Source organism: Phoenix dactylifera, chromosome 3 (genome assembly GCF_009389715.1).
Source record: "Phoenix dactylifera cultivar Barhee BC4 chromosome 3, palm_55x_up_171113_PBpolish2nd_filt_p, whole genome shotgun sequence".
NCBI lineage: Eukaryota > Viridiplantae > Streptophyta > Magnoliopsida > Arecales > Arecaceae > Phoenix > Phoenix dactylifera.
The window spans coordinates 18,990,340-19,051,287 of NC_052394.1; the positions used below are offsets into that span (position 1 = coordinate 18,990,340).

At 38.4% G+C, this 60,948-nt stretch overlaps 4 protein-coding genes and 1 long non-coding RNA gene across 11 annotated transcripts; 4 read left to right on the top strand and 1 right to left on the bottom strand.

Annotated features, from left to right (window-relative positions):
* The first annotated feature begins 6,640 nt into the window (after positions 1-6,640).
* On the top strand, positions 6,641-13,589 carry LOC103716681 (probable inactive receptor kinase At5g58300). Of its 7 annotated transcripts, XM_026808298.2 has the most exons (7): positions 6,641-6,922; positions 7,021-7,230; positions 7,300-7,418; positions 7,995-8,170; positions 8,323-8,349; positions 8,556-9,897; positions 12,738-13,589. In XM_026808298.2, exons 6-7 carry the CDS (start codon positions 8,616-8,618, stop codon positions 13,361-13,363), a joined length of 1,908 nt encoding a protein of 635 aa, XP_026664099.2. In that variant the 5' UTR covers positions 6,641-6,922; positions 7,021-7,230; positions 7,300-7,418; positions 7,995-8,170; positions 8,323-8,349; positions 8,556-8,615; the 3' UTR covers positions 13,364-13,589. The 7 variants fall into 7 exon arrangements, with proteins under 7 accessions (XP_026664099.2, XP_008803002.2, XP_017700581.2 ...); XM_008804780.4 differs by lacking the exon at positions 7,995-8,170; XM_017845092.3 differs by lacking the exon at positions 7,995-8,170 and having other exon boundaries at positions 7,305-7,418.
* A 3,906-nt stretch (positions 13,590-17,495) lies between these two features.
* On the top strand, positions 17,496-31,112 carry LOC103716680 (ubiquitin-conjugating enzyme E2-17 kDa-like). The gene is made up of 5 exons (XM_008804778.4): positions 17,496-17,682; positions 23,556-23,634; positions 25,498-25,625; positions 29,642-29,746; positions 30,747-31,112. Exons 2-5 carry the CDS (start codon positions 23,565-23,567, stop codon positions 30,888-30,890), a joined length of 447 nt encoding a protein of 148 aa, XP_008803000.1. The 5' UTR covers positions 17,496-17,682; positions 23,556-23,564; the 3' UTR covers positions 30,891-31,112.
* LOC120110295 lies at positions 25,632-28,670 on the top strand. Its single transcript, XR_005511176.1, has 2 exons — positions 25,632-26,396; positions 26,486-28,670. It is a non-coding gene; the product is annotated as an uncharacterized LOC120110295 (long non-coding RNA).
* Positions 31,113-39,159: 8,047 nt separating the features above from the next.
* LOC103716679 (pathogenesis-related genes transcriptional activator PTI6-like) lies at positions 39,160-39,984 on the top strand. Its single transcript, XM_008804777.4, has one exon. It carries the CDS (start codon positions 39,160-39,162, stop codon positions 39,982-39,984), a length of 825 nt encoding a protein of 274 aa, XP_008802999.1.
* A 6,434-nt stretch (positions 39,985-46,418) lies between these two features.
* Positions 46,419-57,678, bottom strand: LOC103716678 (cysteine desulfurase 1, chloroplastic). The gene is made up of 10 exons (XM_008804776.3): positions 57,313-57,678; positions 56,877-57,010; positions 56,326-56,485; positions 55,730-55,916; positions 54,274-54,419; positions 54,088-54,160; positions 53,941-54,004; positions 53,079-53,178; positions 50,719-50,877; positions 46,419-46,726 (listed from the first exon to the last, which is right to left on the bottom strand). The coding sequence occupies exons 1-10, from the start codon at positions 57,574-57,576 to the stop codon at positions 46,556-46,558; spliced, it is 1,458 nt and encodes a 485-aa protein (XP_008802998.2). The 5' UTR covers positions 57,577-57,678; the 3' UTR covers positions 46,419-46,555.
* Between the last annotated feature and the right edge of the window lie 3,270 nt (positions 57,679-60,948).

Consider the following 60,948-nt stretch of genomic DNA (forward strand, 5'->3'; position numbering starts at 1 on the left):
ATTTTCTCCAAAGTGTATGTGAAGGTAGGAAGCAAAATTGGGCGGTTATTTTGGAAGAAATTGTTTTATAAACTGGTTAAGGAATCCAACTTGTTTGATACCATGCATAAGTCCAGCAGCGGCCAAAGAGAAAGAGTCCAACTGTGAGGCCCAATAGTCCTACATCGAAAAGGCTCGTTCCAGAGCCTGGGCATATGAGGCGGGTGTCTCCAAATCCTGCAGACACGTTTTGGGAGGAAAACAAAATTGGGAAGGGGTGAAGGATACTTGCGTGAAGCTCCGAAACCGGACAATATCTGATAGGGGAGCTCCGTATTTTTCCCCTAATGTGGCCCCCACGTGGGCATTAGGTGCTTCATGTGCTCCATGGAGGCGGGGGTGTGACATTTGGTATCAGAGCCAAGGACGACTCTTGTCCGATGGTGGGAAGGGTGTGAGGCCTAATAGTTTCACATCGGAAAGACTTGTTCCAAAGCCTGGGCATATAAGGCGGGTGTCTCCAAATCCTGCAGACGCGTTTTGGGAGAAAAACAAAATCGGAAAGGGATGAAGGATGCTTGCGTGAAGCTCCGGAACCGGACAATATCTGGCAGGGGAGCTCCGTGTTTTCCTCCTCATGTGGCCCCCACGTGGGCACTTGGTGCCTTACGTGCCCCGCGGAGGCGGAGACGTGACATTTGGTATCAGAGTCGAAAACGGCTCTTGTCCGATGGTGGGAAGGATGTGAGGCCCAATAGTCCCACCTCAGAAAGACTTGTTCCAGAACCCGGGCATATGAGGCGGGTGTTTCTAAATTCTGCAGACGCGTTTTGGAAGGAAAACAAAACCGGGGAAGGATGAAGGACATTTGTGTGTAAGGCTGCAAATGGGTCCGACCCGAGGCCCGACCCGCATAGACCAACCCGATCCGAATTTTAGGACCCGTGAGTCCGGGTTGGATCCTAAAATTGGACCCGAATCATTTTCTGGATCGAGTTTGGGTTTACTGTATGGACCCGACCCAACTCGAATGGACTGAGAGAGGGGGGGGGGGGGGAAGCAAAAGAGAGATTTTTTTTTTTTTTTTTGGTATGTGGGTCATGGCACTATTGGTCCGTCAGGATTCTCTCTCGATCTATTACACTGTTGATACCTCTGGTGTCTCGGTGGCTGGCTTTTTTTTTTTTTTTCTACTGTTTTTTGGTTTTTGTTTTTTTTAACTTTTGCAGGGAGGAAGTGGGGGAACAGAACTGAATATGGGTCATGTGCCAGTTTTCTGCAATGGAATCGGATTTTGGAAGAAGGTCTGGGATTTTTTTTGTCCTCGCGAGAGGGGAGCTGGGAGACACCAAGTTCCGTCCAATCAGCCATATAGACAAAAAAATAGTGTGATATGAAATTTGGCTCGTAGACCGACTTAGTTTGTAAGTCATGGGTCATCTGTTCTGACTGGAGGTCAATTGAGTCTTTCAAGTCCTGGGTCACCCAGCACCTCATAATTATGATGTGACCAAATTAGATTTGCCCAAATTCTTTTCAAAAGCACGGAGAAATAGATCTAATTCGGATTCGAATCCGACCCGATTTAGATCTGGGTCCGACTCGGATCCGACCCGATCCATTCTTCAATCGGATTGAATCTGAGTCCAAAATTAGAATTCGAACAAAAAAGAAGATCGAATCGGAGTCACTCAGAACCTGATCCCACTCGACTCATTTGCACTCCTACTTGCATGAAACTCTGAAACCGAACAATATCTAGCAGAGAAGCTCCATATTTTTCCCCTCATGTGGCTCCCACGTGGGCATTAGGTACCTCACATGCTCCACGGAAGCGGTGGCATGACACCAACAACCGTTGACAAATACCAAGAGCATGAAAATTGGATATACACATCATAACTTATGTCTCGTTTAAATTGTACGCCCATGGTTCCATGATTAGTTTTATTTAGTAGTTGGTCATATATAACCTTGCGACTGCCTCAGTTTCATGCCTTCTGCTCCACTAATAAATGTAATCTTCTTCTTTTCGAGGCATTCTCTACATCATTATGCCTATAATTTTGAGCTCAAAAGCTTGTCCAGGTGGATGATACCCACCACTGGGCCAAACTAAGTAGGTGAGGAGAAGACATTGACCTCACTTATCTATTTTTCTAATAGATAACTAGAGCATATAAGGCAGATAATCTTATAATACAGAAAGTAAATTTTTTTAAAAAAACTCTGCCACTGGAGAACATAGTTACACTCCGAAACTCCTTCAATACCAGTTGAGATCAGTAGATTCAAAAGAAAGGAGTTAAGGCTGTGCCTGTGAATCCTTGCAACTCATGAATTTATATATATATATATATATATATTACTAAAATTTATTTGACCATCACTTAGACTAAACGAAAAAGAAAAATAAAATATTTGACATTTAGAACAAGAAATAAGAATCCAAATCTTGATAACTATCATAAGAGGTAGATTTAGCCCAAATTAAATAAGAAAACTCAAACTTGATAGCACAGCTAGCCAACATATGGGCCCCCTAGTTCGCGGTCCTCAAAGGTTCTTTCTTCTGCAAAGCGCTGACCAAGCGACCTACCAAATAAGTTTTCTATTTTGCTCCCTAATCTTGGAAAACGTACATAAGCTTTGATCCGACGAACCTCAAAGTAATAATCACTTTTAAAATCATAAGGTGAGCTGTTTCTTGAAATCACTAGCAAAAAGCCGGCTTTTGTGCCCCTCGAAAAAAGCTTCCCTGCTCTAATCATCTCCTCGCAGTGCTTTTGATCAGGTCAAAATTATTATCTATTGTCATCAATCCTAAAGAAGAGCCGGGCCGTGTAAGCACTTCACCCTCCAAAGTCCCAAACCATAAATTCGAATTTCAAAGACCATTGGAGCATGTGCCGTGATGCACCACTGCAACATCTCAAGTGATTTTAAATTGTTTTCTGACTCAGTACCCAGCAACTCAACTCTACCGCAAGGAATGCAGCGCAACATGGCTAGCCGGATGGTATTTTTTAAGTTTCTTAGTTCTGTATAAGTATCTAAAAATTTTTTGGCGGATAACCAATGTGAGACTAAATACATGCCCGCATGGGTTCTCACATACTCCATCCATTCAAGCCCTGACGTCTGTGTCACGCTAAAGGTTCAAATCTATTCAAATCTAATCACAAGTACCCCGATTGGCCCGTGGTCAGCCTTCATGAACTCGTGCTACAGTGACTCCTAGTCCACATAGGCAATGGACCGAGTTCGCTATGATATCATTTGTAACAATTCAAGATCTTATCCAAAATAGCTAGCCGGAAGGTATTTTTTTTAGTTTCTTAGTTAAATTTTTTTGGCAAATAATCAATATGAGACTAAACATATGTCCGTACAGTCCTTACACAGTTAGTATAATAAAACTTGTAGTTAGTGATGTGCATGGCACTGTTTTACAGTAAGCTAATGGCATGATGCTAACACTGCAGTTATTCGTTGCTTGCTCTCCCTGAAAATGGGAAACGAGATGGGGTTTTCTGCAACTGATGATGAGCTACGTAACAATGAAGATTAAGTTTGATTGGACTTCAACTAAGATTCTAATCACGGTGTAATTGCTATTGGAAGGTAAGGCGTGGAACCACAAACTGACGTGAAGGCTATAAGTATTAAAGGTGACAGCTCTTGCATGTAAGCTACTTCACTGGCACTAGCCTGTACTGTATATGCCGTGGTCCAATAGTGAATTTTGCTGCTTATTGCTCTTTTAAGGTGCAAATTCTTGCGGTTGGAATTGGGGAAAACGATCAGAAAAAAAAAGGAGCAACCAAGTTAGAAGCTTCATTGCTTCAATTCAAACGTAAAGTTTTTCCTATGGAGCGGATGGAAGAATGATATAAAGGCATTAATAATTTAACGTAATATGTGCTGATTTAAAATTCATTGGATGATGAACATATGTAGTAAAAGCCAAGTTCACCAGGATCAAGCCTTTGACAAAGAGATCTAAGAATCAACATGAATAATTTAATGCAAGTATACCTACTGGAGCTAATATAGCGTCCATCTATTCATTAAATATCTTCTTTGGCTCCCTGCATAGAGAAAGAATGCCCAAAGAACCATGATTAATTAATTGGAGACTCTCAAATGGTTGAGTAGTTAGAAAAAAAAGAAGGCAACCACATGATATAACTTGCTTAGGATAGCATCCATTTGATTGAAAAATTAGTAATAGCTTCTTGTTGTTTGGTAGTCTGAGTTGCTTCGATGCAAAGTAAGCAGAAACAGAGTCTACCCCACTTAGTTAACGTGCAACTAGGCTATTATGAGTGTATCTTCTACATATATAACATATGCGGTTCATTTCGGAAATAAATGCTGTCGCTAGGACTGCAAACTGAGTAAATTGAAGCAGGTAGATGCTCTCATTTTGTTTGACGAAAAGATGCTCTAACTTTGAAAATTAAGTAGATTCTATCTACCAGAAAAGGAAGACTGGGTAATTGTACTGTGTGGGCTTTTCTTTGATTCAGTGAACAGAAGAAATTAAAGGGGTTGAAGACTTGATGATGCTCTCATGGCGGGCTCTTTCCTTGCCATTTCCCAAACTCTGAGGCAGATGCACCATAGGATACCAGCATTTGTTGAGGGAACCACCCACCACCTTCAATAGCACAGTCTGAGCTGCTGGGGGGTCATTTTTGGGGTCAAAGGACCATTTTGTACTAGCATCTACTCTACTGTAGAATGTGAAATTTTTTTTTAACAGAGCCTCTATCCTTCAAAAAGAGGAGAGAATTACATGGTATCTAAGTTATTTAATCGCACTGCATATTGTATAATGTGTTTATTGCCTGACAAGAGTTGGATGGTTGTTTGGTTCAACTGCAATTGCATATTTGATGGCTATCTATAGATTGTATATGAGTATGCGAGTAGGATTACAATAACTTAATATCTGAGTAAGTAAACAATCGTGAGTCCTAAGTGGCATGATGATTAATGCATTCCGAGGGCTTCGCAGATGAGCTGCTGGCTTTCAAGCAACTTGCTTAGAGTCAAATGTAGAGCAAGTGCCTCAAAATGGCCCAACTTCCAACTTCATGTGCATGTAACTTGTTTGGAAGCTAAGTTTCTTAATTCCAGGAGTTATTATTAACTAGTTTCCATGCCTTTCGTGCAATAATTCACATCTAAACATCCCTTTCCAATTATGAAGCATGCCTATAATCTCTGAAGTATGATCTCTTACATTAAGCCATCAATCATCAGCATGACCATGGAACGACTAATTCTTTAACCTTCTGATTCCTTCCTAATAAAAAAATTTCTCATCCTCTCATTCATGTCTTTATGCGGGGACTCAGATATTCCTTATTATGATATTCCTTTCTTCCACCACTTGACTTTGCTCTCTCTTTTTTTTCGTCCTTCCACTATTTTATCTCTCAATTACAACCTCATTGCCAAAGTCCATCCCCCTTTCTTTTTTTGCTTCATCATGCTGTTATGAATCAGGACCTTCAGATGCCAACAGTGCATCCCTTGTCATCTTTGTTAATAAGATTCTCCTCCAAAGTCTCCAAGGCCTCCTTCGTTTGTTTTAAGATTTAATCTTTATTAAACTAGGTTGGTTGGGGACAGTGAAAGATATCAGCTTGCTAATTCCGATAAAAAAAATTTTAGAATCATCTGCCTCCAAACAAATATGTCCAAGTAGGAGACGTCAGCATCTGAATTTAGCTTGCCATTCCTTTTTATTTTTTGCTGCTGTATGTTGTCAATCCCATGTTACCATGTCAGTACATGAGGCCGTATGCATTGGCATGGCTTTTTCACAATCAAGCTGCATGGATGTCTGCAGAGGACTCAACCAATTCCCTGCTACCATCTGAATAAGAAAAGGTGGGATAAAATATAGTTACTCTTCTCTGTTTTGTGGATTTTTTTTTTTTTTTTCAAAATTCTTGCTGGAATAAATCTAAGACCGAGGATAGAAATAAACAGGTTCCCCATCGTAGGAACAAAGTTTGATTCAATTCCCTTTGGCCTCCTCTTTCTTTTTAAGGGGAATAAAACTTATTCCAGAGCTCATTCCTGTTTCACTCCAAGAAAGAATTCAGAAGGCAAAATGTAAACAAATCCTCGACCCTAACGCAAGGTGGGGCCCAGTGCTGGGAGTGGGTGTACAAATGGGACCCAGTAACGTGGAAAATGCTCTGGTATATTACCAACTACGTAACTACGTTAGGCGAGCTCTTTTCGCAGCCACGTGTAACTGGAGATCGCGAATAGCATCGCTCCCCTCCCGCCACATGGCGACATTTGGGAGTGTAGTGGGGCCTTTTTAGCATTAGAATGGTCAATGCTCCAGGAACGCTACCTTCGGCGGCGGTGTTCCCAAGACCAGGTCTAGGGCCAGTGGGGCCCGCTATATTATAGGGGACAGACCAATCCGACGGCTCTAATTTCACTGGGAGAACACCCAGGCCTTCGGCCCTCCTCCATCACGCGTGATGCGCGTGACCCCACAGAGACTTTACGCTTGCACCTGCCCGAGGCTAGACTCGTAAATTTACATTTGGCAAGGGCGTTTCCATAACCAATTCCTTCAATACGCTTCACTTCTCTCACTCTTTCGCTCTCTTACTTTAATGGCAGACACGGTGGCTTAAAGAATCGATATTGGGAGCTGGGGGCGGGGGCGGGGGCGGGGGCGCGGGCGCGGGCGAGAGCTTTGGAGGTTGCTCCTTGGAGGGAATGGGATACTTCGAGTTCCTTGGAGAAATCTCATCCTGTTCCGCCTAATTTCGTTGATTCCGGGAAAACCAGAAAGATCGGTTTCTTAGAATAATTCCGCGAGTTTTACACGGGTTTCCTTTGTTTCGGGACATGGAGCTCTGGTTTCCGGCTGTAACGGAGGATTTGGAGCTTTTGAGGCCAGGTTCGTGGAGCAATGTTGTCAAATTGCCCTCCTGTTCGGTGCTTCTTTCTGATTCTTTTGAGACCTGCTTTTTTCTTATTTTTTTTTTCTGGTGAAAGGTCGCATTTTTAAGCGCCGGGAGCCATAAACCGCTTCCAGTTGGAGAATTAGTTCACGGGTTCTGGATAATCTCGATTGTTTGTTAAGCTCCTCTAAGCTAAGGCTTATAACGGTGGCTTCCAGGGTTCCGGTCTTGAACTGTTTGGTCGCATTCCAGTTTCGAGTTGTTTCTGAGAGTTATTTCAATTGGATGCTGTGGATAGTCCCAGGTATGATTCAATTTAGTGTTTAGTAGCCTTGAATGCCTTCTTTCTGATTCTTCCTTGGTTTTTATGTAGAAAAGTGAGAATCCTTTTTCAAATTTTTGAAGATTGCCATGCCACTGCTCGACTGATGAAGCCTTGAAAAATTGGTGGAGGGAGGAGCTGATGGAATCGGCTTCTGCTCTTTGAATTAGGTGAGATTAAGATTTAGGACATTGGATTTTTGAATTTTTTTAAGATTTAAATAGTTTATCTCTGTGTGCTTGTAGTAGTTTTATGTGTCGTTGTCTTTAAATTGGGGGAGTCTAACATACGCCGGGTTGGCCCATGTTACCTATCCATTTTTTTACCGAAGTCCTTCCCCTGCTCCAAAGCTCCAAGCTTTGGTCCTTTTTTCTGAAAAGAAAGTTGACACTGCCTCTGCTTTTGCTTTGGGATGACCTTTCGGGGCATTGATTGTTTTTAGGTAAGCAATGCATTATTTGCTGCTCCATTTCAGTATGGCAGTAGATGGGTTGAGGTATTGTGGGCAGAATTTTTTAATCCATTCTTTGTGCAAATTATTTTTGGAGTTTTGCATTTGGGCTTTGCTTTTCTTCCATTTGGATGCTGATGAATTTCTCTGAAACCATTGTCTCGAGCACTCTGACTTTATTTGTAAAAATAAATGGGTTTGCTTTTCTCTTCACTCTTTGAGAAAGATCAGAGTTTTCCTTATGAGAGGCTCCTGTTATTTTGCTCTGATAATGACCCCACTGCCCTTTTGTTAGGGTAACAAGAATTCTGAAGCTTAGATGTGAAAAGAAACAGACAAGAAGAACCTCCTTGTTCACTTCAATGAGAGAGAGATTAGCTAACCGGTAGTTAAGATGGTCCCCTACGTGGCAATTATCACAGTGCTTGATCTTTTTTTGATATTCTCGCCTAGCAATTGGATCATTTCCAGGTCTTAATGAATCACATTTGTTTTTTTAGGCATCTAAAGTTTTGAGAAGACTACATTCTTCTTCTTCTTCTTCTTCTTCTTTTATTTCTTTTTTGAAAAATGAAAGATGATTGCTACTCTAGACATTGATTTGTTCTTTTTTCTAATGCCAGGTTTCCTTTTAATAGGATAACATTTAGGTAAGGCATCCTTCCTTTTTTTTTTGCTTTGATATATTTTATCTCATTCTTTACTTCCCACGCTTCTTTCTTTTGTGACTATCGATGGAGAAATCCATGAATGTTGCTGAGAAGCACGATATGCAGTTGTTTTTCTATGATTCTAATGTCCATATTATCTGCATAGTCTTTTATAATCTTTTTCCTTTTTTTTTTGACTGCTACAGGATTGGAAGAACCAGTGACTTAAATAATTGAATTCCTTGTACTCTTCTAGAAATTTAGTCATGGATCACCTCTTTGTCTTTGCATCAATTCCCTTTCTTTGTCTCCTTCTATGCCTTCCCTCTCTGACCAGTGCTGACTTGAATTCTGATAAGGAAGCCCTTCTTGCCTTTGCGGCTGCAATCCCTCATGGACACAAATTAAATTGGAGTTCTAAGATCCCAATCTGCTCTTCTTGGGTTGGGGTGACATGTACACCAAATCACTCCCGTGTACTTACCCTTCGTCTACCAGCGGTTGGGCTCATAGGCCCAATTCCTGCTAACACGCTTGGACAGCTTGATGCCCTTAAAGTTTTGAGCCTCCGATCCAACCGCCTTACTGTACATCTTCCTCCAGATGTTGCATCACTTCCTTCGCTGCACTCTCTTTTCCTTCAGCACAACAATTTATCTGGAATTATACCTACTGCACTGTCTTCCAACCTCACCTTCCTTGACCTCTCCTATAATTCTTTCATGGGGGAAATTCCACTGACGATTCAAAATCTTACTCAACTTACTGCATTGTATGTTGAGAATAACTCTCTTTCTGGACCCATCCCTGACCTTCAACTTCCCAAGCTAAGGCATTTGAATCTGAGCTACAATAATCTCAGTGGTGAGATACCGATTTCTCTCCACAGATTCCCAGTTGAGTCATTTCTAGGAAATCCTTTGCTATGTGGTTCCCCTCTACCACAATGCCCAGGAGTTGCTCCTTCACCATCACCAATGTCACCACCACCAGCATTCCCCTCGAAGCCCAGAAAAAGCTTTTGGAAAAAATTAGGTACAGGAGTCATAATTGCAATTGCTGCTGGTGGAGGAACCCTGCTGTTTGTATTGGCTATTGTACTTCTGGTATGCTTTTTGAAGAGGAGAGATAAGGAGGGCAGCATAGTGTCAAAGGGAAAGGGTCCTGCTGGTGGAAGGAGTGAAAAACCCAAAGAGGAGTACAGCAGTGGGGTTCAAGAAGCTGAGAAAAACAAGTTGGTTTTCTTTGAGGGCTGTTCATATAATTTTGACCTCGAAGATCTACTAAGAGCTTCTGCTGAAGTTCTTGGGAAGGGAAGTTATGGGACTACATATAAAGCTGTTCTTGAAGATGGTACGACGGTAGTGGTGAAAAGGTTGAAAGAGGTGGTTGTTGGGAAGAGAGATTTTGAGCAGCAGATGGAAATAATAGGAAGAGTCGGGCAGCACCCAAATGTTGTGCCGCTTCGTGCTTATTACTATTCCAAGGATGAGAAGCTTCTTGTTTATGACTATGTTCCCTCTGGCAGCTTCTCCACCCTCTTGCATGGTATGCCTATTTAAACTCCCATCTCTTTAGTCGTTTATATTTTTGTCTAGTAATAGTGAACTGCTTTACTAAGGAAAATGAAATCATATTGTGGCCTATTGGTTAATATGTGTAATACAGAAAGTCTGATTGCTTGTTGCACAAACATCAGACAAACCAAGTTGGTGAATATAGAAGGCCAAACTATATAAAATCTTTAGAGATCAGATATGTTTAAGAATCTATTTAACATTATTGTCGATGCTAATGTTCTTATAATGCCAAATATGAGCATCATAATACAATTTGTTTTTTCAGACTGAACAGCCATCTGCAAATGATTAGTAATATGATTCAATATGCTACGTTGGTTCTCTAATATTGCCAAATGAAGCAATTTATTTTTGCCAGAGTCCCACAAATGACTGATTGGTCTATCTAATTTTGCCAAAATATGATTTGCTGACAACTGATGTAGATTGCCTAGTGCTGTAAAAACCAATTAGTCCTGGTGACATTGAGTTATTCATATGATAAGCTCTATCTTCATGGATACATTTAAAAAGCTCGGTTTCTAGAAGTCCAGCCCATGAGAAATCGGAATTTATATTATTGTGGCTTGCTGTGTAACCAGCTAAAAACTTCATTTATTTATAAAACCCTACTTTTTTCCATATATGTGAGAGAACTTGAGGACTAGAGAACTTTGGTAGGTACAAGTGTGCATTGTGCAATGCCGGAAAAGAAAAAAGCCATCAAGACCAAATTACATATTGCAAACACATTGGATGGCTTTGATGGCCTTAACAGGTTGATGAATATCACTGATGTTACATTGGAGGGCCTTGGTTTGAGTCATGTACCTCAGTGCACCTAACTAGGCTATTATTGTGCTCATACCAACCTTGGTGATTGCATCCCTTGATAGTATTTCTGTTTTGAGCCATGGTTGGACTTGTGCACTTTCTAACTCCTTTTCTAGTATAGCACCATTTTTTTCCCATAGTTTTTGTGTGATGAAATTTCTTTGTAGGAAAAGCAGAGAAAGTCTAGTGCTAGATAAAGACATTGAAGCAGTCACTTAAAGGTAGTAAAATGATGCATGCTAGGACACTGTATCGGTTCTTATGGACAAAATTAGAGCAAACACTTTTTTAGGTTAAGAGTGAAGGTACATTGGACTTGCCCATTGGAGTGCTTATAAACACTTATGAAACCTCTCCTCTCTCGTGTTCTACAACTTCCTATGTCGACTCCTTATTATTCATCTCTCCAACAATTTGTGATTTTCAGTTTTAAAGGGTCCTCCTATGAAGTCTGTTTGGCATAATTTGTGAAAGACAGATCCTTGGCCAAACTTTCTTAGAGAGAGCTATTTAAGCCTTTTTGTGGTAGCCCTGGTACTAGCAGACATACTTGCTGCAAAGCCATGGCTCGTTTGTGTTGCTTGAGGTCATGTCTAACTCTTGTTCATCAGGCTTTGCACACTCTTAGTAAGATGAATGAGAACTGGCTGGTTTATCCCTCTGATGGGTGTTGCATATGTGTACTCTTGTGGCTTGGAGATAAGCTTGCTGTATTCATGCACTTTGACAACATTTTATGCAGTAAACCATGGACACTCCTTCTAAAGGAATTGACCAGGCTCAATATATTCTGAGTCCCAGATTAAGATTGGAATTTTATTTTACAGTTTTTGACAATGATGTTATAGTTTTGTTTTGCATTTGACATATATTTTGAGAATAATATCGTCCCATAACATTTTTTCAAATTATACTTAAAAGAACCATAAAATGGTTGAATAGCTTGGCATATCTCCATGGAATCCTTATTTTGCAGTTTAGGATAATTTGTCTGATGTAATCAACACTTAACGTAGCTAACATCATGAAGGCCCTAAATTTGCAATTTGGAACTGCTCATGCTTCAGCTTCCTACTTAGAAGAGCAGAAATAGACAATTTTCATTACAGTTGTTCTGGCTCCTTTGTTCAGTTCTGTCTAAGAACTATGTCTTATCTGGTTCGATCATTTGTGCTTCATGAGGAGACAGTAATGTATGCAAAAATTACAAGTAGGTGTCCCATAGGTATATTGGTCTACGGTGCAATTTTAATCATGTCCCTATGGATCCAAAACATCATTTTATACTAGGCTAGCCATAGATGATTCAATAGGAACTAAGATTGTTTCATTATTACTTTAACATTAGTTTCACTGAATTACGACTGTGTGATCCTTAAAGATGATTAACAAGCGGTGAGGAACCAATCCTTATAAGTACAAATGAGTTGATAGTTATGCTAGCTATGTCAGTTGGGTGTATTTTGTCCCAGATCGATCGACAGCTAATTCTATTTTGCAACTGAAAAAACTTCCATGTACTTGATCTGAAAGAGTCAAACTTTGTGCATAAAATGTAAGCTAGATTTTAGAAATATATTTAGCCATTTCCCTTCACATACCTATAATATCATTCATGATCAAATAAATGGGACTTGTTGCTATCTTAATGATGAATGTAATAGAAATTTAATGCCATTTCTGAGAGTCAGAAACCTTGCATTATGAGAAATTAATATCGCATGCTTTTCTCTATCAAATAGACCATATTTGTCCTGAAATTACTTCAACGTATACAGTTAAAAATTGTTTTGAGTAATCTGGCATGTTGTTCTTGAGTACTCAATTTCATAGTTGATCCATATTATAATAAGTTGACCATAAATAAGATATGTGCTAACCTCCTTGTTTGCAATGAAAGTTGAAGATTAAAGTTAAGTTTTATAGCTTTACTGTGATAAAAATTTTATGATCCAATTTGCCTTATTGTCATCTCCCTTCAAACATAAATTATAGGAAACAAGGGTGCTGGAAGAACTCCATTGGACTGGGACTCCCGGGTAAAGATCTCAGTAGGAGCTGCACGTGGCATAGCACATATACACACTGAAGGAGGTGGAAAGTTCACCCATGGCAATATCAAAGCTTCTAATGTCCTCCTCACCCAGGACCGTGAAGCTTGCGTATCTGACTTTGGCCTTGCTCCCCTTATGAACATCCATGCAACTCCCTCCCGAATTGTGGTGGGCTACCGTGCACCCGAAGTCATCGAGACTCGAAAATCCACTCAGAAATCTGATGTCTACAGCTTTGGCGTCCTACTCCTTGAGATGCTCACCGGAAAAGCTCCGCTTCAATCTCCAGGACGTGATGATGTTGTGGATCTACCAAGATGGGTGCAGTCTGTTGTCCGGGAAGAGTGGACTGCAGAAGTTTTTGATGTGGAGCTGATGAGGTATCAGAACATCGAGGAAGAGATGGTTCAGATGCTTCAGATTGCAATGGCATGTGTTGCAAGGGCTCCAGATCAACGTCCCAGAATGGAGGAAGTGATTAGAATGATCGAGGAGGTCCGGCACTCTGACTCGGGGAACCGGCCATCATCAGAGAAGTCCAAGGACTCAAATGCTCAAACACCATGAGGGGGCCTGAAAAAAAAAAAAAAACAGGCTTAGCTGTTCAGAAATTAGTTTCTGGAAGGAATCTGACTCAGTGAGTTCTATTTGTTGTGCAGCATGGTAGCATGGGGAAGCCTGCGTCAAAGGGCATTCAGATCCTTGCATGTATTCTATGTGTCAAATTTGATGATTGTTGTAGTGACTGGCATTCATTTTTCCACAATTTGATTGGTGATTTTTCTTTATTCTATTTTATCCCTTCGTGTTGAAAGTTAACTTGGTTTCATTATACTTCAAATATTTGGAGTCTGTTTACCGAAGATGACATTGCTTTCTCAGAAGTAAACCGTATGCATATGATTACTGTTAAAAAATGCCAGCAACTCAAATATTTGCATGCCTGATCTTTTGAAAAAAAGCTTCTCCAAAGTTTTCATGTGACTGAGATAGCATCCATTTTAGAAGTTTAACTAATATTTGCTTTGGACATCTATCAGCATGTTTTTTCTTGAATGTATTAGCTTTTATGTGCAATCAGATTTATCACTAGTTACAAAACGTTATCTTTCAGTACTCTTATCATCAGGCAAGAAATCCTGGTAATATGCAGCACATAGTTTACTGCAGAGACTTGGGGGTTAGAAGCCAAAAGGCCTATCTTCCATTGTACCCATCGTCACACAGGAGATAAAAGTTAAAATGTTCCATCATGTATGAATCATCCAAATTAACAGCATCATGCATGTCTGCAGAGGTCCTAGAGGCCACGAAAAAAGAACAACTTTTTTTTCAGCTGAGTAATATCCTGCATGTCAAAGTTCTAGTGTGATCAGAAATAAAGACAAGAGTGCCTTCTAATCATGTGCTTATCGTAGTAATTTAGATATCAACTTGCCCAAGATGTCTCCAACTAAACTAGGCTCGCCACAAAATATAAATTGGTCAGATGTATTTGTTTGCCGAATTAAAACAATTTGGTGCTCTTTAAGTCTTAATATAGTGCCGATCGGAGTTGTCAGGCATTGCGGCATTGTCTTTCTTTGATATCCCAAAAGCATTGAAATTTTTATGGGGTCGATGCGTCACATTCTTCTGATTTCTTGTCACAATTTCCTCACCAATTCATCCTCTCTAGGCATTGTGGCATGCATCTAAAAGGCCCTTACGCAGATGCTTATTTGATCTATAGAGAAGTAACTAAACTGAAAATTTATCAATGGTAATGCACACGTCTAATCCATTTAAACAGATAGAACTTGTGCATTTGATTTGTCGTTAAATCCCCTTCCGTAGTAATGCTTGTCCAATGAAAAAGAAAGAAAGAGGAGGAAGAAGAAAAAAAAATTTATTGGCCGCCGTATTTTAGTGCTCCACCAATTATCACAATCATCGGAGTTGCTCCACAAGCATACAAGACATCTCATTATGATAGCATAATCAGACAGCAACAAAAATAATTTAAATAATAACGTTCAAATTTTAATTAAATAGCAAAATAAAAAGTTCTACAAAACTAATAATATTCCAAAATCTTGCCTTGAAATAAAATATTGTCTCTAATTGCTCTCTCAAGATAAATCCTTAAGTCAGTTAGTTTTTCGGATCTGCAAAATAATAAAAAATTATATAATGAGCTAGACAGTCTAACAAGTAATGAACACTTTAATTAGATAAATCAAGCAATAAAATAATAATAATATACTAAAATTAAGAATGCAAAAATATATCAATTCAAAACCAAATCGATATGCTATCCAGTCATTTCAAATTTCAAATCTTTTTCATAAATCAATTTCTTTCAAATCATCAAGTTCATCTCGATAATCCTGAACTACAACTATATTTATACCCTATGGTTGGGTCAGAATGTGAGCTCATCAAAGTGCCTACATTGGCAGGTTGTCTATATGCCAATGTATAACCCCCCACTAGTAGGGCGTTAATATGCCAACGTATAAGCCCCACTAGTAGGATGTCAATATACTAGTGAATAACCTCCATTTGTAGGGTGTCGATATACCAGCAAGTAACCCTTACTGGCAGGGCATCGATACATAGTCTAGTTGCGAGTCCAAATCCGTTTTGAAGCAAAACTTGCTTTCTCAAAGCATATTAAGTGTTCCAAATAATAAATTATACGACATCAAGATCAATCGAACATAATCCATATCGAAATCAATACATTCAATCAAAAATCACACAGGAAAGAGGCATATATAATAATAAAACATTAAGAATCAAGTTCATAAATCGAGAATAATTTGATTCAAAAAATATTCATAAATTTGCCAATAAATTTTAAAAAAAGAGTACAAAGTTATATTACCTACTTCGTGAAAGCAATCAAATTTTAGGTCCAATAAATTTTGAAAGTTACCCTCTGAGCCTTTTATTTAAAAATTATATTTTTTATTAAAGTTTTAGCATAATTATTAAAAAAAATGAAAACTCTAAATTTCAATACTCTCATAGAACTGACCAAGCGGAAATGTCTGACATCTCGGTCGGTCTAATTAAGGTGACTTCATCGAATCATACTCGAACTAGGGCATATATAGTTCAACAGAGATCGGGGATGATTAAATTAATAGTATTTTGCAAGGGCTAAGGTGGGGGTTGGCATGCTGCCTGATGACTCTAGATTAGAATCCTTCATCAGGCTTGATCCAAAATCACTAAGAGAAGTATTTTACTTGATCTATCATCTCTAGAGAAAGTAGAGAGAGAAAATTCAGTAGAGACAAACAAGACAGAAAGGATGGAAAGAGAGAGAAAGAAGAGAGGAAGAGAGAACAAAGTCTCTCTCTAGCTAAGGAAGAATAAAGGAGAGGGAAAGGGTGGTGGTGGTTACGCCAAGGGTTAGCGGACCCACGGCAGGCCAACAGGCGGCTGTGGTGACTGGCGGCGAGCAGCACCAAAATGGATCAAAATAGGGGTTCCAACCTCTTAAATCATGAAACAGGACAAATTCGGCAATCAAAACTCCAACCAAGGTGATAAACTATTGTGGAGAAATAGAAGGAGGCCTCGGCGACAAGCATAGGCGGCAAAAAGCACCATAAATAAGAAGAAACATAGTTTGTTTTCAAAAATAGAGAAAAATAGGGTATTGCCTTTCTTGGCCAAATTTCAACGATCATTAACCAAAATATAGGTTTCAAAAGGTTTGGAAGGGAGAGAAAAGCAGTAGCTTGATAGTGGCTCTTCCAATAGCAATTGGCTATTGCAATGGTGCGAAAGTGATCGGTGCTCAAAAAGAAAAATCGTCGGAAGACACCGACGGTGAACTCCGATCGAGGCCGGTTCTTTGATGAGGATGAGAGAGGACTCAAGGGAGGGCCTCTCAATAGGCCTAAGGGCAACAGGAATCTGACCAAGAGTTGGATTCCATCCGACGAGATCGGTAGGAAGAAGACTTCTATCGGAAGTCCTCTTTTCTTCAGGCATGTGCACGGCATATGTCAGTTTTTTTTTTCCTTTGTTGGGCCAAACTGACTGGGCCGATCAAGTGGACCGGCCCAGTCAGTTTCTCACCACATAATTCACCAACCAAGTGTTTTTTTTATAAAAAAACTGCTATCGTTTCTTCTTTGCACAAAAAAATCTAGATATTTTCCAAATATGTCCTCTTAATTCTACAAATAATCTAGGCAAGTTAAAAACTTGGCTGAAGTAAGTTCATAAATTAATCAGGATTGTCAAAATAATCCAAGTAGCCTGAACTTGGTTCTATGCGGACTTGAATCAAGCTTAATTTAAATATAATTGACCTAAGCTCGAGCACCGTTCGCATGCTCGAAAATTAATCTCAAGTCTTCCTCAAGTAACACGAACTGTAATAATTAAATATAATCCAACGGTCAATCTTAAATTTGGTCTTGGCTGGTCTCTACCAAGTCCTAATCCCTCCCTTCTCCCGTTGTCCAAGATCGAACAAAGGTTGATTCAAGTTGGCTGAAATTATCAAGTTGATTAAAAAAACACGTGTATTCTATGGAACAAGGCGAGGGGCCATTAAACCGATGGCCGGCCTTCCCGAACGTTTCCATCTCTACCCACCCCAAAACAACACAGCAACTCACCGATCACTTGCCATTCGCCTAAAGCCTCAGGGTCATTATCGTCACTACATTTTTTTCTCTGACTACATAAGGTGCCCTTGCCTCCCTGCACCAGCGGTGGCGGCGCGGCGGTGGATCTGACCCGATTCCCAAGGCCGTCCCTCTCTCTTTATTTTTCCCCATTCTTGGCGATAAATTCTTCTCGCCGTCCTCCGAGGCCGAGAGCTCCGAGCGTGAAACCCTAGCCCCCCGTCGACAAGGCGCCCCCTGATTTCGACCCAGGTTCGCCTCCTTCCCTTCTTGTTTCCGTGGATTGCGATCAGTTCCCGAGTACCTAGGGTTTGATTTCGTTATTTCTTTCGATTCGATCGGGCTCTGAGGCCTTGCTGTTCTTGTCCGGTTTGCTCCGATCTCGATTCTTTGCCTGCTTCTGTTTATTTTTCGTTCTTGATTTGGATTTTGGGGTTTCATTCCGTGAGGCTTGATCGAATTCGTTTCTAGGGTTTTTAGATCGGCCCTTTTGTTTCTAAATTTCTGGTTTATTATGCGGAAGAGGGGATTAGATTCATATGCGATGGGTTAGATATCATTTTTGGGATTGGTCGATTTGTGAACAATCTTAAATCGTACGTCTCGGATGGTTCGCTTGTTTCGAGCGCGCGAGCATCACGAATCCTCCCTTCATTTGTCCATTTTCTTAGCTGCCGCTTGGATTACTAGTCTACGTGTTACCAAATTTCAGAAGAGGAGACTTTTTTTTTAAAATTTACGTATTGCTCGATCACTTACCATGATTTGCTGCGTAGTTTTGGATATGAAAGAAATGTTCAGTGGCAATGTGAAAAGAAAATCAAAGTTGCCTGAAGGAGGTGCAATAGTAAAAGAATGCTAAAATAAGGAGCTAGAATGCTAAAGGAAGGAGCTATCTTGCTGTTGTAGTATATGATGTGTTTTAAACCATGATTTGGTACAATTGTTATCCTATTTAGACCCTAAACTAAGATCTAACTGAACTTTGGCAATGCACTGCTGGCGACATGGTAAAGTAGGTTTCAGCCTGATGATCAAGGGAGAATTAGGAGCTCATCGAGTGTTAAGAGCTTTTACATGGTGACATCCTCCATCTCAAAACATTGCATGGTCTAGGAATGCATCCGTGTTCTGATTCCACAATTATAGGTTGAGAGGCACTGAATTGATGGAGTATCCATAACTAGTATTTGATGAAGGAAAATACATCTGTTATATTTGGTCCATTCGTCTGATGTGCTTCTACTTTCTGGTCTTCTGGAAGAAGAAGGCTTTTCATGTGCTTAAGAAAAGAAAATGTGAACTGGTAGCTCAACAAGGTATGTTGGTTAGATAACTAGCTAAACTGAGACATATAGGTTAAGATAACATCTCCTCGTATTGCGAAGCACAGTTGATGGTAGTTGCCTAGACTGTCTATAGAAAGGTTGACAAATAGGCTATTGGTGTTCGGAGTCCATGTTTGAATTTATGTAAAGATAAAGTAACTAGGGACGTAAGGGAGACATCTAGACATGAATCAGATTTTAGCTGATTGGGCCTGGACTTGACCCATATCCAATTTGATCTTATGGGTTAGATATGGGTCCGCACAAAAACTTGAATTCCAACTGGATAGGGTCTGAATCTCCTGGATTAGACTAGTCAAGCACGAAAAATACTGCTTGGACCTGAGAAAAATTCATTCAGGAATCTGAGTCTAGGTTCTTAGTCTTTAGACTTACACCTTACACTGACCTAATTTGAAAAGAAATTTAGTACAACCCACCACATGAATGGCAGCTCATCTAAATCTCTAAACCCAAAGCTAATTAGAGTCAAAATGAGGCCATGCCAGATTTGAACCCTTTTGACTCACTTGTAACTCTTAGATTAAACATGTAGATGGTTGATTTGCCCTTATTGAAATCAATGAAGTCAGAATCCTATTTTGCTCATTATCCATGTTTTATCCTCCTTTGTGAATCATGAACGTCCAAAACCGAAAGTTAGATCTCGGAAGTATGAGCTGATTTGCAATTCTTCACGGGCAAACTATTAACGTAGAAATTTGTAGATCATGCCTTTTAATTAGGAGAGATGAATCCTAGTCTCTACAAGTCATTCTTTAGTAATTAGTGCCATCAGAGTTTTTAGGTTAATGGACTTCTTGGATATAAAATCTAGAATATAGTGAAGAACTACATGGAGGCTGTTATTGAACTAGAGTAGTTAATGCTCCCTGAGCCTGGAAGGTGCACTAAAGAGAATTGAGAAATGTGCTCATTTCTTCATGTTTCAAGCAATGGATACATGACTTTTAGTATGTTAAGTACTAGTAAAATGAAAGAGGTGTGCACTTTGAAAGGAGTTACCTTGGAAGTAGTGAAAGTTAAGATGACAATTTGAATGTTCTAAAATGATTTTTGACTTTGACAAGGTGATTCCTATGTCAAATCAACTTGAAGTTAATAGCAAGAAGATTGAAATGGAGTATCCAGAGATTCCCTAGGCAGTTATCTACATGTCATGGCTTTTAGGAGTTTATAAGTTTGGTATTCAAGAATGAGTTCTTGATTAGAGAATGCCCATATTATCACTTAAACAAGTGTTGGATCTTAATTTATGATGAGTGATGCGACTAGGGATGAAACTGGAGAGGCAAAATCAGGGTGTGCAAATGGTTGTGGCTTGATCTATTATAGTCGAGCACCTTCAGCTGATGAAGTTAAAAGACATCGATGCCCAACCCCAGTGAAAGAAGCTAAATGTAGTTGCAGTTCTCAGAATAAGTCCATTGCATAGATAAAAAAGGGTATTATTGCCACAAACAAGAATGGCAAGAGTGCTTTTATGGGTTACGATCATGATAGAGAATAACTGAAATAGTATATGATCTTCATTATGGGCTGCAGCAAAATATCACGTGCATTCAGTAGGTTGGTAACAGTTTCTTTCACCCAACCAAGTTTGGGGATGACAAAAATTTTAATGAAAAGGGTAAAATTTTAATTGAGTCATATGATATTGTTTATCTTCTTATGTGTTATAAATGCTTAACTCCCAAATAGTTGTGGAAACAAGGCTATAAGTGCGCAGCTTATAATCCAAATTATTAAATGAAGAAGGCTTTGTCTCGCATATTGGAAATTTCACATGTGATCTAAGAGATGATTGGGAGCATCTGCTAGTATTCCCATGACAAAAATGTACATATTTACTATAAAAGTAAATCATTATTATTTTGTTATTTTTTTAAACCATATTTGATAATTAATCATAGTTATGAGATCTGTACTGTAGTCACTCAAAAATTTGATTGGTTAATTTATATCTACTTAATCATGGTGATAGGGCTATGTTAGTTGCATACATGAATAGCAACATAGGGATCCCCCGAATCAGCTGGAAGAAAAATTGTCCAACTATTCCGTGTGGATCATGTGAGGCAGATAGTTGATTGGAATCAGCAAGTACTTCATAACTTATTACCTATTTAGTAGTAGTCAATTCTTTTTTCTAATAATGAATATAAAAAAAGTGATGGCACTTTGTAGCTCTTGAGATCTAATGGAATAATTCAATTTTCAAGGAGTTTTGATCAGTTTTTTCAGTCAAATCCTAGTATTTTATTTTATTTCATAAAGATCTGAATTCAAGAACAGAGAAGTACTTGCTAATAGTTACGAAGTGGGTGAACAAGACAAATTACTGCAAAATCGATTGGTGGATCATGCATAGTAAAGTTCCTTACAAGGACTGTGAAGGATCGTGTTATATAAGATTTTCCCCCTTTCTTGTGGGAAATTTGGTTTGGGGCTGCAAATGAATTAGCTGGTCATGCACAACTCAGTCTTCTCCCGAGAACAGGCTTACAAGCCTGGTTCGGCTTGCCACCAAGCCTATGTCGAACATTTTTTAAAGCTCAACCATTATGAGTGAATTGAATTGGAATCCTTGAATTTGCAAAAGTGAATAAGGATAATCTGAGCTCGATAAGGAGCTCGTTCAGGATCAGTTTGCTTTGATGAACGAGCAAAGCTTGATCATGTCTTGTCGAGCTTTACTCAAGCTTGATCAACCCCATTACATATCAACCTATGGCTGAGAAGCCAACTCAACTCGCCTCAGCTCATTTGTGGCCCTAGTTTTGTGGGAGTGACAAAATCTTGAGTCGAATCCTGGATCTTTTTCTTGAGATGTGGGCTGTGAACTAGATGAGACAAGTGTTGTTGGCATGTTATATAAGATTTTTTGCTCTATAGTTTTGGTAACTTTGTGCTGGAATTAGTATTTCAGCTTTTACACATTTTTCTTCATCATTTTCTGGTAGAATTTTGCAAATATCCTGAATTCTGGCATTTGTTATGTAACCATTTAGTTAAACCTATATAGATAAATATTATTAGATCACATGATGTTTATTTTATATAGAAGGCATGCAGGTTATTGTTCTGATAATGTCTTGTGTTCACTTGTTTTACGGGCTCTCATTGATGTTACTAGTTAGGTACCTCCATGGAGGCTAAGGGTTTCAATCAGTGTTAGCGAGGTGAACCCAATCTGAAATTACTATGTTATGATTGAATAGTTTACAAGGTCCATGAGACATGAATCTTAGATGATTGTCATGATTTTCATGACGCACCAGGAGTTCTCAAATTAATGAAGAAATTATTTTCTTTTGACTAAGATGTCAAAAAAGGCTTAAGATGGAAATCTGAAAGTGGTCAACTCTTGAAGAAATTTGATTTCGGTTGAGCATTTAGGTTTTGTGTGAATAGCGGGTTATGCACACTTGAAGAGTGAGTTTGGTACCATTCGAGGTGTTATTGTTATGTGATTTGACATTGTTTTGAGGTTATCTGTTGGATGCTAGTAAAAGTGTTAATTTGTTGTATCACTTAGAGACACACAGCAGATTATTGTATAATTTTTTGATGGGTCTGGGCCTAATAGTTTTCACAAATTAATGACATTTATGGAAGCTATAGTAAATTGTGGTTTTTCCTTGGAAATGGTGCTTCCATTTGTCATTTGGAGAAATTAGAAGCTACTGTTCTCTCTAATGATGGAAGCAAGGTGATTCTATCAATGTGTCACCATCCATGCTCAATGTCTGGTTGCTAATAAGAATAGTTGGAGAGTGGATTATTTCTCAATATGGTCTATTAAAACTTCATTCTGATGACACTTCAGTGATGCCTATAGATAGATTCCCATTTTTCTCATGGTGATTTTAGCAATATTAATGCTTCATAGTGCTTATGTTGCAAGGGAGAGGATCAAGTTGTCAAATTTTACATGAAATTATTGAAGTTGAAGGTATTTATATAGTTGGCATAGACTCCATGGCGTTTGTTGATAACTGAAGTTGAAAGAGGATGTTGGAACTAAATTTTTGTTAGCATAGTAACAGTTGGATTGGAAATCATCATTCGACCATTTTGATTATTTGGAACAACTTGATAAATTTAGTAGAGCCTTTTAGGAGGCCCCAAATGACCATGGATTGAACTTTTCCAATTTTACAATATGATGGTTGGCTGTTCATGGATTAGCTGTACCAACTGTTTTTTTCTTGCCAATGTAGTTCAGCCAAGGATAAACCTAATTTGAATTATAGAACTATGACGCAATCAAACATAAATGAACAACATATTGAATTCAATCATATGTTTACGGATAGGCTTATGGGGCACCGGTTGAGTACAATCAAAAGATTTTCCTTTTAGGTTATTTCTCTGTTAAGCCATCTTTCCTCTTTTCATAGTCTCCCTGAAAAAAAGAATCATGAGATTCTGCATGTTATTAGTATATTTACTTTGAACTGGATGGCCTTTGATCAGTTTCCAAATTGTAGGAACTTTATCCAGTGCAAAAATAGTGCTATGGTTTCATTTGACCCATGCAATTACTGTGGTTTAGAATTAAAATGGTTCTCCAATTTTTTTTTTTCTTTTGAAAGTTTGTTTCCTCTAGGTTCTGATCACTTAGTAAATACTCCTTTGGATTCTAATATTTGAGAATAGTGTAATTTTATTTGGATTCCTAAATTCATAATCTTCATGTGTTTTGTCATCCTTGTCAGCATTGGCCTTTAACCTTTAAGAGTCTGAAACTTTTATTTAAATTTTGTTTTGCAGAAGATTCTCATGGCATCAAAGCGTATCCTGAAGGAGCTGAAGGATTTGCAGAAGGATCCTCCTACCTCCTGCAGTGCAGGTACAATTGGCTGTAGCGCCAGATTCGGTCTTTTTAGTTTCTCACCACTCCATTTCTAAATCCCTCTTCATGTAATTTTTTCCTCTCTATGTCAAGTTATATTTGATTCATTATTTCTTATAGGAACCACACCCTCGTTTTCTCTTATGCTTCTTTTTTTCTTGAAGATGACACAAGTTGTCAATTGTCAAAAAGCAGAGGGAAGGAAGGACAATGACCTTCACTCTTGAAAAGAAAAAATGTAAAAAATTGCTGGAGGGGCCTTTCTCAACTTGATGTTATTGTTTTGCACTAGCTTTCTTTTATTTTACTTCCAGATTTGTGAATTTGGATTAAATTTTGAGACTTCTAAAGGCTGCAGGGGATAGTTTGAGTTCTTATATTTCGGACTACCTTTTGTGTAAATATAGGTCTTGCTTGGGTGGAAGTCACTCTATGTAAAACTTTCTATAGATGGCACTGGTTGCCAATGTTGTTGGCGAAGTTTTTGACTTCGCATAATCGTTAAAGCATGTCATTTTTTTCATATCAATAAGATACATCTTCAAGGAGATGTTTTTTATGAAGTGGAAACTATGAATGTAAGTTTGGTAACTTCAATTATAACGTGCAACACCTGCCCGTGTGAAACTATTAAAGCTAATATGGTTATGTAATCATGTTTACCAGGCGATAGTTAAACTTTAACTATGTTAACTTAGTCCAGGACTTGTGTCACTGTGACAATGATGAAGTTGGTCCTAGTTACTTTTCATTTATTGAAGTGTTAGGACTTTAGTATTAACTTAAGCAGTGATTTATTTATTTATTTATTTTTTCTTTATTGGCTTGGGTTGATTTTATGGTGCAAGTGTTCCGTTAAAATCTTTTTTCCCTTTGTAATGGTCTCAATTTCCCCACCCTTAAATTGATTAATTAGCACAATGATGTCCTATTCCTCAAAGAAATGCTCAGGTTAAAACTATTGGGAATTTTGATTAGTAGTTTTTCATTATCAAGTGTAATATTATGTCAACAGAAGATCAGAGAATTAAATTAATTAGTGTCTTGTCATAGAATGTTTGTGGAAAACATCATAATAAAGGATTAGGCAGATTAAATCTTCAAAATGAGATTTTCTTTGCAGGGTTATCCTCAAAATCATTGATGAAGTACATTGCACTCTTTGATAAAAAGGCAGGTCATCTGTACTGCTATGTGTCTTAATTTGAATCGCACTTTGTCTCAGATGGTTACTGATGAGCTTTTGTTTCCAAGTAACTCAACTGTATCTTGAATACAAATGATAATTTGGTCATGATCAAAGTTGATTCCCAAGATATATGTAGCCATAGTTATTTTCTTATCTTTGATTGGTTATATAAAATAGTGGAGGCATATACAAATTCTTACCTTATAGAACTAGAGTTGGATGGATGAAGTCAAGAGGGGCATTTTAGTGCGTTGTGAAGTTGTTGCATGCTTCTTGAGACTTGTAGGATATATGATCTTGAGACTAAGACGGTAACAACGTTGAACCCTTGGTATGGCTCAGATTGTTGTACTTGATTAGAAATGAACATATTATTGGTAAAAGTTGCTATGCAAGATTTACACTGAAAATGTGGTGGAAAAGCAAATCAGATAGCATGGTCACTTTGCAACAAAATAAAGATGCGAGGCTATGATAAGGTGAGGAATTTGGTTTGTATACTTACCATAATAGTGGGGGGAATGACCTAAAAGGGTTAGTCAGGGACTCATAGCAGATGAAATAAAAAGCTTCTGCTGACTCAACATGCAATCTTTAATAGGATATGGTTGGATATGTTCAGTGTTTTCTCTACTGCACTAATGCTGGGAATTTATGTTTATATTTTGCAGGTCCTGTAGCACAGGACATGTTTCATTGGCAAGCAACGATCATGGGCCCTCCTGACAGTCCATATGCTGGAGGTGTATATTTAGTAAATATTCATTTCCCTCCAGATTATCCTTTCAAGCCACCAAAGGTATGAGTGATATTCTGGCATAGCTTTTGGATATCTCATTTACAGGTGCTCCCGTCTAGTCTGTTGTCATGATGGTCTGTTTTTCTGTTTTAAGTTCCACCCCTAATTAGGGGATGTTTTCTTTTTCTTTTACTTTTCTGCCTTTTTTTTTGGTGGGCGCGGGGGGTGGGGGTGGGGGGGTGTATATAAGTCTCCTTGTTGATTAGAGCACTAACTTTTAGGTACTAAAGGCATATAGCATGCATTTTGGGGTGACTTTCTCTTTATTGTTGCTTGATGTTTGCTTCATATCTTTATTATCATCGATTTCTGGAAAGGCCATTTGGTTCATTGATATATGATAAAGTTCAGCAATTTATTTTTGTTCAGTATTGTGTTCATACATTTAGGAGATCATAATATTAATTATATACATTCAGCTATTGCTCCTAATTGTGGATGATTGCATGCTATTGCTTTCTTGCATTTGCTTTCAGCAACAGTTGGCTTCAATTAGTTGCATCACCAGGATAGGTGAAGTACCATTCCAAGCTTGAACCTCTATTCATGAACTCCACTTTGGCTTCCATAACATTGCTACTTTTATTTTTTTCAATTAATTACTGCAGTTCACCTATTTATCATTAGTTGGCATGTGAAACTTTTGCCTGCTCATCCCACAATCATATAACTATCAGATCCTCGCTCAAGAGGATTCTGCAGGTGTTCTTGATGGACAATAGGAGACCTGAAGGCCAACTTTGTTAATGGAATGCACATGGAAGTGACATGGTTGGGAGGAGACATTTTCTTCTCTTCCCTCCTCTTCTTTTTTTTTTTTGTGATAGAAATTTGAGTTAAATTGAGTCCTAATGTGGCAGGGTTGTATATAACATTGGCTCGCCCCTACTTGCCCACTGATTTGTGGAAGCCACAGTTAAGGTTGAAGAGCAGATACTGCGGATCCAGAAAACAGGCATGGAATACTTGTATCATTTTCGATACCTCTGAGCACATTCAGGTCCATATCTACTGAATCTGAAGTGAATTATAAGAGTTGGACATGTGAAGCCAGATTCCACAAAAGCGAAACCAGTGGAAGTGCGATAGAGTCCCCACCTCCAAACTGAACACTTACCTTTTCTTGTTCTGCCTCTCTCTCTCTCTCTCCACACTTTTTTGAAAGGCATGTGCAGAGCACATGTGAAATACTAGCTAGGGATAATGACTAGGAGGGATTTATATAGTTTCTGCAGGGTTTAGATTGGAGAGACATTAGATAAAAGGATTTGAGAGAAGAGATGAGACATGATTAGAAAACTTAAGAATGATGAGGCTGAGAGATCTTTTGAAGGAAGAATTAATATTTCATTCAATAAACCTATTTCATATTTATTTGTAACTCTGCTGTAGTCTGTTGTACGAAGACTATAATAAGTTTTCTTGATCATGATCTCATTTACATCCCAGTTTCAACATATAACCAATTCAGTTTTGTAACTAATCCTAGTCTGAATAGGTAGATTTCTCAAATCTACTCTTCTTAAAAGAGGTAAAAGATCAAGAAACACATATCCTTTAGGACCATCAGCAACTATTTTTTCAAATAACTTCCATTTGTTTCCTTTATTATGTATTCAAAAAGGCATAGATAAAAATGTCGTAAAACTATTTTGAGCATGCACATTGCTTATGCATGAGAATATAAAACCAATATGTTAAATGTAATGATTGTTTACATGGAAATTGAGTTCATTATTGGAGACCCTCATAATGATGAGAGTGCTAGATGGCGAGGGCATCAAGCCAACATTTGGTTGGATGAAGAAAGTATTGATTAATTAAAATTCTAACTTATAGAAACTTTGGTCATGAACAAGATGAAACTTTTTATTAGTTAAGTTTTATCAAGAATTGAAACTATCCAAGGGTCAGGTTTTCCAGCGCTCGCTCTAACCCACCCGTTTGCCAACGAAGATAGCATGGCGAAAGAGGAAACTGGGGTTGTATGCAAAGCATATTTCAGATCGAAGAGACGGTTGTCGTCATGTTTTAGTAAGAATGGAAATATCTTAGAATTCAGTTATGTTCAGTTATTTCAAGCACTATTATAGGTTGGAGTATCTATTGGTGGAGATTACTGAGAGATCATTGGATACAAGATTTCCCCCCAATATCAACGGTATTGTGGAAAAAAGTGATTGAATGTTTCTGAAATATTTCGGAAATTCAAAATTCTAATATTTTTATAAAGTAGATATAAAAACACTTACTAGGATATATTGATGCAGAGCATTAAGTTTTTGGAATTTGGAAGCTTTATCTATGTTATATCATAGTAAGTATTTGAATTTTGGAACATTTCATCATGATTTGAACAGTCACTTCCCCAAATTACCCTTTATCTGAAACAAAAATCTGTGTTTGATGTTGCTCCTATCTCTGCTGGTGGATAATGTCTCAACTGGAAATTAAGTTTTAACCATCCTGTTATCTGTGATTTTCATCTGCTTGAAAAGGTGAATAAATTTTGCATGGTTTACATCATAGTATTTTTTTCTTAATCCAACAAGAGCATGTGGAAACTGTCTTCATTTGGATGGAGTGTCTGTCAGTTCAATCATGGTATATGGAGACAACAAGGCCCATGCTTCAAGAAAGGAGAGCAAGGAGAGCTTATAATGTTGGAGAGGTGATAGAACATTTTTTTAGAGATGCATGGGAAGTACTGCAAGAGTCCATTTCAGTCTATTTTCCTATTCTCTAGTTACTGAATCTATTTCCTTAACATTAGTTACTTTAATCAATTGAAGGACCAGAGTTATGTGTTATTGGTTTAACCTTCAGAACTAGCAAATTGGGCTGTTCATTGCCCAAATAATGTAGAAACTAAGCTGAAGTGAGAGGACACTTGACATTCATTCTCATTGTTGATATTGATTTTGGGGGAGTGGTTGCTAGGTTTTCTACTTTCAAGGATCTTACTATGCTAGATCATTCTACGAAGTGCTTGTATTTTGGGGCCCACAAATCTATTGAAGTTGGTGCAGAATCCCAATGTCCCTCTGAGATTCAATCCTTTATGTGGAGGTCATCATTATTTATATTTTAAGTAGAAAGTAGATTGTGCTGGGAGGACTGATGTAGATGTTCATGTGCTATACAAAAAATTTCCTCCCTTGCATTTTTTTGTTGTTAAAAAAAAGATTGCTTCAGAACTGTTTTTGAAATGAGGTTGCTTGAAAACTCTCTTAAGCTTTTTTTAATTTATCTACAATGTATGATGATTTCTATGTCCAGTTATTTTGAAAGACAAGAAACTTGGAGTAGCCACATGCTGTTTAGTGGGAGATTTGGAGTGGAAGAAAATAGAAGAATCCAACAGTTAGATCAGAAAGTCAAAAGACTTGGGAGATCTTTAGGAATATTGAATTATCTCAGTGTTCGTCTAGAGAAGGAACCTTATTTTTAGAAGGGAATGCAAAAGTAGCTGTGTCTGTTTTGAAGTTCATTTCTTTTTTTTTTCTTTTGGTTTCTTTTTCATCAAGATGACTATATATATATGTATGTATGTATGTATGTATGTATGTATGTATGTATATGTAATGAAAGTGCATTTAGATGACAAGTTTGGTTCTAGTTAACTAGAACTTGCTTACATACCAAATTAATATTAACAGCTGTCATTAAAGGTTTAGTGAGAAAGGTTAGTACTTGCATGAAATTTGTAGGTCAGTAGGTGTTTGCACGCATCCACGGATGACATAAAGATGGAGTTCTTCTTTCTGTAGGTAATCCATGGAAAATGGGGACTCAATTATACAGAATATTGTGTTAAAATAATCACCAGAAGTTAGAACTATGCTTGTTGGTGTGGTTGTGGCATATACAGTGCCATATTTTTATATTCTATATACATGACATTTAACGGTTGAGATCATTTCAGTGATTTATCAATAATCAACAGTTCTTTTCCTTTTTAATTTTTGTTATACTGGATCAATACCTTCATACACTGATACAGTTACACATTTTAGGTTGCTTTTAAGACTAAGGTCTTCCATCCGAACATCAATAGTAATGGGAGTATCTGTCTGGATATCCTTAAGGAGCAGTGGAGTCCTGCCCTGACCATCTCAAAGGTATGACATGCAAATGTTATTTACTTGTTTTGATTTGTGTTGAACAAACAGGATGTATCCCTTTCTGTAACTCGATTTTTTATGCCATTATTGATAGGAAATAAACAGTTTTTTTGGCATTTAATACTGGTTGAAGAAAATAAGAAAATTATGTTTTATGTTAAAATTTCTCCAATCTTTCATAAATTTGTGTGTTTCTGTTAATGAGCATTAAGAACAAGAACAGAACTAAAGTCTATGGTGCTGCAGTATTATTTGCAAGTTGCTATTGATGTGAATGTGCTGTGAAGATACATTGAAAAGAAAAAGAATAAAGCAGAAAATTCAGTTTTTATCACAAGTTTATACAAATGGCCAGTTCTGAATAAAAATGTGCAGTATATGTCTTGCTTGTGTTTTTTTTTTTTTGTTTTTGTAAATTTCCCGAACTTTCTTAATACTCACTTCCATATGGAAATTCAGATCATTTGATGCCAAAAATGAAAGAAAAAGAGAGTTCCTATAATATGTATGAGAGTTCAAATGTAACCTATGTAGGTGGAAGCTGCTTTTGGGGACCCTTGTAGGGAAAATTATTCGTTTTTCCCCCTGAAAGATGGACAATTATTTGATGATTCTTCTTGTCCATGCCAAACCCATACATGCTTGCCAGGAACTGTTGTTTTCTAGAGTTAAAATAAAATATATGCAGAATGACAATGAAGTTAGTCGATACAACAAAAAGGATAACCTATTAGGATTGTCATGATTTTATTTTTGATCAGATATACGGTAGTATCTATGATGAGAATTGAGCCTAGTTTTTAGCAGTTGATATCATCACTCAAGCGAGCACCATTTTTCTGATCCTAAACCTATATCATAGTAATGTGCTTTGCAAATCAAGTCGGATATCTGTGTTTTCACAGTTTATATTGGCAATTTCACTTTCTTCCTTCTCTGAACATGTTATGATTGGAACTATGTGATTCTTGATAGTGAACAATGTAATTTGCAACAGGTCCTGCTTTCTATCTGCTCTTTGTTGACGGATCCAAATCCAGATGATCCTCTTGTTCCAGAGATTGCTCATATGTACAAGACTGACAGAGCAAAGTATGAGGCCACAGCTCGCAGCTGGACTCAGAAATATGCTATGGGATGAGGGTCTCCTACTCTGAGTGTGTTATGCTATCGAGACAAATGAAATCTAATGATGAAGGTCCTGATTCTCATGATGTTCTTAAAGTGATTTCGTTAAGATGGAGTATCATGTTTGTTCTGTTTCTTATTTGACCAGATATACCAAATTCATGTCTGCTACTTGGCCTGCTATAATTTTCATTGTGAATAATATTCATATGCTCGTCTTCATGCTGGTGCTCAATTGAGAATAGCTTGTCAATAACTCGCCTTTGTTCATTCTGTAGGCCCTTTAAAATATGGGTGGGTTGATGTGGTCTGATAGTTGTAGGAAACGGATCAAACAGATGCGGCTTGTTGTGGCTTGTTTGTCAAATTTGTATTTGCTATTGTTAACCCCACCGACGTGGACCTGAGGCGTCATTAAGAGTATGTGATAAAATCAAAGCTGATCAAATGGGCCTACTCCTTCGTACGAATAATGAAACTGAACCAGGTTGTGCGAAGGTGGGGTGTTAGTCTGAAAAAACATACTTCTTCATTCGGCTCCAGAGGTGTGCTTGTAGCTTGCATTTATATTGTGCATGGTCCCGGAGGGTCGAAAACGAATGTTGTATTTTCAGGCCGAGCTCCGAAAACCTGGTTCTGTCATACTCATTCTACATCAGCAAGAGAATGGATCGATCTGGACATGAAAGTAAGACCAGCAAGTTTGGGTCAGGATTTGGGTTTTATTTTTTGTGAGGTTTGTATCCAGTTTCAGAACTCTAGTTGAATATTTGTTGGCTCTATATGGTATGAACTATTACTAACTTTTCAGTGTTTTTTCATAGAAAACATGTTCTGGATGTAGAATAACCTTAGGGTGCTACGTACAGTTAATAATTAGATAAAAATAAGATCTATGCTTGCAATGTCATATGCTTCGTTGGGGATCGCAATAGGACGGGTTGCGTTCAGGTCTGGTCAAGCCAGGCCAGGGTCAAAATCTTCTCATGACATATCTTACCCGTTTAACCTCATTTGGTAATAATTAGGTTAAAAAATGTAAATACTTAGTTGATCTATTTATTTTATATAAAATAATGTACTTGCTCCACCAATTTTTTAAAGTATTCGCTTATTAGTTATATATAATTAAAAAAATAGAAGATCATGGTCTTCTAGGGTCACAAACAACTGAATCAAATTAATTTCAAATATATCATTATAATTGAGATAGACTTAAAATTTAACTTATATGATATTTATAATTCTAGCTAAAAATTGACTTTGCATTTTGCAATTTTGTGAACCACCATGCCCATCACTCTATAACTTTTTTTAAGTTTTATAATAAACCAAAACATGGAAAAAATTTGGAGAACCATTAGCTATGTTGAAATTTGAGAGTCGGTCCGATTGGATCAACCTAGATGACCTATGAGGTTCAAGGGGGTTAAATCTAATTATATATTTGACTCATGTTCAGCTGGAACCGGTCAATGGAGAACCGCTCCTAGACCAATTTGTTGTAGGGAGGTTTGTGCCCATTGCAAATGCAAGTCAAATTTTGCCACCCCTTTCTTTTGTCATGCTAAAATGATTATTTATTAGTTCTAGGTCATGATATCTTAAAACTTGATTGTTTGTTTATAAATATTGAAAGATGAATTTTATAATAAATTGACAAGTCATAATGTGCATATTGTTAATAGATATAAAATATCTAGCCTGTCACACACACACACACATTAGTTTATTGATTGGGATCTATACAAATTGATACAGTAACCTTAGGGTTTTAACTCAATTATTTCTAGCAATCAAGTCACGTTACAAGGTTTCTGGTTATCATTTATAGCCCCATAGCTATTTATGTAGCTATTATTATGATTTTATGACATGAAATATTTACAATATGTATGATGTGAGAGCCTTAAAATGAATGTGTTTTCAGGTAGGATTCAATTGTGCGAATTAAGATCCTCTCCTCTAAAACAGTGTTTCAAATAAATATCATAAATTGTGGTAATTATACCCGTCTTCAATTAATAAATTATTTTGAGGCACCATGGTAAGTGAATTTATCAATTTAGGACTTAGAGTTGAAAAAAATTCCTAATGACAATTAACTGAATTCTTATTATTCAGTTTTTTCTCTGTTTTCTTCAGTGCATGCTATTATGACACACCCAACCAGAAAAAACTAGGAACAGAAGCTCTTCTTACGGGCATTTCCTTTACCTCTAATTTGTTCAAAGGAAGGGTAATCTTTGGAAATCTTAAAACTAAAATGGCTATAAGGACCCTATACCGATGATCAGAAGCTCATAGGGTTGCATCCATTATGAGGGTCACAGTGTTCGGAGGCTTGGTTTACAAGCAACGAACATTCTCTGCTTCCTCTCTGCCAAGATGATTGCGATAACACATGGTAGAGGGACCAACAGCACTCGCTTCTACTACAAGCTGAACCCTCCTCTTATCCAATCTCTGCCACCCCTTAAAGAATCGAAGAACCTTTAAAAGCGATTTGCCGACACATAGAGAAAGGACCTTGGCCACCCATGGATTTGTTTAGTTGGATTTCACTTTAAACTAGTGGTGATCCCTCGGGGGTGCAAGTGATTTGAGTAGATCTGGATCCAATTGGTCCCACACTGGACTCGGCTTCACCATGGTGTCGGATGTTGGCATTAAGAAACTTGGACAGGTGGATACCACTTAATTCTAAAATTTTAGGATTCAGGATGACACCATTGCGTCTGATTGTGGACTCGCAATATTTTTTTAGAGAAGTAAAGTCTGAATCCACAATATGGGATGGATCCAACTAAATCCTAAGATTTTAGCACTCAAAAATGTCACCTTTAAATGGATTGCAGTTTGATTCTCTTGTCTACATATATAGTTTGACACCATGGATGCCATAATACCCGGGCCATCCATCGAGCACGAATCTATCTCACGCTCAATGCCGAGCAGACATCGGATTCTCTCATGTAGGCCTGTCCCTGTTTTCGTCTTTAGAGTTCAGAGCTATCAATTATATATTTTTCCAGGCGCTTGATAGATATGCCTTTGGTCATCAACTTCTCATCGTTAGTCTTTTTAATCGGCGTATCTTGGAACGTGTTTTATTTGTTTGGTTGGGCTCCAAGCGGCCATCCCAAGTGCCACATAGCGCGCAGGCGTCACTGTAGCTAGGTTCGGTGCCTCCTGATAATGACATCCCCTCACATTCAAATGTTCAATCGATCCTACCATAATCGGTGGGGGTGTGATGTCATGCTCTCGAAAATGATTAAGACTAGCTAAACTAATCGTAATTTCATGCCAAGGTTATGAAATTGCAATTGCTGGTTTTGATTACCATAGCGGATAACCTTAATAAATAATCGTAATGTGATGAGTAACAATGATGCTTAATCTATTCATACATGTCGGCGATACACACCACATATGCTTTTTTTTTTAATGCATACAAATACCTAAGATCCACCTAGTAGACCCGGCAGATGCCATATGTATCTATTTCTCGCATTCAAGCTCATGTTATTTTATATGGCGTGGCTCTTATTAAAGCCGGCAATCGTTTGATTTGTTGAATGGTTTTAGAAGTTCCACGATCATCAATAAATTATCATTTCTTTTAAATAACGAAGAAATCAACGAATAATTGATGATTTTTTTTCAATAATTTAGAAAACGATCAACTCTTGCAGAACCCATAATCCACTCTCAGGTGCTATGCATCGTGGCAATACACGTGCCAGATATCTGAGTAGCTTAGTGCCAATATGCCAAATACCACCCGCTATCATGATATTTTAGTGAGATCCAATGCCCAAGATTAGCTTATAAGACTCGAGAATGATGAAGCGGATTAGATTCATCAAAAAGAAGCCAAACGGATTGTACTCATTCGAGAGAGAGAGAGAGAGAGAGAGAGAGAGAGAGGGAGGTTCTCCAAATTAACTTCAGTTGACTATTGTCGCTTCATTAGATTTGTTTAATCCCACTCAAAGCAAGGAAGCCAGCAAGCCAAAAGGACAAGGATCACATGGATGTTGTATAGTGGCATAAAGGCAAGACACCCACTCATGCCTCCTCATCCTTTAGAAAAAGGTATTAATTAATTAAGAGCTCCTGTGGGGTTAAAAGAGGAAGGTGTATGACTAAATGAGTAATGAATATTATTCATGGGGTCAGATTATCGCCGCTGCATGCCCTGCTAATGCTATGACTTGTCATTTTCTAAATCCAAAGCATAATAATAATACTTAATTGACCAAGAGAACTCCATAATTTCAAACTTCATCGTTCTAAGCAATGTCCCTGTGAGGCCCATTTAGTGTTGGAATATTTTTCATTGTCTGACGTCTTTATTTTATTATAATTTTGGAAAAGATTCAAATTCTTATGTTTTCATGGTTTTGAATAATTGCATATTGGATGATTTAATGACGCTCGATTTGTATTTAATGAAGTTTAATAGCTTATGGCCTAGCTGGGTTTGGTGAGTTTTGGACTCATGGACACACGTGCGCATGTGGTTGATATTTTTGCCACTAATCCTACTTAATTTGAATTTTAAAAGTTGAATTGATGCGTCAAGCATACTGATTTTTATTTCAAATTGTTGCTTCCATATTAAAGATTTTATTTTTGCATATGTAACCCCGGCATTATCAACTTTCATGAGGGGTCAACATAGATAGGTCTTTATTTTCTTCATGAAATGGTTGCTGAGGTTTTATGGAACCAAACGGTAGTGCTGATCGTAATCTTTGCACTTGCTATGCCAAAAATCGACTCTTCTTGCCCTTGCCGGCATTTTTTCCGGTGCTTAGCCTGGGCAATCACGTGCTATATGGCCTGCCACATAGTCTACTACCCAAGAATGCGACGAATAGCATCCGACGAAGTTGCACCAGGATGGATCTATTGAGACGGTTAAAGGAGACGATGATCATTTGGAGGGACCCCAAAAGCAATGACCTCGAGGAGGAAGTGTTTGAACTCAAGCTCAATGGTTTGCTTCACGGCCTCATTTGTGAGATTCGGATGAGCATCATCGAAAATATGATGAAGAGTAGGGTGGTGGTTTCATCTTCCTTCATGCAAATCCACCATCCAATCACCCCACCGATTGCTTTGAGATCTGTGCAGACAGATGAATGACAAAATTGTGTAGTTTTGAGATCTGTGCATTGGATGATCCAATTATGGATTCGTGCAAAGGAAGATGAATCTTCTTTCGCACCCTAGATGCCACCTCTATGGTGAACATGAAGGGAGTCCGCTGATGGGTTGATAGTCTAAATAATAGGAAGGCGATGGGATCTAAATACTTGTTCTACTGTATCTAACCCTTATATGGAGCAAAATGACCTTTATTAGCTATTATAAAAGAAACACCAGATGATTACGAAAAATCTATTTATGTATGACAACTGACTATATAGAACTTCTTTTATTTTTAGAACTAGATTGCCTATATTTTGCTTCTTTCATGTGGTTTTGAATTTTTAAATTTCTCAGACAATTTAACTAAAGAGACGGCTCTCCTTTTTGTATAAGCTTCAACAAATAGAATTTACAGTTTAACTCATGAATGACATAAAATGGCACTTGCTTAACCATTACACCATATCTGAGTTAATAACAGCCTTATATATGAATCAATAATTAATTATAATTTTTTGATCAGCAAGTAGTTTTAATGCACCATCAACTCTCATTTATTTGTTAATGGCATCATATGCTGCACGAAATGTATTGAGACATCAAACTAAATATGATAACAAATGAGAAATTTATATATAGAATTCATCGATATAGTTTCAGTTGGCACGTGAGATGCACGTGACATCCAACTAGTCTGGGCAGCAACTCATCTTCCAAGCTACATGACCTATTTACTTGACCATGCGATTGAGTGCATTCTGAATGCACAAGTTAATGTCAAATCATTCTGTTAGCTTAGCTGATGTACTTTTTATTGACATAAAAGGTATACTTGTTAGTGATTTTTTCCTTTCATAATATCTTATTCATCCGGCTATAGCCCGGCTCTTTGGGATCAACTTCACGCATCCTAATTTGCTGACCATTTTTTTATTCAAGATTGTCAAGCCGTTCATCATAATTGTAAGTTCTAAATAGTTATCAGTTACTGATTAAAGAGATCAGCAATTCGTTTCTTCTTCCTGAGTACAGTAAAAGTTCCAACATTACATTATAATGATTACGAAAATTCTCCCTAGTGATCACCTAGCTGTTCAATCCATCATTCAAGTCAAAATCCATGCTCAACCTTATTGCAAAATAAATTATATCTCCATAAATTACCCTTCCAGCAAGATCTACTAGCAGTTGACAAACACATCTTCTAGGTCCACACAGTAGTTCCTCTGCAATCACTGTAATTACTATTCTATTTCTTCAGTGCAGCCGTTCTGTTCGCTTGTGTATGATATTATGCCCAAGAAAAGCCAAAGCATCATCTATCAGTATAAATTAACAAGGGGGATACATCTATATCATAGATGGTAGATTCCCATCCATTGAGGAAGCTTCATTACCAAATCCACAGCAAATGCTGGCCAGGTCAACTAGGACTAACCCATAAAGAAATTACACCCTGCATTGCAGGCAAGGGTGGCAATGTTCAACAGCTTAACCCATTTAACTTATTTCAAGATACCGTAGATTAAGTTAGATTATTTATTTTATAAAATAAACAAGTTTGAACATGAAATTTGAGCCATTTAATAATAGATCGGATTTGGGTCTATAAATTTTTGATCTATTATATATTTGATCTTGTATTTTGTTCGGCTCGATCTAATGTAGCTATGCTTGCAGATAATTACAACTGTTTGTTTTTATAATTATATATTTAGGTAGGCGCTCGATCTATGGAGCCTATAGGGATGAATGGTGTATGATTTCCCCCTGCAAGGACAAGAACGTCGTTATTGTTTTCACACTTGACCACAGACCGAGATGCTTGAAAAGTCTTTGTCGCAAGAAATTATCGTTAATCAGCCCGAGGCAGTCAAATGCGAGTCCACCACCGTTTTGTATAAAGGATTCCCCCGTATACGGCGGGGTCGCCTCCACATGACTCCGGTCATGTATCAGCCGCACACCTGCTCCCAAGTACGGACGTCATCACGTGCGCTCGGATCGCGAGGCGCACGGATCATTCCCATCAGATCCCCGAACCCGCTTTTTCCCTGCGAACGTGTCGAATTCTCGCGCTCCTTTTACCGAAAAATTTCCGTTCGAAGGCCGTGAATATATTTCCACGTGGCACACGCCTAGCGATCCACGGACTCCATAAACCAAATTATCCCTGCGGTTCACAGAATACTCGCATTAAAAGCCCGGTTCACTGATTCTCGATCGAGCGAATCGGACGGCTGGGAAGGAGAAGTAAGTGACGAATTAGAATAAATTAAAAAAGTTCGGGAGATGGGATTTTAAGTCCGTGGTGGGCCTGGCGCGACGACGACCGCAACCAACCGATGGTCCCACGTGCAGAGGCGGCTACGCTCCGCACCTTAAAACGCGGGAAAAAGTCCCGGGTACGTCATGTAAAATTACAAAAATATCCTTAATCGAGTAATCAATTATCCGACACTACATTAGCTGGCATCACACGAGTATTATGTTTCCAATCTAGTCGACCGTTCGCCAGAATCTAATCTAGTTCAGCTACTAGATCTGATATCGACCGTCCATTCGATGAAATCCGGCATACACTAAAGAGAGATGGATCGGTGATAAATACGGAAGTAATTGGAAAAATATAGATTAGCAATATCTCCAAATCATGTTCCCAGGACAGCTAGACTGGGGTATTTTGGAAATTTAAGAGACGATAAGATTAAGGGGCTCGATCTTATTTCTTAAATACCCCTCCTCTCCCTTCTACCCAACCATTCGCCCGCTTTCCTTCTGGGTCTCATTTTCCACTCTTCCCCCGCTCCTCCTCCCTCCCCCCCCTCACTCTCTCGCTCTCCCTCCCCTTCCCGCCTAGATCCAGCAAATACCCTGGCTAAAACCCTAACCAGAGATTGATTTCTCCCGTACTTCGAAAGGTTTTGGGGGTTTTGTCCGCCAGAAAGAGAGCAAGGGGGGAAGGAGTCGGTCAAGAATTTCTTCGAGTATATCTCTGTTTGGTTCGAAGAATTTCGAAGCTTTTGGGAGAATAGGAACCCCTGGATTCGTTTCTGGTTCTTAACTTTTTCTTCGAATGATACCCGACTAGTGGAGCTTCGGATTTGGGAGTTCTCGCGATGAATCCGGCGGACGTCGCCCGGCGGCGGCTCGATATGGCCGGCGTGAAGTTCTCCGAGCACGTGGTGGCCAGGAGGAAGACGGTCCAGGCGGCGAAGGCCGACGGGAAGTCAAGAAAGCGGAGGGTCGTGAGGGTTTGCTTCACTGATGCGGATGCGACCGACTCGTCGTCGAGCGATGAAGAGATCGGCGGCCGGACCGCGCGGAGGAGAGTGAAGAGGCACGTCCTCGAGCTTCGGATGGAGGCCGCCGCGTCGGAGGCCGGCGCCGCCTCGGCGGGCGCGGCGCACCGACGGAGAGCGGCGGCGGTGGCGCCGAAGCCGGCGGAGAAGGCGCCGGAGCGAGCGGGGGAGCAGAAGAGGTTCCGCGGCGTGCGGCGGCGGCCGTGGGGCCGCTGGGCGGCGGAGATCCGAGACCCGACGCAGAGGAAGCGGGTGTGGCTCGGGACCTTCGACACGGCGGAGGAGGCCGCCACCGTGTACGACAACGCCGCCGTCCGGCTGAAAGGGGCCAAGGCTGTGACCAACTTCCCCGCCAAGAAGGCCTCGCTGGCCCCCGCGACCGAAGATTTGGCGGTGGCCGTGGAGGAGGCTCCGAGCAAGAGCGGCGGCAGCGGCGGCTCCTCCGACGACTCCCACCCGTCGCCGACGTCTGTGCTCCGGTACGGCGGCGAAGAAACGCCGTTCGACTGCCTCGGCGACGGCGGCGTAGATGCGTTCGGGTTCAGTTTCGAGCCGCCGTTATGTCTAACGGAGTTCTACTGGCCGCGACCGCGTTTCTTGGAAGTGGACTTCGGCGAGTTGGACGCCGACGATTTCTCCTAGAGCCAAGTTCGTTAAGATCTCGGCTCCATTTTTGCCTAAAATGACGATTTCACCTCCTCCTCCCATCCGACCCACCGGGGGCAAAATCGTCATCATGTAGCGTTGGATGCGTCGCGAGTTGTCCGAGCGTTACTGCGAGTTTTGTTAGCTAGAGCGAGTGGCGGGATTTTTTTACAGTTTGGTACTATCATTAATATTTTATTATAAAGGAAATCCTTCTAATTTAATGCGTGGCCTTTTCGTGTTAGACTGAAGTGATGACTCGTGAGAGTGGGAAAGGAGGGGCTTTCCGTAGCCCCCGCGCTTTGACGTGGAAAAGTTTGGGATGTCTGTTTTTCCATTTATACAATTTCGTACTTTTGGTGGCTTAGCAATGTAATCTCTGTCCGGAGCAGGTTAATGCAAGACGATAATAGTATCTGTGACGCTGGAAAAGCGTTGAAATTTTGATAGGCTCGTTTTGGGGCCGGTATTCTGAACGGTGGCTGTATGGAGGGCTAGCTGACACGTGTCAGGAGCTTTGCGTGGAATGGGGGTGGAAGATGTCAGCACGGGAGGTGGAGAGGGTGGCACAGGAGACGATCGATTCGAGGCGGTGTACGCCTCGTGGTCGGGTGGGTTGCATGGGACCCGCCGGGTTGGGGTGGCCTCCACATCATTCGAGCGTCGACATGGACGGCTGACAAGTGGAAATCGGATTGCATCGCCATACCCCGATGTTCTCATGAATCCATTACTTGGAAAGGATTAGTTCGCATGTTTGCATGTCATATTCCACCGGCCACCATCCTAAGAAAACGGGAAGACTGGACTACAATCAAAATATCTTGAAAATGTTACATCATGTTTAATTAAATTCTGATCCTGTTTAATTACGTAAATTCTGATAATCTTAAGGACATTAAGATAATTTCACAGTAGTGAAGAATTATTTTGATGGGCGTGACTCTTTATGGATGTAACCATCCGTAACGTTTGGTTCCTAAAGAAGACTATAAATAATCTATTAGACTCCTTCTCTAAACACGTATTAAGAGCTTTCTCTTTATAAGCTCCTTCGCTAATCTCTGTCCAGATCAGAGTTGTTTTCAATTGATTGCGCAAGTGCAAAAACACTTCAGGATGTAGCTCCACGGTCAATTTAAATGCTATCACGACCTAATATGAGTTGCAAGTTTGGGAAGCAGCATCCTAATGTAATTATAATTGTAATTCCACACACGACAACGCAATCTACCAGCTTTGGGAAGATATGAGATACCTTTACACACACTGGACTCCAGCAGCATGTCGTCGAGGTCATCAAGTAACGGACTTGCATGCTTTCCCACCCCTTCCGGCCCAACCCGTTGCACATGTTTTAAATCCGGTTCAAGCCTCCCAAAACATGCGTGATGTTCGTTTATTGCAACGGATATTATGCCATGACTCGTTCAAATCACCTTTTAGAATAAACGGGAAAGCCAACTCTCGTGTGAAACCATTTAACGGCACTAATGAAGAGCTGCTCCTCGGAGAAAAAAGTGGGAACGATTCCCCTCGCACTACGTGGTTAAAACTTTATGAAGCGGACGTGGCCACCACGGGTTTAAGGGATAAATGGTTGCTGACGTTTGTGCTGAGAGTGGGAGAGAGAGAGGGCGATTCAAGCACGCCTCTCCGGCGAACGAGATCGCCGCATCCAGCGGACAGCGGTCCGACACCAAAGATTCGGTGGGCCCATCATTCCCCGCCGGAAAATTGTCTCGTTACGCCGACCGTTCACCGCAAAGGACGCGAGGATGGCCGTAATACTCGAGCTCTCGCACACTACACGGGCCTTTTTTTTTTTTTCTCCTGAGGAAAGACGAGCTAATTTCTCTTTTGCCGACACGAAGGCAGCAAATCAGAGTCGTCCCAAAAATAAAGAACAAAAATGCTGCAGGACCCGACTTGTACCAAAGAGATCCCCTAGACCAATCACATACAAATAAAAGCTTCACAAGTAATGCACTACATGGCCATCCATGCATGCAGCTCATCACAGTTTTCAATTTTTTGATCTGATTCGTTGAACGCTAATCTCAATGTATTGCTATAGAAACAACCGGCTATAATTACCTGATGCACAGCCACGTGGCGCATATAAGGTATAATTTTTTGTGCTTTATGCCGCCGTCCGTCACACTAACCAACCACATCATGGCATATGTCATGCAGCCTTTTTTTTGTTTTAAGGGGGCACCCAAAGTTGCACCCCACATCAGATAAATAACAAGAGCGTGGTCTCCACATCCCCACTAAGATGGGTGATGAGTGATGGAGACAAATAAATAAGATTTTGAAGCCGGCTTCCAAATGGTTGAAAGTCTCACAAATCTATAGCATCCAATGAAATGAGAGTCAAATTGTTTTAATGGCCACCAACTTGCGACCAATGGCCTCATCTGAGATCAAAGATATCTTTTTAGATGCAGCTCGAATCGCTGATTAATATTAATAGAAGCATCAACTTGGGGGGGGCAACCACTCCTGGAAGAGTCGTTAGACCACGAGCGAATCGATCGAATCGCTGGAATCAACGAGATCTAAGATGACCGGGAAAAGTTAAAGCAACGTACCATAAAGTCAATTGAGATGAGGGCCCATGAATTCTGACAAAGAAGGGCCGTCGATGAGGTGGTCCTGACCGGCGGGCAGAAGGCAGCAGGCATGCTCCATCGGAACAGCCACCGCTCTCTCCAAGCAAGTCATGTGGATGGGGTCCAATGCACAGTTCTTCCCCTGCCCAAGAATTTCAGGAATTGATCATAGACTTTTGCTGAAAGGAAAATGCCCTATGGGAGCCGCAGCAGCAGCAGCAACCAGCCAGATTTAAGAGCTTGAAAGGAACTGGCAAAAGCCCAAGTGCACGAACTTCAATTTTTCCTGCTCTTGGAATGGTTCCATACATTGCAAGTTCTTTCTTGTACTTTAGTGCACAGATTGAAGAGTCTCTGCAAGTTTTTTTATTATACTGATACTTTTCCAAGGAACGAAAGTATGAAGTAGACAAATTCGAATCGACTTGGGTTGGTAGCGGTCTGAAGACTGGGTTCTACAGTAGTGAGTGAAAGTTTTATAAATGTAGCTACTTCTAGAAAACACTTGAGAACTTGCGATGTTTTAAAATAGCCAATATGGAAGCTGGATGTTTTGAATGTGGGGAGTAGGGCCGGCACTCAGCTGTGTTGATTAAATCTAAATTCCCAACAAGTAACTTGCTGCACCAGAAGCACATGACTTGCTTACTTCAATGCCTCCAGAAATCCACAGTGGATATCAAATTTGATGGCCTTTTTTCTCAGGTAATGAGATGACCAACTGACTGTCTCTCCACACTGTAAAGAGGCAGGCATGCACCCTTACCTGGACATTTTTCAATAGCTTTCCCCATTCAGAATGGCAGCACACGCAAAAGATGCAGGTGCAGCTAAGGAACATGCACTGGGAACATCAATAAGAGAGAACAGAAGGAAAATAGGAGGAAGCCAGAAAGGACTGGTAACTCAAACTATATCAAATTATGGTGAAGGAAGGAATAAATAATAAATGTATAGAACGAAATTATAGAAAGAATTGTCACTTCTAATCAATTGCAAAAACAAACGAAGATGACGTGCATCAAAGCAAAGTCCGACATTTGGAGGGATGTGGCTACTCCTCGATATTCGCCGACTCTTAAACGAATGTGCCACCTTTCGGGCTATCCATGTTTTCAGAGAGACCAATAGCACTGCGGATTGGGTGGCATCCTATGCGGTTCTTTACTCCGAAGATTTTATCTGGGAGAACTACGTCTTTGGTTTGTCTCTCTTACATTTTTTTCTGCTTTCTAACCAAAAGAGGAGAAAGTATGAAATAAGAGAGAGAGAGAGAGAGAGAGAGAGAGAGAGAGACCCAATCTTGTAACTATTAAAAGTTCACTGGGATGCCAATCCAGACAGAAGCACGTCCACAACTTTCTCTAGAAAGCCAAGTCCGAAAAGGCTAAGGTCACAAAAAATTCGCAACTTCACCCAGCTCATTAACACTGCATTAATACCAATCCATGCTTCGTTATAGTACCAAAGCTTTCTAGGATCGGGGAGTTGAGCTGACTGAAGATATGGCCCTTGACATGTAGTTAGGGAGAACTTCATTTATATGCCAAGGTACAATCGATCAAAACTTGAAATGGAGCAATAAGTACACAGGCAAGTTCCTCTCTATTATGTGAAGACCACTATCATGAATAACAAATGAACACATCCCATAACATGTTCCTTTTCATCCACTTCATGTACACATATGCATGGATGATTGTTATTTACCCAGCAGCAACGCCCTGCAAAACAAGAACCTTGTGGCATTTGGTGTTGATCCACTTCATGCCGGCATATATGTGAACGGTGGACCTTTCTCGCAGATAGAGCATTTGGAAAAGTGTTATTTCCAGCATAACAAGTAACACAAATCCAATTTTGCATAGGCCCCACCTGAGACATGTTATACTACATTCCACCATACAATCAAGTAGATGGAAGATTATAATTTTCCCTTCAACATTGTGTGAAAACATGACAATCCTCAAGCCTGCCAGCACAGTAGGTTAATGAAAAAGTATGGTCCCACCTAAATGACCCACCTAAAAACAAGACAAGTATTTATTTTGTACAAAAGATATTCAGAGACCCTGCAGAAAAATGAAGAAAGAGGATCGAAAACGATAATTGAAAGAGGTAGAATGAGAACACAACTAGCAAATGGTTATCCTGCGTAGAGCATAATCTGACGAAAAAGATGTGGGAGGGGAGATGTGCATGGGCAAATTGGGATCATATGAGTTCATTAAGTGTTTGCATTAAACCCAGGTTTGTGGGGTTTCATCATCACACAAGCAAGTGAAAGATAAGGTTCCTCATCAATAATATATGGCCCTTGTGTCTTTGCTGCAGGCCTTGGCTGCAAAGTTATGCAGCTTGATGGTCTTAAATCATTCAAGAATATTAGGCATTTTTCAGACTTTTGGGTGGGAGTCACCATGTGCGCACAGAGGTGTAGTGTTTGGAGAGATGCAGAGGTAGTTGAGCGGACAAAAGTGAAATCACAAGAAAGGGGGTATTGGGCGCACTGCTGTAAATGTCCACTGGACCAAAGGACAAGTTAGGTGAATGTATGCGTTCAGAAAAGATGGCAATGCAGGAAAAAAATTATGGGTTGGCAATCCAGAGAGCTTGATATTGGTATGGTGGGGAAGGCGATGTCGCTTAATTTGGAGCTGAGGTCTGCTCGAACTCAACAAACTGAAACTTATCAGGCTCAAACCTACCCCATGTAAAGGTGCTTTATGCCTGACACATAAACGAGTGATTAGTTTTAGAGATTTGGTAGTTCGAAATGCAACTTATGTGACACATGAAATGAAGCCTCAAAATCTGCTAAGAGATATCCTAAGAAGATTAGTCGCCATCTTGGACAATTTGCAAAAGAAAAAGAGTGGAAAAACAAAAGGGAAGAAAAAGACATAATTGACAGATCATCGGGAAAGTTCCAGTGGAAATATTCTTTAGGATGCGACCCCACAAGCAGTGTGTCAAACCACAGGAAAGTAGTTGTAAATACATATAATGATCAAATTCAGGTGGATATCTTCAGTTAAATGAGAATAGCAATTTCGTCCAAACCACATGCAATAAAAGCCCAAAATATACTCGACTTTGTAAAGCATATTTATTGTAAGTCATGAGAAATGACAGAATATTATTTCTCACTGGGAGAGTTCCTCACAAACCTTTATCAATAAGTAACTCTCTACAGTCAAAAATCAGATTTCAGAACACAACAATAGCTACCTTCCAAATCAAGTGGGCAACAAACTCATGGAATAACATTTCATTGAGCTTTGTCATGATGCAACCCAATCCAATCAGAATCTTATCCCTTATCAAACACCTTTGTCTCCATGCACATTGCGTAAGTTCAAAGAAATGGTATGTCGTGGAACCAAACTTGGCTAGAAACATGCACTCCGGGTGACCATTTACAGCCTAATTACAGAGAACGGGCTATGGTTTCATATATCAACCTACCATAAATGCATATGTTGCAGGTGCCGGTTTGCCTTCAACAGGACACCTAAGGGCGGCAGCATGCATTAATTTAGCACCAAAAGAAATAATGGCATTTTTCTGAACGACAAAACCATCCATGCCATTCCCTTTGCAAAAGCATAATAAAACGAAGAGATTTCCCACAAAGATATGAGCACCCTTGTTAATAATAGAATAGGCAACCTTGCTTCAGCAGCTGGAATCTTCTCCTTCAGATGGCACACCCACTCTCAGGTATGGTTCTGCCCGAGCTCAGCCATTCACTCACGGTCCCTCATGCTTCTCTCCCACTTTGTAGCAAGCATCAAATATTTTGCCACCAACTAAAAGATTCATTCTCATGAATAGTACACTAATTCTAATAATGAAATTTCCATTATAAATTATCTAGGCTCTTTTACAAAATTATTTAGTATACATTAATTGCCACAACCATGACAGGAGAAAAAATGTAGGGTAACTTACTGGAAGGAAGTGAAGAAGTCAATAGTATCTTTGAGTGCTCGAATAAAGACATCAATCTCTTTCTTGGTGTTGTAGTAGTAAAGGCTAGCACGTGCACTCGCACTAATACCCAAGGAACGGTGCAGCGGTTGGGCGCAATGATGTCCCGATCGAATAGCCACTCCGTGCTAAGAGAAATAGGTAGTTGACCATCAGAGAAATTATATAAGCAAATAGGTTTGACCAGAGTATCACATGATATTAGACAGGAATCTAATACGTTTTGATAAAATAGTTTGCAACGATTACTGCTAACAAATCACCAACAAATGCAGCCAAACAAAATTAAATTGGAAAACAAAATAACCTCCAACTTTTCTAGTTTACATTTTCAACATTCAACAATAGAATTTACACATATAAGCTGAACCTCAAGAGTTCAACAATATTTTTCCTCTTTTTTACCAAATTATGTGCTATCATATAACTTTTGGACATCTTTTATGCTTGAAATTTGACCTTCTCATAATTCTAAAGCAAAAGCACATACTAATTTTCATTATATGCTGACCATACCCATAAAGGAACCAAGGGTTAAACATTTAAATAATTGTTTAAACTGTATCAAGATAAAAACAGACTACAATACACACATCTAGGAGTAGAATATCTCAGAAAGACAACCTAGTGCAGTAAGTCTATTTGGCTATACATGGAAGGTGAAAATGTTAAGAAGTTTTTTCTTCATACATAATTGCAAGCCCTAAAAAGAAAAAACATAATTAATCAAAACCTAGGTTCGCTGTCTCGATATCGGACTCCGTATCAGTGTCACACTAGCACAATATCAATACGGCATGGTACGAAATTTTTTTGGCGTACTAGATACTGGTATCGAATCAGCATGGTACAATATGTCCCGTACAGCCTGATTCGAACCGGTACGGCATACCATGATCAAAACCTTCCCTAATTAACAAACCCACCCTAATTAGCCAAACCACATCTAAATCTATATACATAAAACCTAAGAACAAAACCTAATTAACCTAAGACCCTCTGATTTAACAAATCTAAACCATAACCTAATCAAAACCAAACCAAACAAGCTCAAACCTAGCTCAACCCAAGTAGCCAAGCCAAATTTTCTCAATCCAAGAACTAAGCCTACAAAGTAAATCCAACGACCCAACCCTAGTAAGCCCATCAACTCAAGCACAATATGGTGTAAGTATTCATTTTCAATTAAAATAATCCTTAGCCAATTGAATGTCACCAAATGTGAAGCCACCCAATAGCCACCTATGGTCAACCTACATGCCGCCGAAACTATTCCTACGATTATTGATACCCCGCTTCTTAGGCAGAAAAGGGAGGAAGCAAGTGAGAGCTTTTCATATCCAATACTTAAAAAAACTTAGCCATCCAATAGCTGGTAGACATCATGTCAAAGCCATAGAGTTGTCTAATCCTTCGCCACCCACCCTTGAGCATACTTTTCCAATTTCCAAACCAAATGTCACCAAATGTGAAGCCACCCAATAGCCACCTATGGTCAACCTACATGCCACCTAAACCATTCCTACGATTATTGATACCCCACTTCTTAGGCAGAAAAGGGGGGAAGCAAGTGAGAGCTTTTCATCTCCAATACTTAAAAAAACTTAGCCATCCAATAGCCGGTAGACATCATGTCAAAGCCATAGAGTTGTCTAATCCTTCGCCACCCACCCTTGAACATACTTTTCCAATTTCCAAACCCAATGTCACCGAATGTGAAGCCACCCAATAGCCACCTATGGTCAACCTACATGCCACCTAAACCATTCCTACGATTATTGATACCCCATTTCTTAGGCAGAAAAGTGGGGAAGCAAGTGAGAGCTTTTCATCTCCAATACCTAAAAAACTTAGCCATCCAATAGCTGGTAGACATCATGTCAAAGCCATAGAGTTGTCTAATCCTTCACCACCCACCCTTGAACATACTTTTCCAATTTCCAAACCCAGAACCTTAAAAACCAGCGTAGGCCCTACACCGTAACCATTTACTCCGCTAAAATTCCATACCTAATAAATTTCCTATCCAAACACATCCTTAGCCAACCCAAACTCAAGGCCTATCTACATGTATAAATATGAATACCCTACCCTATGCCAAGTTGGTTCCAGACTTGATACCAAGGAAAGAGGGGGAGACATTGAGGAGAAAAAGGCAGGTCCTTGGAAATATCCTCACATTTTCAGTTAATTCTTTCTATCTCCTTTTCCACTCTCACTTTCCAATGTCATATCTAATTTGATTTTATGTTTCATTTTTTTTGGTTTTCGTTGTCATCAAAAACCTTCAAGACCGTAATTAGCGAGTCATTGAGTGCTGAATACCTACCCACTGCACAATGAGGCTTGTACTCATTCTCTAGTCAATAGATTAGGAGCAACCTAATACCTACCCAATGCACAATTTGGCTCTTGATCACCCTCCAATCCATAGACTAGAGGACTTTTTTTCTTTTGTTCCTATTATTTCCCTCTCATCATCCACAGTGCCTTAACAATCTTCAATTGCCAGATAGCAACTCCATTTCTTCAACTTAAGACTTCCTCTTTAACCTAGTCAGCTACATTCGCTATAATCTACAGTCGATCACCATACCCCAAAGAAGGATGAACAAATACCAAAATAATTGATCCCAGATGAAAAAACTCTTTTTTATATTATGTAAAGCCACTAAAATCACCAATAGGTCACTTTAATCGGTTCAACGATGCAAAATCAATAGTAGGTATTTAAAATTAAGGATCGACATTCTCAGCCATGATCAACATTTAAAATTCTAACACTAAAAATCATATGCTTTAGAGGTCTCTTATTCATGGGTTAAGCGATCCAAAAAATAACTAATTTTATTGCCAAAATACAACATTCTTTGGAATATATTGCTTCAAGCACTCAAACCTATTGAATCTTAGTCCATACTTATTTTAAGAAGTGCAAATCATATTCAACATTTAAAGTCAGAACTTGTCTTATCATTCATCTTAGCTCAATAGCCACAATGCTACCCAAAGTTCACTATACTGATATCGGCTACCATATGGTTGGTACAGTACAGTTGATATAGTGTGCACATTATACCAACAACATAGCATTTTTTGATGTTCGGCCATATACCACCCAAAATTGGGTGAAACATGTTGGTACAAATGAGACTAGGAAGTAGTTTTGCTTGTTTTGGATCAATTTTGCTCATACCTAACCAACCTCAATACCATACTAGTACGGAATGCTTGGTATAGGTCAGTCTGGCAAATTTGAAGCTACTATCCATTTTGAGCCACCTGATGCATATATGAAAGAGCTTTCTAATCACATACTCCTTTTTTTTAAGCATTTCACTAGTTTTTATCATTATCAGCTATGTCAATTCTCAAATTAAAGTACCCATGACTGATATACTACATCATTGAAACTTTACTCCTACCAAGAATATAATTAACGATGGCAACTTTTTGACTCGACCCAGAACCTACCTGCCTAACTCAACCTGTCAGATTCACAGGTTGAGTATAGGTCCCAATCCTAACTAGCCAGCAAGTTGAGTCGGGTCATGTTTAGGTCAAAGGCCCCTCAACCTATCGGGTCATAAAGGGGAGTTATTTATATTGTACAATTTTTAAAAATATTTATATTATATTCATACTTATATATTTTAAAAATTTAGTCAATATATGAGCCATTGAACCATTGATCTGATGGCTTAAAACTAAAAGGAGAGACGAGTTCTAGCATAGATGGTCTACAACTATGAAAAAAACAATCTATCCATTTAATATAAAGCTCAAAACTAAATGAGTTGGGCCTTAAACAGGTCAGTAGGTTGGTTGTGGGCTGTCTATGGGTCAGGTTCGGTTCAGGCATTCCTAACCCATTGGTGGGTTAGATCAGATTTAGGACACGCCTTCCAGATCTTGATATATGAGGTCAACACAACCCAATGGATAGACTGCCAGCCCTAAATAAAGTAGCCTCCCTTCTATATATACATGTACATAGATAAAGATTTAGAGGGAAATCTTAGAAACTTAAGAATCTTCATATAAACAATAGTCATTTGAAACCAAATAAAGAAAGAACAAAGAACACTTTCTTATTAATCCAAAAGCATTATTTCTCTACCTGTTTATCAAGAATAGTAGCAATATCTGTTGGATGAATATTCTCGACATTAAATGAACAAAGAGCAGCACGATGGACAGTTTCTGAAGGAGCAGGACCATAGATGTGCACATTAGGTATAGAGAGGAGGCTATGATAAAGATAGTTTGCTAGCTCCTTCTGAAAAGGGTAGTAGACACATTTGTTAGTATTGAGGTAAATTTCGAAAGTAAATGCAAATTAACTAAAAAAAACTACAGTGAGAAACAACAGGGAATCAGCACCTCATGTATGAGCAAATAGTAGCAAAATATGCAGGCATCAAACAACTTTAAGGCATTATTCTACACTATACTTAAAAAAGCATTGGAGATCCCTTGCTTTTGTCAAATTTGTCCATGATTGGATATTATTCATAAACAAAACTTTATTACATGATAATAGTCGACATAAGTACTTTTGGAAACAAAAAACATGCATATACTTAAACTAAGCCCACACGCATCATCCTTTATCCAATGGGATCTCTCTAACGCCTTAAATCCCTCTCTCTCTATCCTAACTACTCTCCAACAAACTTATTTCCCCTCTATCTTTATCTCCCGCTCTAACAACTTTATCCACCTCCAATCTTTATCGTCCATTTTTGATTTTTTATTTTAGCTATTTAATATTGTTTATTATTTTTATCTAAGCTATGTTTCTACTAAACGTGCATTGCGCGCTCCCACATGCTAGTACTAATAAAACCAAAGATATATCCTGAATAATTCCAACAAGCTTCCCATGCTTTAGACTGCCCTTTACCATTTTTCCATGTACCTTTAAAGTCACCATCAAGGCAGCAATTTACCAGCACTTCACATGAGTATTCAACTAAAATATCTCTTTTAATTCAACTAGATCAAACAATGGACCATGGTGAATCCCCATTCAAAACAATTCTTGTAAACACCAAAAGACTCAAAAGCTGAAATATATTCTTAACATCCTACGTGCAACAAATCATTTTCATCAAAAAAAAATTCTGCATGTGTTTCAACAAGATATCTAATACATTTTATAACTAAGTATTTAACCCCTAGTCTAGGTGACTGCATGCAGACTAACTACATGAAGCTTACAATGTCAGCAGGAAGCTTACATCTATTTTAAATTTAATTAGCATATTTCCTAATCTTTCTCAGTATTTTTCTTTTGAGTAGTAATAATAAATTCAAACATTACAATAACAGATTCTTTACCAAAGGCTATGAAAGTTCTCCATGGCTCCCCTTCTACTGATTGCAACCACATTCTATTCCCCCAATTTTAGTTTTAAAGAAGTTCTAGTTTCGATACTCCAACAGTATCTCTATCCTTAGCTTTGCCGAACAGAATCTGAACTCCCCCACGCGTCGATCATATAAAAGAATGCAGGTGCAACTTGGCTGTCTTATTTTGTTAATCCAGTTGTCAAGGAGCTTAAAGTCGATTAACATAAAACTCCTTGCTCTATGACAGAGCATAGCTTAAGGATTTAATTTCCTCATAACTTGTTACTTGCAAACAATCTGCAAACCCTCCTTCCTCGAAAGCATTCATAACATACAGGATCACCATAAGGCTTCCTCACTTTAAAAACAAAAGCATATAACCCCCATGTAAACATCTGCTTATCCCGAGATTGTAAAGATATCAGCCTTCCAAGATCCTAGAGATTGGATATCACAATGAGAATTATCATTTGCTTCTAGAATAAAAGAGTGAAAACAGAAGTATGAATAAACTTGTAAAAGATGAGACTTTAAATTTGCTGATCAGGATATCTCATGGACTAAACTACCCCATCTTCTTCATTGAACAATCGCATGACAATATGTTGCCAAGAAAATTTTTAAAAAATAAACAGTAAAGCTAGTAAATTCATAGGCATTTTTGAGTAATGTATTTTTGTTGTTTCCAATGATCAATTGATTACCAACAACATAATCACATTAACAAATATTAAAAAAAATTGAAGACATAAACAAACAGAGTGCTTGGCAGCTTAGCACTTTTTCTTTAGGTGGTGGCAATTATAACCCATTACTTATGAAATTGTATGTGACAATGGAATTCTAACATCTGTTGAAGATATACCCATCCAAATTACCCTTAGAACATATCCATTAAGAAAATAATGCATTGCAATTGCAAGATCTTTATTTTCTAATAAGTAAACATTCTACACCTGATGACGCAAGGCTTTTTTTGTTGGGTTCCATTAACTGCATAAGTAAATCTACACTGTGCTGGTATAGCTCTATTTACACAACATCCAACTTGCCGTTCAGTTGAAACATAGAAAGAACAATAAACAAGGAACATAGAAAGAACAATAAACAAGGAACGGTGACCACCTCATAGTCATGGATCCTTTGCATGCCAATACCCGTCAAGTAGTCAATTGCTGCTCCCAATCCTATGGCTTCCCCAATTGCAGGAGTTCCAGCCTCAAATCTGCCGCATGCAAACAAGTGTTAGACCATAAAAAAGGCAGTCAAAATTGGCATGTAAAAACAGTTCATGACATATTCTCATGATGAAACAATATCAAGACTCTAATACAAGCAATCCAGTAGCTACGTGGTAGTGCAACCTAAGAGCAGAATTTTCCTATATCCATCAGTCATTGAGCGAGAAGCTTTTAATTTTACACTTGATAGCATCATTTTTCTCACAACATCCAAAAATGTACCATTGCGAGTTAACAAAAACCTACACAAGCACTTCTATTCCAACAATGTGGACCATCATGCCAGCCAAGATCACTTCATGAAACAACCAAAAATGCTCACAGGCTGATCAGTTCCAGTATAAATAATCAAGACAATATTCTGACTTTTTGGTTTTTCTTGGCAAAACCAAACTAAAAAGAAGCATATGCATATATTGTCTCAGCTTGTTTTGGAGAAAAACCACAATAGTTTCATTAACACAATATGAAACAAAATCACTTGAATTTCATGTAAGACATATATCACACTTTGATTGTGTCCAAAACATCATTTTAAACAAAATCACTTGAATTCCATCTAAATCTATAGCTCAAAATTCATATTTTAAAAAACCCTCCTTACATAAAGATACATGCTTTTAATGGAATGCAAGCGACTTTGTTTAAAATCACTTTATTTAACTCACGTTGATTTTTTTTAAAAAAAGAGGCAGAAACTTGAAGAGAACAGATATATATATCGATTATGAGAAGAGGATCCTGACCTGGAAGGAGGTTCAGCAAATGTAGAATAATCTTGAAACACATCAGCAATCATTTCACCACCACCTATCAAGGAAAATAGGAAAAAAGGTAAAAAGAAAGATATCATAATAATTACCAACAGTTATGAATGAATTATGTAACCATACCTAAAAATGGAGGCATTGCAGATAAGAGCTCACTTTTACCATACAAAAATCCCATGCCTGTAGGTCCACACATCTGATACATGCTTATTCTTTAGCTCAGTCACGTTAATCCTTCAAAGCTGAACTTTTAATGGTTCATTAAAATTCACTTGATTACCAACCCAAAGAGTCCAGAATAATACGAACCTTGTGTGATGACGCAACAAGAAAATCAGGATCGAGTTTCTGCACATCAACAACCATGTGCGGAACACTCTGACAAGCATCTACAAGAACTTTTGCCCCGACACTGTGTGCCCAGCCCACGATGTCTTCAATAGGCAGAACAGAACCTGAAAAACAAAGAAAGTGGATACAGAAAGAAGAGTACAACTAACTAAACTTATATAACATTGACATAAAGACATGCAGTTATACCAAATCCAAAGAAAAGGAAACTTATAACAGCTTAAATGATCATGCAGGCAAAAAGTGATGCCTAGTTGGAAGCCAAAAAAAAATATATATATATATATACAGGTTAGTTCATGAAGTCATTATTTTATTTCACATTCTTCTCGGCACTCAGGAAAGGTAGAAATATTGCTGAATCCAGATATTTTATTAATCTTCCCTGTGCTAGTGAAAATTTAGTTAGAAAAGTAAGCATGCTTCACCTATAAACAGGAGAAAAGTCCTTGGTTAGTTACAATTAATTGAGCATTTGTTATCTTGTTTAAAAACTAAAGATACCTCAATGAGTATATTCCCCACAGTTCTCGTGAAAATGTCTAGTGAACGTTCATTAGAGACTAGTTCCATTTGTGCACTTCCCACTAATTTAATTGGTCATGCCTTAGCCCTTAAAAGCCAATCCATACATATGAGACGAGGCTTGTTAGCTAACTTTAAGAAAGTATCCTATTATGTTCTCAGTTTTAAATTAGTTTAAAGTATCATTTTATTGATTTTTTTTTAAGCTGGTCCATCTAAGTTGATTATACGTGCAATTTTACATCGAGGATTGTGTCTTAATTTGATTCTTCCACTTATAACTTCTGACTTAGAAATATACAGTTCCCTGCATCAAACTCCACTTCCTCCTTACTCTGTTTAATTATAGGAGAGTACTAGAGGATGGCCCATCCTAGTTGCATGAGCTCGATTTTCCAAAGAAATAAGATAGGTCTATTAGCTTCTCTAGGCATTAAGTCAACAGCCCGAGATCACAGTGCAACCACCGATAATACATTCACAAACTGGCTCATAATGCTAGGCCATACGAAAGTATAAGTCTAGTTGGTTAAGGACAGGTAAGAAGGTTTCATATTGTTCTACTAAATAGTTTTGTAAGTATTAACTCTATACCTTGAGCAATAAAACCTATTCAATATAATTGTATTTTACTGAATATACATTTTCATGATGTTTTACAAATCAAACTAAATATAGTTTACATCTTGCAGAAAAAAAGGAAAAAAACATTTACAACATAAAAAATGTCTTCGATTAATTTTTCAACACATCTGCTTCCAGATTCCTAAATATATTCTCCAGTCATAGGGGTTCATATTCCCTGGCCTTACTCTTTATGATATCAAGAAAAATAACAAATCTAAGAATCATAAATTAAAATTATGAGCTGACTTAAGTACGGACCTACCAAGCATATTTGAGACATGATGGATGACAACAATCTTTGTCTTTACTGAAAGAAGCTCCTTAAGCTGCTCAATATCTGGAACTTCTTCCTTTGTCAACCCAACAAACTTCAGAGAAGCGCCAGTCTTTTGTGCAACAAGTTGCCAAGGAACTATAGCACTATGATGTTCCGCAATAGTAAGTAATATCTAAAAAAAATTAAGTAGACTGTCAAGGAAAGGGTGAAAGTAACTTTAAAAAGCAACGTACAAATGATTAACAACTTAAAACGTATTTAATGGACAATAAGTTTCTCAATAATAGACTGTTGGTAGGTAGAAATAAGTTCTACAGTAAAAAAATCACTAGATAAAAATCGCAGAGGATGATAGTTCAATTCTTAATTGGAATGTTGATCAAATGATCCGGTACAGAAAGGAGATTTCGTAGGAGTTATAATGAACCTAGGGCTGCTGACTTCAGTATGAAATATTAAGGATTTTTATAGAACCACAAGATGCATGATACCCCACATTATGGCTCAATCACATAAGATGTCCAAATCTCGAATTATAAGCCTTAAATATTTTTTTTTTAAAAAAAATGTAGAAAACACACCTCGTCTCCAGATCTTAAGTTTGAGAGGCCCCATGAATATGCTACCAAATTGATTGCTTCAGTAGCATTACGAGTAAATACAATCTCTTTGTGTTTTGATGCATTGATGAAGGCTGCAACTTTGTTTCTTGCTTGCTCATATGCATCTGTGGCCTCTGCACTAATCATAATAGCAAAAGTACGCATGTTAAACTGTGCTTTTATGCCTGCAAACATCAAGAAAATAGGTACAGCACCTCTGATTTGTCAAGCTAAATGCTAATTTTCTCTCCACTGACAGGTTAGAGATCACTTGATAAGCATACATCCATGAATGCATGTGTGCGTGAACTGCACATATACATAATATGTGCATGTGTAGTAGGTTATGTTGGTGAGAAGTGTTCGTCACAATTGAACTATGAAATCATCTAGAGGTGTCGCATCAAATCAGATTGCATGTTAGAAAATATTTATGAAGAAAATCATTATTTGCTATCATCAAGCAGGTAAAAGGATTCAAGTAAGAACAACACTGAGCTGCAATAAAAGCAGAAGAAATTCCTCACTACCTCAGAGAATGGATGGCACGGTGAACATTTGAATTATAGGACTCATAGTACTTGTTCAAAACCTTCAGAACAGCAGTCGGTTTTTGAGAAGTCGCAGCATTATCCAAGTAAACCAGATTAAACCCATTAACCTCCTAGAAAATCCAAGAAGCTTGCTATTTAATTCTTCCCAATATGAAAAATACAATTTCAAACTTTATATTCAGCCCATAAATTTACAAATAAAAGCAAAAATAAGTAATCAATCAAACAGTAGCAGGATCTAATTACAAAGTCTATGAGCAATTTGGCATTAAAATACGGGTAAAAGTTGTAGCATCCAACATCACCACGGAGAGTATACGAAAAGAGATATTTTTAAGCGATCAAAAATTCAAAAGATTCAACTAAATGAAAAGATTGCGATCACCAATTGATCAGGTATCAAATCAAATACCTGATGGAGGATGGGGAAATCCGGTCGGGTGAGATCGCCGAGAGAAGGGGAATCCAATTCTTCGGGGGGGAGGGCGACCGAGCGGGAGGACGAGGAGAGCCTCCGGAACTGATCGCCGGCTCGGATGCGATTAGGGCTAGGGTTAAAGATGGGCAGGACGTTTGAGAGAAGGGGATGGAGTCTGGGGCGAGAAAGAGGGGAGAGGAGCTTCGAGAGGGAGTGATGGGGAGGAGAGGCGGGGCAGTGGCAAAGAGAAGCCATCATCGGCTTTCGGATTACAGAGGGGGTCGGTGGGGCGGCCGGGGTTGCTACGGGCGATTGGCTTTTATAGGCAGCGCTCGTCACGTGTTTCCATGGGGCGGTGGGTCGTGCGTAAAAGGTTAGCATAGGATTTATCGTTGCGTGTCGGGCGATGCACGGTCGAGCATTAATTTTTGAGGTACAGCTCCGTCCTCATAGCTCTTCTCTCTTTTCTTATTAATATATATATATAATATATAATTTTTACATAAATATTCTTTTAAATTTAAATATGCATGAATATTCGTGGTATTTTTTTTACCTCCATAAAACACTATTTTCACATAAATACTCATCGGTTCTTCTAACACCGTTAATAAAAAACATATTTATTTTAATTAAAATAAAATAAAATTTTGAAATTACTTTTTTACCTTTCACTGCAATCACCTTATAAATATATATTTTTTGCACATCTATCTATAAAAAATATTTTAGCCATTTTAATTTGAAACCGTTAATTTTTTAACAATATTAGATGATGTAGGTACATATGCAAAAATAAGGATAAAAAAAAAGTAGAATAGCAAAATAAGTATTTTACGAGGGTGTATATATATATATATATATATGTATATATATATGTATATATATGTATATATATATATGTATATGTATATATATATGTATATGTATATATATATATATATGTATATGTATATATATATATATATGTATATGTATGTATATATGTATATGTATATATATGTATATATGTATATGTATATATATGTATATATGTATATGTATATATATATATATGTATATATATGTATATATGTATATATATATATATATGTATATATATATATATGTATATATATATATATGCAAATATCAATTTAGAAGGATATTCATGAAAAAATCGATATTTGGAAGAATATTCATGCAAAAAAAAATTATTATTCAACAATTCTAAATGATGCCTTTTATATTTTTTTATAAATAATATATTATTTGATAAGATTATGACCAGTCATCATTCACTTGGAGTAGTCAGGTAACTTTAGACTTCGGTTGCCTCTTTTAGTTTGGCATCATGCCTAGATAACACTTTTTTTTCCTAGCCAGCGGACAAAAAGGTTCCCCAGGGCAGCATGAGAAACATACGCAGCTCCCATATGTATTTAAAAAATAGTTTTGTTTGAAACAACCAATGACCATGATCAACCTAATTAGATCCAATATGTACCATTAAGCTTCACTAATTAGGATATCTAGCTTATAAGTAGTGATAGGTTGTTTAAGTTCCATACCTAACTGCAGCAAACCCCAACATGCAGGTGATGACGACTATTGATGGCAAATGCTACCCTATACTCATGGTTTCTTTTCCTCTATTCAACATATCCAACTTAAGTTGCATTATGTTTGATCAAAATGAATGTCGATTGGAGCATGGGTCTTACCATATGGTATCAAATATTTGACCATAATAAAGTTTTAAATAAGCTGATGCAATTTGCATATGGACATTATTTAAGTCTATATCTATATTAAATAAGCTACGATTTTCTTTATAATTCTATTTTCAAAACTAGATCCAAGGGCAAATATATGGTATACCACATCAGCCTACACATGTCAATTGAGTTCATGTAGAAGGCACCGAGGAGAGCTAGCTACTTCGCCCTCCAATTAATGGAAGATAAAAATGATACGAAGTTGCTGAAACAAGATGTGGTTGCCCTATTCAAATAATTTCATAAGGGTACACTTAATAGTCTTTTTCTAGCCAATTTTTCTTCTTAACCATCAACACAAAATGATTGCAAAGGTTTGCATTGCGCTACCTAGTCTCTTCTTTTCTTGTTTCGTGCATGAATTGCAGTCAACTTCATAAAGGGGTGATGCATCCTTGAGAACATCATGGCAGCTAACGAAATTATTAGATACTATAAGAAAACTAAGATGCATGAAGCTATTTGCAAACTTGATTTTGAAAAGACATTCATTTGATTAGATTGGATATATCTTTCCATTGGACCTTCCAAAAGTAAGAGCATTTACTATTTTATGGATTAACTAGATCTCTAGTTTGTTGTTTTTTCAATGGCTTGCCGAGTGAGCAAATACTGTAAAAAAATATAAAATATATAAATAAATCTACCTCATCCTATCAGCTTAAGCTTTTAGGATAATTGGTGATTTCAACTAAGCGGATACAATGCAAGGGAGAGATCAGGCATGGGACCTTTATCACCCAGTTTATTTATATCAACAGTAGATGTGCTGACAAGATTATTGACTTATGCACGGGAACAAGATCTTATTTATAGTATTAACAAGAATAAGATAGTTCAGAACATACTCTACTTGCAGTTTGCCGATGATTCCATTCTATTTATCGAAGGGACGCCTGTTAATTTGACTGTGAACAAGGCTGTGTTTTTATCCTTTGAGAGCTTAATAGCTCTCAAGATCAACTTAGACAAAAACTTCATTAAATTTGCAGGAATATTTGGGAAGCTGAAGCTGAAAATCTTGCCAAAGTGTTTGATTGTAAGTTGGAGAAATTTATTTTCATTTACCTCGGTCTACCAATCAGCGACAGAAGGTTACCTAAATCAACTTGGATACCCTCCTTGGAGAAAATTGATCATAGATTAGTTGAATGGAAGGGTTGGATTTTATCTCATGGAGGAAGAATTACTCTTCTAAATTTTATTCTCTCAGCACTACCCTCTTATCGCAAGGCAATTTACGAGCTTCCTAGGTAGGTCTGCCATCCAATTGATAGAAGGAGACAGGCTTTCTTCTGCAAAGGATTAAATTAGTGGATTCTGGTTAATTAGGCTAATCTGTGTAAAGCTAAAGAAGAAAGGGGTTAGGAATTAAAAATCTCGAAGAATTCATCATTGTGCAGTTGGTCAAAAGGGCATGGAAGTTCTTGGTCAAAGATGAAGCACTTTGGAGGAAAATTAGTCAACTCTACGTTATTCTAGAAGGAAGCTTGGACTAAAGAGTAATAAAAGGCTGCATTGTTTCTCCCCAATATAGAAAGACAAAAACAAGAGTCAAAAGGCTTTCCCCCAGTGTCTTGCATTCAAGTCAAGAAACGGGGTACGGTGCGTTTTAGGGGGGATGACGGGCTAGATACTTTGCCCCTGAAACAGTTGTTTCCAATCTTTATCCTTCAGCTATGAAAACTAATGTTACTAATAGCTTCTCAAGGAACAGTATAGGAAACAGATGGCGCACGCGAGTTACAAGGCTTATGAACTTGCTGTAAGACAGGGAATTTGTTGAACTCCTAACATCTCGAATGCTGTATGTCCCTCAAGTTTTGATGATAAGGTTCTGCAAAAACTATATAAAGTTTTCGGTGTCTTCCTT

Coding starts and splice junctions, on each gene's coding strand:
- LOC103716681 (XM_026808298.2), top strand. CDS start 8,616: ATGGATCACCTCTTTGTCTTTGCATCAATTCCCTTTCTTTGTCTCCTT. Junction 9,898..12,737: donor CTTCTCCACCCTCTTGCATG/GTATGCCTATTT, acceptor CATAAATTATAG/GAAACAAGGGTGCTGGAAGA.
- LOC103716680 (XM_008804778.4), top strand. CDS start 23,565: ATGGCATCAAAGCGTATCCTGAAGGAGCTGAAGGATTTGCAGAAGGAT. Junction 23,635..25,497: donor TCCTACCTCCTGCAGTGCAG/GTACAATTGGCT, acceptor TATATTTTGCAG/GTCCTGTAGCACAGGACATG. Junction 25,626..29,641: donor ATCCTTTCAAGCCACCAAAG/GTATGAGTGATA, acceptor TACACATTTTAG/GTTGCTTTTAAGACTAAGGT.
- LOC103716679 (XM_008804777.4), top strand. CDS start 39,160: ATGAATCCGGCGGACGTCGCCCGGCGGCGGCTCGATATGGCCGGCGTG.
- LOC103716678 (XM_008804776.3), bottom strand. CDS start 57,576: ATGATGGCTTCTCTTTGCCACTGCCCCGCCTCTCCTCCCCATCACTCC. Junction 57,011..57,312: donor ATTTCCCCATCCTCCATCAG/GTATTTGATTTG, acceptor TGGATTTTCTAG/GAGGTTAATGGGTTTAATCT. Junction 46,727..50,718: donor CTACTATTCTTGATAAACAG/GTAGAGAAATAA, acceptor TATTTCTCTTAG/CACGGAGTGGCTATTCGATC.